Raw genomic sequence first — 57,766 nt, forward strand, 5'->3', positions numbered from 1 at the left:
CACTCTGTTCTATTCAGAAAGGAGCTCCCAATATCTTGGGCCTACCGAATTGTTCTTCCCATGGCGGGCATCCTCACTGGTGCTTGCAGGAGTGGAGAGATTGAGAGATGTCCCTACGGGCCCGTGGGATTTGGTTCAACAGGTAGCTTATGTTGCTGCCAGTGGCGTGTGTGAGTATGAGTGAGCAGCTATCTGGTCTGCAGTGCTGTCACTGGTGGTTGTAGTGGCAGCCTGGATCGTCCATAAGTCTGACTTTGGCTTTATTCTAATAAGGTAGACTTTTGCCTCTAAGGCGTGTCTGAGATCCAGCAAAGCTCCCTATGTGAGAATGAGAGTCAACTGCTGTAGCCGGTGTTCAGGGGTCTCCGAAAAGACCAGAAAAGGTGGTTATTTTAAACCTGTGGGAAAGCAAGTTTGCTGACTGATGTTTGGAGGATGATTGTGACTCAAATAGTGTTTCTGAAGCACTAAATATGTGTGTACAGGTGGAGTGAATAAGTCACATCTTGGGTCCAAGAGTTGGTGTATTTAGAGTTTGTAACAGCAAAGTATTGGCTTCAAAATATTTTACTGCCTAGAGTGTATTTTATTATAAAGAAGGGAGTAACAAGAGAAAGTATGAGATTAAAAGAGATAATAGTTCCTACTGTGTGGCTGAGAAAACTGGTGAGCTGTGCTGTGTTGTTCTCTACACTTGGAGGCAGTGAAGAACCAGCTGCGTGTATTCACTGCCTCTTGAGCAGAGCCTTACTATCCACCTCCAGCTTCAGGCAAACCTGTGTGACATCAGCAGGTGAGCACCATTTCACTCTGAAGGGTCCAAAACATATGTACTGTATATGCATGTAGACCGCCATAAGTTGATTACTAATAAAAAAAAAAAGTAATATGCAGCTGTTTGTGTTTATTATGAACACTTTATATCATTAATTAAAAAAATCATTGCTATTTTTTTCAATTTTTCTAAAAACAAAACAATTAGAGCTAAAAAAATTATTCTCTCATTTATAATACAGTATAAATAATTATCTACTGGCTACAGTATACTACACGTCTGGTTGACACATTAAGAATTATCACATGAGTGTCTTGTACACTCCTTGTTCTCAGCTAAATGATACATTATTTATACTTTGTGAATTTAATCTCCACCTTATAGTCTTATCGTCCTTTCTATTTCTGCTCTGCTGAGAGTCCGCACGTGGGGTCACATTTCCAGGGTCCTCTCGTGTTTGGTTGCAGTAGAGCATACACATTAAGGATAAATGTTGCGTTAGTTTTACCATGCCAACTATGGCGGCCCCTCCAATCAGCATGAGAGTTGGCCAAAAAAGGCAATGAAAGACCACGGACCGGTCATACTTCTTAATCAGTATGACATCTTCTGGCGTACTGTCAGGTTGGTGGAAACATGCAAAAGGAGTGTCATTCTTATGCTCAAAGTATTGTTTCACATCAAGCACTCCATCCAGCAACTCATTCTTGTCTCGTTGGCATTTTGGGACATAAAAGCACTGTAAGAAGTACAAAGATATATTTGTATTAAATATAATAACCACTGAACGTGATGAAGAAAACTGAAGGAGCATTGGAATTGTTAGAAACAGTTCCGGCGAGTCGTCCATTATCAAGCTAATGTATTCTCATATGTAACAAAACAAATGTTGCTGTAAACCTGATCATTATGATTAAATTATAGATGATATATAGAAGCATATTGGACAAAACTAATATTTTCAAATAGTGTTGTAATAAGAGTCAGGATTGTAGTTTGTTGTGCCAGCTAATTCCCCCAAGCCCAACATTTCATAATTCAGTTCCAATTTTACTACTGCTCTATATTTTGCTTACACCTTCTTTGGCTCAACACCTTTCCTTTACACTTAGAAATTATAATTCATATAATGCATCTTCAATTAATTCTATTTACTTTCTCCACCCTTTCTCTTTATTTTTCCTAATCTCCCTCCTGCCTTCCATTCATTTGCTTCGGCTCTCTGTTTGTTGGATGTGCTGGTAGTGAGGCCTGAAGACTTGGTTAGGTGTAATTACAGATGAAGCTCTCTCCACTGGATGACCAGCACACCTTGGACACCCATATTGTAGGACTCTAATGGTGCATACACACGCTCAGAGTTTTCTTCAGATCTGAACGATAACGATTTAAAAAATCGTTTAATCGTTCATATCTGAAGGAAAATCTGACATATCTGACATGTCTGAACGATGCGTGTTCCCGTTTGTCAGATAACGATATCTGACATCTGATGTATTTGCAGTCAGATTTGGACGATTTCCATTCATTTTAATGCAGTCAAAAATCATTCAGTCGTTCATCTGACAAATCTGACCGTGTGTATGCACCTTAACTGATAGAAGTAATTCAGGCCTATGCTTATATTTATAAAGAGAAAGTACTCTTTTGAAAGTGACTTTGGAGCTTATCTAATAGGGTGCAACTTGCAGTCGCTGCAGGAACTCCTACGAGTCTTCCTGTATTTTTAAATCGGCAATCATAGCAAATCCAAGCGGGCTGCAACTTGCACCCTAATAACATAGGCTCCTTTTACTGAATTATACTCTGTATAGTTTCTCAGGATTTGGGGAGGCACTGTCCATCACCAGGTGCTAGTATACTTACTTTGGGGTTTGTCTGAACAGCTTCTTCATTATAGTGCAGAGCAGCCACGTGACCCGAGCCAGACACGTTCACCAGTATCTGGAGGCAGGGATATTTGGATTGTCCATGGCAATCAACACCACATGTGAATGAACAGTCTACCCAGTCATCCATAATATCAGCTTGGAGAATTGTGCAGTTTGACTCTTCATTCCAGACACTGATAAACAATAAAGAGATAATAGAGTTTGGTCTCTAAGTCAGGGCCTATTATTTGTGTATTAGCACTGAGAACATGAATGGTAATATTAAAAGGAACCTGCAGCTGCTCCTTCATTTCCCTCTATAAAGCTGTCTTTGCTTTATGCTGTGAGAGTGCTAGCATCTACAGAACATCTCTCTCCACCACTCCTTCACATAGAGGGGGAGCTGTACTAAGCCTTGACAAGTGATAAAGTACCAACCAATCAGCTCCTGACAGTTTTCAAACAGGCTGTAAAATGACATTTAGGAGCTGGTTGGTTGGTAATTTATCGCTGTCCACTTTATCACTTTTCAAGGCTTGGTACATCTCTCCCATTATGCCACTTCCAAGGTGAGTAAGAAAAGATTCATACATGTGGTTCTTCTGCTGTAACAGTTTATTTAAAGATATTGTTTTTATATGTATTTCTCAATAAGTACTAACATACAGTAGGTATCTAGAACTGTTCTCATAAGTAATTAACAGTATGGGTGTCTCTACTGTGCAAGCTATATGGCTACAATTTGAATACAGCAATATAATTGATGGTAGAAGCTTTATGACTATTTCATGGCTTTTTTTTTTTGTTACTGAGATATAAAACAATTCAATTAAATAATTTCTTAGCTCACTTAACCAAACTTTTTTTAGAAATTATAAAAAAAATTGAATAGAATAAAATATTGCTGTAGTCCTTGTCTCATGAACAAGTTTAGAGGCACTACAAATTCATCATTAAAGATTTAAAGAAAGTCAACTAAATCTACTGAACGTTGTCTGTGTCTCTAAATACAATGTAAGTAAATTAACCCACATGAAAACACATTCTCACAAGGGTTCACTTTACAAGCAACATTCAAATTGACGCACAGTTTCTGATTGTCACACTTAGTACTATACTGTATAATAGGGTTCTGTGATAGCAGTCATTAAGCACATTACAAACTACAATCTGCTTGGTAACTTTGAACGTTCTAGGTTGAAAACAAAGACAAAAAAATCACAGGGCTTGATTCAGTACCAATTGCAATAGCGATTACGCATGCAGTTCAATTGCGATAGTATGCTAATCCATTCCAATCGCTATGCTGCCGCAGCACTACATAAGGATGCCCACTTTACCTTACACACATTCGTAATGTTTAGCAAGACTGCAAAAACATTGGTACAATCGATTACCATCGGAGCCTCACGCACACTTGCACAAGTTCTGACCTTACTCAGAAATTGCTAACTTCATCGCACGCTAAGAGGCCTCAGGCTGCGTATGGCATTGCAGTGGATAATTTATGCACGCCCCTGCAACGGCGTTCAAACGCACTGGCACGCCTGCGTTCCCCCGACCACTCCCCCATCACCTCCCACAAATGGCACTTCCTGTCAATCACTCTGCGATGGGTCTGCGTAGTCACTGCAGTCCCGATCGCAGTGGAGTGTTCGCGCACTGCGATGCATGCGCAGACCGCAGCAATCGTCTGATTGCGCGCGTATTAGCAAATGCGTTTCAAGCTCAGTAGGAGCTTCCAGCAGGTGTACTCACTGTGGCTTCACTTGGGTGTACAAAGATGGCTGTTCAGTGCAGGCGGTAGCAGCAGTGGGACCCCAGGGAAAGTTGTGGCCATTAGTTGGGGACGAAGGGTAGCGGCAGACAGATTAGCGGTGGCAGTGTGGTCGGCGGTGAGGGCTACGGGACCCAGCGGCAGGAAACAGATGCTGCATGCACGGATCTGGGAGATCCGTGATGCCTGCGCCTGTGTGTGATAAAAATAAATACAGATGCATGGACGGGCTCAGTGATTTCCGTCTGTGCTGCAGTTTTTTAAAAAATGTAAGTGTTAAAATATATATCTTTTTTAAATGGCATGTCCCCCCTCACAATGAACAACCAGCACCAGGCTATGCAGACTCAGTCCTGGTGGTGCTAAATGCAGGGGACACACAATGTAGGGGTCCCCCGTATTAAGCACAACCAGCACTGGGCTATTCAGAACCATTCCTGGTTGCCACAATACGGGGGACAAACAACGTAGGGGTCCCCCATATTAAGCAGAACCAGCACTGGGCTATTCAGAACCAGTCCTGGTTGCCAAAATATGGGGGACAAATGACCTAGGGGTCCCCCATAGTCAGTGCAACCAGAACTGGGCTCTGAGCCTGTTCTGGTTCTGGAAATACAGGGGAAAAAAATGTGTAGGGTCCCCTTGTATTTACCAGAACTAGCACCGGACCCTTTCTAGCAGGGGGGGGGGGGGGTAATGCCACAGCCAGGGGAGCCCTTTCACCAGGTCCCCCAGCTGAAGAATCACCCAAGTCAGCTCAGGCCGGGGATCCCTGGGGAGCTGGGCATGCCCCCAATAAAGGGGTCCCCCTCTCCAGGGCACCCCAGGCTGATAGCCCAGGGTTGATTGTGAATAGTGTGGTGCAAGTAAAGATTTAAAAATAATGTCTTTTGCTATGGAACTACAGTTCCCAGCAAGTCTCCCCTGCATGCAGGGCATCACTGGCCCGCTGGTACCTGTAGTTCCACAGCAAAAGCAATATTAAAAAACCACAGAACACAAACACTGTATAAAGTAACATTTTATTAAAACATACATGCACACGCACTATCTCACATAATCACCTATGTATCCCTGTAGTCCATTGGTCCTCTTCTCCAGTAGATGATCCAATGGTGTACCTGTAATAAAAAATCCATACTCACCTCACCTCCTATGCGTGGATCAGGTCCTCTTCTTTCCAAAGTAGGCAATCCATGGTATTGGCAAAAAACAAAACAAAACGAAGTACCCAGACCCACGAACATTAGGACAGTATTACCCGAATGACAGCTCCACTGCAGGATTTTAGTACAGAAATCCTGGTGTGGAGCGCTCAATGGCTTAGAGAGGCGATCCTTCCGCCTCTCAGTCAATGAGTGGTTCTCACCATTGACTTCAATGGTGCTGGGGATATCCCCGGCATATCAGTCCAGGCCTGGGGTGCCCTGGAGAGGGGGACCCCTTTATCAGGGGATCCCCGGCCTGGGCTGACCAGCAGACAGGGCTGATGCTTTGGCTGGGGGACCCAGTGATAGGGTTCCCCTGGCTGTGGCATTACTCCCCCGCTAGAAAAAGTCCGGTTCTGGTTTATACAGGGGGAACCTACACATTTTTCCCCTGTATTTCCAGAATCAGCTCAGAGCCCAGGGCTAGTTGTGCCTAATACAAGGGGACCCCTACATCATTTGTCCCCTGTATATTGGTAACATGTACTGGTTCTGAAAAGCCAGATGCTGCTTGTGCTTCATATGGGGGGGACCCCTACATCGTTTGTCCCCTGTATATAGCACAACCAGTACTGGGTCTCCAGAGCCCGGGGCTGGTTGTTCCTGGGGGAGGGGGGAACACAGTTTTTCTTTTTTATATACTTTTATTAATTTTTTTTAACACAGATGCATGGACAGATCTCACTGATCCGTCCATGCATCTGTGTCTTATTGATTTTTTTCAGATGCAAGCCACAGGGATCGCACTGATCCATGTGTGCATCTCTGAATCATTTATTTTACACAGATTCCCGCATAAGTCCTTTTCCTAATCTCTGGTTTGCTATTTGATTTGCCATTGTACCCACTGCCAATACTGACCATTCTGTAGCTGCTGGACCATTTTGCATTGGCACACTCTGGACGTGGATTTGGCATCCAGACTGTGCTCACCCTTCTGCAGAGCAGTGCAGATGTGTAAAGACAGATTGGTGCAGATGAAGGAATACAGACTAGCACAAATGGGAGAACACACAACAGTAGGGATTGGATACATCAGATTGGTGCAGAAGGGGAGGAAAACAGTGGTGCGGGTGGTGGGGGAAGACAGAGTTGCACGGTTGAGGGGGACACTGTGTGAGAGTGCTGAATCTGCAGTTAACCACAAGGTGAGATGGCATACCATATATGTATTGCGCAAGGAACACGTCCATTAAGGTGTCAGCCTTAATGATTGGAATTTCAATGCTTTTTTAAGTTTGATTGGCAGAAATTCTATAGGTTTTGTGAGATTTCAGATCATGTCTAAGAAGCCTTAATGGGACATGTGAAACCATAAGGTTTTTTTGTCCATGGAAAATATATATATATATATATATATATATATATATATGACCTGCACACCTGCCCAAGCACATCCACTCCCTGTCCTTAATTATATTGATAGAGGCCCCCACAAACCTTAATCCAGCCCTGCAAATAACTGCTACAGACACCAACCTCTTAAGTGTCTTCTATGCATTGTCTGTTTAAAAAACTAGTACATTATAACTTAGTGTTAACCTGAAAGTAGTATTTTTAGGAAGACTGGTGTACTGACCAGTTACACAATCATCCTTATATTAATTATTATAGAGTAACCTTTATGACCTGATCAGACCGCTATGACATGGGTGCTGATTTGTTTCAAATACTGACAATCCAAATATATGGGTCTATACTGACCTACCTGCAATAAGTGCCTCCTAATGACTAGCTTAGGTTGTGGCACTATGTGAGTACAGGGATGTGATATAATTTCAAATAGTAGGTCAAGAGCAACTTCCTATTTCATTGTGCACCTCAGTAAAGGACTTCTAGAGCAAAAGCAGGATTTATAGAGGTGCTTGATTTTAGAGTGAGTGTGACCACTCCATAAATAGCACTTAATAAGCTATAATCTGCCTCATACAAAGTGCAGTGTATGTAATACTGCAGACATATACACGGTCAGTGATCACAGTAATCCGTTAGATGTGGCAGTAGGACTAGGTCGTTTGAGCTCAATTGATTTCTTCCCAGATGTGGGCACCATTCCAAAATCCAAGTCCCCTGCTCTGCCAAGCATTAGAGCAAGTCCAGATGTGTTGTCAAGGGCACCAAGAGGGGCCCAGGTCCAGCGCGGCTCCCCTCCCTCTTTCATTACCAGTGGCGTAACTAGGGTATTTGGAGCTCATGGCAAAATGAAAAAAGGAGCCCCCCCTATGTGCGCATGCCGTAAAAATGGGCGTGGTCACATGCCACCAGGGGTATAGCCACTGAAAAATGGGGCATGTCAACATGACACACACCCCTTTCTCATCACTCTGGGAACATTCCTTTCCATTACATATGCACCTTAATGCCCCAAGTAGTAGTGCATCTTATGCAATGTCCCCAGTAGCAGTGCCCCATGTAGTAGTGCCCTGTGTACAGTGCCCCCAGTAGTGAACCCTTATACTGTGCCCCCTGTAGTGGTCCCCTTTATGCAGGCCCCCAGTAGCGCACCCTTATACAGTGTCCCCGGCCATTAGTGGTCCCCACCTATGCAGGGCCCCTTATACAGTGCCCCCAGCCAGTAGTGGTCCCCTCTATGCAGTGCCCCCAGCCAGTAGTGGTTTCCCCTATGCAGTGCCCCCAGCCAGTAGTGGTCCTCCCTATGCAGTGCCCTTATACAGTGCCCCTGGCCAGTAGTGGTCCCCCTTATACAGTGCCCCCGGCCAGTAGTGGTCCCACATGCAGTGCCCACGGCCAGTAGTGGTCCCCTCCTATGTAATGACAGACACAGAAAGACAGACAGAAAACACTGACACTAACTTATCTGAATCCCCGCTCCTGCTGTGCCTGCTGCTGTCTGCTCCTCCGTCCTCCAGACTGAGTCCCGCTCGGTACTATGGGAGAGACGTCATGTCTCTCCCATCACCCACTGCAGGAGCCGGAAGGCGGAGCTCATGAGTGAGCTCCAGCCCGGCTCTGGCAGTGGGCCAGCAATTAATGAGAGTCTGTCTGATTCTCATTGGCTGCTGAAACACACACATCAGTGCCGGCGGCGATGTGTGTGTAGCTGTGTAGCACCCAGGGCATGAGCCCCAGCTGCCCTGCCCTAGTTACGCCACTGTTCATTACAGCAGCCCAGCACATGCTGCTGTGTGCTGGGCTGTACTGAGACACTGCTCGCGGCTCCTATGTAGCAACCGTAGCAGTCTCCTATGCCTGTGGGGGGAGAATAGTGGAAAAACACGGAAATTAAGCAACAGGGAAATCCAGCCTGCCTGCAGTAGCTTGAAAGATCCTTGTAGATCAGTGTTGGCTAACCTTGACACTCCAGCTGTTATGGAACTACATAACCCAGCATGCACTGCTACAGTTTTGCTATTAGGGCATGCTAAAACTGTGGCAGGGCATGCTGGGATATATAGTTCCACAACAGCTGGAGTGTCAAGGTTAGCCAACACTGTTCTAGATGATTGTAAGATCCGGGGATAATACAGCCAGAGTACATCCTAACAAGGGAGCAGTAAGACTAATGAGAGGGAGGAAAATACTCCTCTCAGGACTGTGTTTGTTTTGTGACACCGCTATACTCAGTGGGCTGATAATCTGGATTCCATGTTTGACATCAAGTTAAAAGGGAGGTGGAATTAAGGGTCTCACGCTCACAAGCGGGTCGATGGTGCCCAAGTGCGCATGCGCGAGACCCGGCGAGCGACTGGGAAGCCGTCACTCCAGGTCTCGCACCAAAGGGGGTGTGCTATTGATGGTGAGTGACAGCACGCCCCCTTTGGTGGGCGTGCCGGGGGCGTGGCTGCCCAGACGGTAGGCGTTCCCATGGTGATGTCAGTGGGAGTGATTTTGGCTCTGATAAAGCCAAAATCACTCCAGGACTTGCGGCAACGAGACCCTACCCCAAGGGTCTCGTTGCAAGCCCGATGGTCGCGATGGTCTTGACCATCGCGACCATCATCATGGACGCTCGCATAAGCTGTGGGTGGTAACCCACAGCTATGCGAGCGTCCAAAAGGCCGATTCGCAATAAAAAAAAACACGTCCTGATTCAGAGCGGGCGCTCGTTCAGAGCGTCCGGCTCTGAATCAGGCCCTAAGTGCGATACCTGGCAATATATCTTGGAGACAAGGGTATATATGTTCTCGGCTATGTAAACACTGATTCAAGGACACAAATTGGTTGCCCCTAATTGGGCTTTTTTGCAAGGCGGACTCTGGGCCTGATTCAGAGCCGGACGCTCTGACCAGAGAGCTCGCTCTGAATCAAGGCCCTCCTACCTAATATTGGAGCGGCCTCTTGGACGCTCGCATAGCTGTGGGTTATCACCCACAGCTTATGCAAGCGTCCAATGTGATGGTCGCGATGGTCAAGACCATCCTGCGCTCGCGAGCGGGTCTGAATGAGACCCTGTGTTTTTCTTTTTTGCACTTTTATAAACCAATATTATTGGAGATAGAGATTTGAAACGGATGACAGGATGTATTAGAGTATATCTTGTGGTATTATACATTGTTGCAAAAAAAATGTAGGACTTGTATGTATATGTATACATTTTAGTAAACTGATTCTTTTTACAACTACTTGTGCTTCTTGTTGAAAAATAACATAACTCGGTAATATTTTTTGGAATATAGCAGAAATATTCTATAGTAGCAGCAAATAATCCATATTTATACAAAAGGAAGTATTCTAAATTATTTTTATTTTGTATATTCAAGTGTTTATGCACCTGAATTTTATTTGATTTGGTTGTTTTCAAAATATATTGTTATTTAAGGCACAATAACAATCTTTTATTTGCACAGAAATTGTAACAAAATATTTAGTACCCATGCAGTGACACATATACATAGACTGACAGAGGGACATCATGACAATAATATAGACTCACACAGTGGCATAAGTTCATCCCAGGCGCCCGGAGGCAAGTTATAATTTGGGGTCACAGCCGCTGACACTGTAATGTAGCATTTTGCACGCAGATACACCCGCAGTTCCACACAGAATATATGCATGCCATGGAGGAATGAGACACAGAGTTGAGGGTGAGGGGAGCACCAGACGTGTCACACTGACAAAAAGAAGCTGCTGAGGAGCAGCAACACCAATGGGTATGGACAGGCTATAGATAGACGGAGGTGGCAGCTGATGGACTGACACAGAGCTCTCCACTAGTGTATAGTGGCTTCTCAGGTGCCAGGAAGAGGTGCCATGATTTAGGCAGCCATGACGGTACACTCCGGGTACATAGTTACAGCCCTAAGTGGGGTGAATATGTTGTGGACAATGGAGGAGGTGCCCCTTCAGTGCTGGAGCCCGGCGGCAGGCGTCTCCATTGTCTCCCATAGTTCTGCCCCTGGACTGACAGTCACACATACTAGTTTAATCACTAGTCAGTGCTGATCACAGCTGTAGTTGATTTAGAAGATGGACAGTAAGATGAGTGAGGGCTAGGATAATAGGCGAGTAAGGTAGCTGTGAAAATATCCCATCTTTGCCATATTCTGTTGTGAGAACATGCCCAAGGTAACAATATGACAGTCCTGATACATGGGTTATTCCTTGGTTGGCTGAGCAGAGACATGAGAAAATGTACACTTCCCAGAAGATATATACTCGTTGTTTCTCTATTCCTCATTTTTTCCTATCTCTTCAAAGCAGGGAGACTTTTTCTGAGCAAACTTCCAGTAGGACAGGTGGCTCCTGCGGACTGTTTTGTATACCAGAAGTAGTAGACATTGTAAGCAGATCTCTTGAAATTATGGAAAGCCCACTCTACCAAGTGGTGGTACAGATTGTGACATGTCGGATGACCCAGAGCACAAGAAGAAGCCAGATACCCTATAGGTATCTAAATCACTGGGTGCATCACTGGGTACTACTATAGTCTGCAGTATGGAGTCAGAACTTGTACTTAAGAAGCCAAATTACAGAGCTGCCATCAGAACTTGTGGGGCCCAGTACAAATTAAACAAGTAGGGTCCCCCAGGCATAGGCACACAGATAGGGGGACAGACGTGCAGATGCTAACAAGGGCTGTGTGGGCACAGGTACATATGTGGAGGGAAAGCAGGCAAAGGCACACATGCGGAATGGGCAGCAGCGGTGCAGACATGGGGAGAGTAGGTATCTGGGCCTGGGTTGTTTGGAGGGGCTAGGCGGTGGCTCGTGTCGGCTGCTGAGGGGGAGATTATTCCCCTTTGCAGCACTACTGAGATGGGCTGATCTATGGGAAGGGCGATCAGTGCGATCGCCCCCACCTCTAAAACTTCTCCTCTGTCCACTGCCGCTGGCTGCTGTATAGCCACATAGTGGCACATCAGGCAGGGAGAGAGCTCAGCGACTGCAGCCTCCCTGGACCCTCCACAGCCACTCCAATACTCAACAAAAACTAAGTAGACAAAGCTTAATAAAGAATATGGAAATTATAAGGAAAACATTTTCATTTCTTTGTCAAGCTTCAGTGGATAATATTAGGCTTGCAACTAAAGGCATGCACAGTGGTGGCTAGGAAAACCTTATGAGTGTGTTCATGGACAGCAAATTAGCAGTCTGAAAACTCTTTATCTGCTTTTTCTTCATCACAACAGTTCACAGAGACCAGAACTTATCATCCTGGCAGACAGTATCCAGGTAATTTGTCCAGGTGTCCTTTTATTTTCTTCAGTGGAATGGAAGGAAGACAACCAAGAAATCCTCAATGACTATAAACTAACACTGCTTTCAACAATCCTAGTGGGTGGCAGGATTCCCAGGTGAGTAGAGGCTTGGATGCTTTCTACACACAACCTTTCGGTCCAGATCATGGTAACAAATGGATACATTCCTGACATCAATAGATATAAAAGGTTCCTATCTCCATATACCAATTGCACCAGCACATCATCTCTTCCTGCCTACCATTTGTCCTTACATCATCTACCAGGACCTTTATAGAAGTAATGGAAATCCTGGTGGCAGATATCATGGAAGCAAGGAGCTGCTTTATCTGGAAGACATTCTAAATTTAAAGAAAATCAGAAATAAGCTCCTAGAACATGACACTGAAAGTGATCTGTTTTTTTTTTTTACAGGAACATGGATGGATCATAAATTCCAGCAAAATTCACATGTGCCTTTTAAACAGCTGCAGTTTCTTGGGCTCCAGATAGACGCAGTGAGTGACAAGGCATCAGTGTCACAAGAAAGAATCCAAAAGATTAAACAACTGTCTTATCAGAGCCAGTCTTGGCAAAACTCTTCAGTGAGGGAATGTCTCAGTCACTTAGGTATGTTTTTTTCAACCATTGATATTCTCCCATGGGCAGGCTGGCATATGAGAGATCTGCAATTAGAGGTAATGAAACGATGGGATAGCAACTCTGGGTCAACCTCTAAGGTTGGGTGCTCATCAGCATGACAATGTAAGACTAGTTGTATGGAGTCAAAAGGAAAAGAGGCTGCACACAAACATCTCGGAGGTAATAGTGGTGTGGTGTGAAATTCACCAGTTTACACCTCAATTACAGCAAAAACAGCTAAAAGGATTTTCATACATCTAGACAATGGTAGTCTTCATAAACAGACCAGGAGGCACCTAAAACAGGCACATGCTGATAGAGATACAACAGTCATATCATGGGAAGAGAAGAACCTAAGATCCCTCACAGTACTTCATGTAGCCAGAAAGGACAAGGTGGCAGATCCACCCTGGAGAATGGGATTTGCACAAGGAAGTGTTTCAACAAATAATTTAGATGTTTGGGATTCCCAAGATAAACCGGATGGTGACAAGTGAAAATATCAAACTGGAAGAATTCTAGTTCCCTTATAGAAGCTTAAAAGTTAAAGCAATATATGCCCTCACAAGACCTTTGAGATTAAAACTGGGGTACATGTTCCCTCCTGATTCTCTAAGTACAGGAACCATAAAGAATATAAAAAGGGAACCAGGAAAAACGACAGCATTGTTCAAAGGTCTTGTTAGAGCATCTATTGCTCCTGACCAGGTTCTCATTACAATAGAAATGCTCCTGGAACAACCATGGCCTTTACTTCTTCGGCAAGACCTTCTACAATACATCAGCGACTAGTTTTGCTCCCAAATTCAGAGAAACTCTGTTTGACGATATAGAGATTGAGTGGTCTTTATTGAAAAACAAGTTTATATTGAATAAAATCACTACAGCAAGGAAGAATAATTCCTAAAAAGTATTTTATAAATAATGGCAAACTTTTAAATATGGTGTAAATTTAATTTGATAAAGGCCACGTATGCTAACATGTGTCAATACTAGACTTTCTTTTTTTTTGGGGGGGGGGGGGCATCTATGGCATCCCCAATATTTCCCACAAATGTTTCTGTTAGTATATTTCTCAGGTGCAGCCTGGGAAGTTATTAAAAGACAGGGGGATAAATTTACTAAGCAGTGGCTTTTGGAAGTTACTTATTCTATGTGGTTTTGACCCCGAAATTTAAAGCGGCAATAATATTACGGTCATGATTGGTGTCTGCGAGTTACCTGTCTCAGGTGGTGATCGGGTTTCAACGGAGGCCGGCAGGACTGGAATCACAGATAATGTAAATAGCTCTATTTACAAGACTTGGGTAGCAGTGAAAACTGCCTTTGATGATAAATGACAGGAACTGGAGGGACCGGACTGGGACCGGCAGGAAGACTTGTTGAATTGAACTGATGAACTAAGAACTTGACTCTGGACTGGAATAACGTGGACTGAACTAAAGAGCTTGGAACTTGACTCTGGAACAACGTGGACTGAACTGATGAGCTTGGAACTTGACTCAGGACTGGAATGTGACAATGGCTAAAGGGAAGTCAGGTAATGCTGAGACGAGGGCTAAACAGGGTAATCTGGAATTACTATGACAAAGGCTAGAACTCAGGTGCAGGCTGGACAGGATAATTGGAAATAACAGGTTTCAGGAAGGATTGGGTAGGTTTGGGAATTTGCAGGCTGGACAGGATAATTGGAAATAACAGGTTTCAGGAAGGAATGGGTAGGTTTGGGAATTTGCAGGCTGGACAGGATAATTGGAAATAACAGGTTTCAGGAAGGAATGGGTAGGTTTGGGAATTTGCAGGCTCAGGGAGGGAATAGGTAGGTAACAGGGGCAGGAGTTGATCCACAGCAGGAAGCAAGGCAGGGTAACACGATGCAGGTTTACAGAGTGACAGGGACCAACCAGGAGTAGGACTAGCAGCAGAGCACAGGCCAGGTATTGCTGTAACAGGACGTCTGGATGCCAGGTATTACTGTAGCAGGTTTTCGGGATGCACCAGAGGTTGCTGTCAGCAGGCTTACTGGATTGCCAGGCTTGGCTGTAACAGGTTTTCTGGAAGCACCGGGGGTTGCTGCCAGCAGATTTACTGGATTGCCAGGTACAGCTGAAACAGGTTTTCTGGATAGCGCCAGGGATTGCTGTAGCAGGTTGCAGGTTACAGGGACAGACTTGAATGCATGAACCATACACCACGGGAAGACGAGATGTTCAGGCCCAGAATGCTATCAGGAGAGGATATATATATCATGGGTCTGGCAGCAATTGGTGGATACGGACAGGTGGTCTGGTAGTAGCATTCTGAGTGGTGGAAGGCACAGCATGCAGAGGGAGTATTCATCTCTGCAGCTCTGAGAATCAGAACCACACCTGCGATTCCAATCAGGGCTAGCAGTGCACACAGACAGAGGAGAGGCCAGGTGCAATAATCAGAGCAAATCCTCCAGGCAAATTACACACACAGATCCATGGGGGAGCTGACAGGGGTAAGTCTCAAGGCAAAAAAGGTGACAACTAGACAGGGTCGTGACAGTACCCCCCTCTTTATGGGTGGACTCCGGACACAAACAAAAACTTCCTTCAGACATCTTCCCAATTCTCAATTTCTTGGGATACTTGGAGTGGAAAGGAGATAGTTCAAGACCTTCGCCGATTCTTCTTTTTGCTGAGAGAACGTTTTGTGCCAACCAACGGACCAGGAATCTTTGGCAACTCCTGTGGAAATATGTGGCTGGGAAGGACAGGATCAGAATTTTGGGAGGAACAGTAGCAGAAAGGGGACAAGGAGGTGTGTGCACAAGTCATGTTCTGGGTTACAGATTCAAAAGTGCTGCTCTCTTGGGATGCCTGGAATTCGGCACGCTGGCCCTTGAAAACTTGACCTTGTTCAGATTTCAGAGGAGTGGAGGACGAATTCTTGGTAGCACAAACAGAGTGCTTGGACAATATTTTGGAACTGAGAACTTCGCTACAATTTTGGTTTACAGGGTAAGGACCAAATTCTTTGACAACAGCTTCACTGAAAGTCTTTATATTTTGAAGCATTGGATCTTTGGAGTTGTAAATAGGGGCAACCCAGTCCCAAGCTTTACCTTGAAAAGATGAGATAACAAACTCTACAATATTAGTAGACTTGACTCCACATGGCAGGGAAGAATTCATCATACTGAAGAAATGTTTCAATACAGCATAGTATTGAGTTAAGTCCCCATCAAAATAAATGCATGGTGAAGTATCTGACGAATCCTGTGTGTTCAAGGATTGTGGAGCACTTTCAGGTGCCTGGCAGGAGGAAATTTGAGGATGCTCCGATTGATGAGGAGTCGAAATAACTGAAGCTGACCGATGTTCGGAATTCGGACCAATTGATGGAACTGGAAGGAGTCCTGGGGAGCTAGAGACAGTAGCATCAACAATCAAAGCTGAGAACAGACTACAGAGATTGTCATCTTCTGGAACAATATATACAGGAGACGGTGAACAGGAACCATAATCAGATTTTGTAGCACAAGACACTTCTCCTTGATAACAGGAACTTGAGACCCCCTCCTGAGGCATGAGACTTGAGACCCCCTCCTGGGGCGCGAGACTTGAGACCCCCTCCTGGGGCGCGAGACTTGAGACCCCCTCCTGGGGCGCGAGACTTGAGACCCCCTCCTGGGGCGCGAGACTTGAGACCCCCTCCTGGGGCGCGAGACTTGAGACCCCCTCCTGGGGCGCGAGACTTGAGACCCCCTCCTGGGGCGCGAGACTTGAGACCCCCTCCTGGGGCGCGAGACTTGAGACCCCCTCCTGGGGCGCGAGACTTGAGACCCCCTCCTGGGGCGCGAGACTTGAGACCCCCTCCTGGGGCGCGAGACTTGAGACCCCCTCCTGGGGCGCGAGACTTGAGACCCCCTCCTGGGGCGCGAGACTTGAGACCCCCTCCTGGGGCTGCTAACTGGAGTCCCCTGCTGGAACGGGCAGAATCCGGGCTGGGACCGGAACGGGCAGAATCCGGGCTGGGACCGGAACGGGCAGAATCCGGGCTGGGACCGGAACGGGCAGAATCCGGGCTGGGACCGGAACGGGCAGAATCCGGGCTGGGACCGGAACGGGCAGAATCCGGGCTGGGACCGGAACGGGCAGAATCCGGGCTGGGACCGGAACGGGCAGAATCCGGGCTGGGACCGGAACGGGCAGAATCCGGGCTGGGACCGGAACGGGCAGAATCCGGGCTGGGACCGGAACGGGCAGAATCCGGGCTGGGACCGGAACGGGCAGAATCCGGGCTGGGACCGGAACGGGCAGAATCCGGGCTGGGACCGGAACGGGCAGAATCCGGGCTGGGACCGGAACGGGCAGAATCCGGGCTGGGACCGGAACGGGCAGAATCCGGGCTGGGACCGGAACGGGCACTGAGACGTTGACACTTAGAACCACTGCTGGAGTTGCAAAGGAAACAGTCTTTAATGAAGTGGTCAGAACTCCCACAATAGAGACAGAGCTGTAAATCTTTGCGCCGCTGGCGTTCGGCCACAGAGAGCTTGGGGCGTGGGTAACTATGATGTCTGACAGTATTTGGTTCAGAAGAATCCTTGTTTCTTAGGGATTCCAAGGCAGAGGTTTTAGTCGAGACAGAGGCAGCTCTAAGAAATTCAGGAATGATCTGAAAAATTTTGGTGAGTAGAGCCTGAAGCTGTTCCAGCAGTCGATGGAAGGTAGTTAGGGGTTCAGGTAAGGTTTGGGTAACATCTAGCCGGTTATTCAGGATTTTCAAAAGCTGTAGCACTTGATGCTGTACGGCCTCCTGTGAATCCAAGCGGGTGACCAGGTTACGGAAAGCATCTAGTCCCTTAATAGGTGCTTGATCTGCCACCATCGTTGGGCCTGAACATTCTGTCATGATTGGTGTCTGCGAGTTACCTGTCTCAGGTGGTGATCGGGTTTCAACGGAGGCCGGCATGACTGGAATCACAGATAATGTAAATAGCTCTATTTACAAGACTTGGGTAGCAGTGAAAACTGCCTTTGATGATAAATGACAGGAACTGGAGGGACCGGACTGGGACCAGCAGGAAGACTTGTTGAATTGAACTGATGAACTAAGAACTTGACTCTGGACTGGAATAACGTGGACTGAACTAAAGAGCTTGGAACTTGACTCTGGAACAACGTGGACTGAACTGATGAGCTTGGAACTTGATTCAGGACTGGAATGTGACAATGGCTAAAGGGAAGTCAGGTAATGCTGAGACGAGGGCTAAACAGGGTAATCTGGAATTACTATGACAAAGGCTAGAACTCAGGTGCAGGCTGGACAGGATAATTGGAAATAACAGGTTTCAGGAGGGATTGGGTAGGTTTGGGAATTTGCAGGCTGGACAGGATAATTGGAAATAACAGGTTTCAGGAAGGAATGGGTAGGTTTGGGAATTTGCAGGCTGGACAGGATAATTGGAAATAACAGGTTTCAGGAAGGAATGGGTAGGTTTGGGAATTTGCAGGCTCAGGGAGGGAATAGGTAGGTAACAGGGGCAGGAGTTGATCCACAGCAGGAAGCAAGGCAGGGTAACACGATGCAGGTTTACAGAGTGACAGGGACCAACCAGGAGTAGGACTAGCAGCAGAGCACAGGCCAGGTATTGCTGTAACAGGACGTCTGGATGCCAGGTATTACTGTAGCAGGTTTTCGGGATGCACCAGAGGTTGCTGTCAGCAGGCTTACTGGATTGCCAGGCTTGGCTGTAACAGGTTTTCTGGAAGCACCGGGGGTTGCTGCCAGCAGATTTACTGGATTGCCAGGTACAGCTGAAACAGGTTTTCTGGATAGCGCCAGGGATTGCTGTAGCAGGTTGCAGGTTACACGGACAGACTTGAATGCATGAACCATACACCACGGGAAGACGAGATGTTCAGGCCCAGAATGCTATCAGGAGAGGATATATATATCATGGGTCTGGCAGCAATTGGTGGATACGGACAGGTGGTCTGGTAGTAGCATTCTGAGTGGTGGAAGGCACAGCATGCAGAGGGAGTATTCATCTCTGCAGCTCTGAGAATCAGAACCACACCTGCGATTCCAATCAGGGCTAGCAGTGCACACAGACAGAGGAGAGGCCAGGTGCAATAATCAGAGCAAATCCCCCAGGCAAATTACACACACAGATCCATGGGGGAGCTGACAGGGGTAAGTCTCAAGGCAAAAAAGGTGACAACTAGACAGGGTCGTGACAATTACCAGGCATGTTGTGCATTTAATAATGCTGCCGTTTATAACTTTTGATTCAAAACTGCAGACAATCAGTGGCTTGCAATAGTCACCAATAGTAAGTTTAGCCCAAGCAGTGGAAAACGTAATCACTATATACATCTTTTGGTGGGATGTCAACCATTTCCTTTATCTGCTCAACTGACCAAACCTTAACCCACACATCAGGGATGCCATGGAGTGCCTCATAGAAAATAAATTATAAATTATTAGCAAAACATAATTGGGCTTTTGATTGTTAACAATTGTTTTATGATGCCTCAATAAAAAAACAAAACAAACATACATAATTGGCTTATATTTCCCAGATAATAACAGCCATATTATAGACATACAATATCACTCACATGTCACTATGATATGATGGGTAAAAGTATTGTTATAAACTAAAACAGTGTCTATGTGTGACTCACCTGTGCATGAACGGCTTTAAAATTGTAACCCCGAGTAAAAAGAACATAACTACAGAGAGCACCATCATTGTGAACCCCAGCAGCATCGCCCTGTCTTCTCCAGCATTGGACACCTGCTTTTTCATTTTATCCGGTGATTTCACCCCATCGCTGCTGCTGCTCTCTTTCCTTTTTGCCTTGCCAGGTGCTGGGGAAAAGGCTTCCCTTAAAATAGCAGAGAATCCCGTTATCAGGTGCACATCTCTTTTATCTTATCTTTTGTGTTTACTACAAATATAGCAGAATACATTTGTTCCATGATATAAAACCACATTTAATATTCAAACAGCTTCATAATGGTTAAATAGGGCCTCTGTGTGGATATGGTTGTTGTTTCCCCAATAACTGTATTGATTGAAACTTCATGCAACAAAAACTACTGACTTGATCTACCCCAGAAAATGGTTCTTAAGTAGCACAACCTGTACGGAAATCCCTCATCACTCACACCCTGCTCTGCATCACCACTCCTGGCACTCCTCTATCCCTCATCACTTATGCCCTGCTCTGCATTACCACTCTTGACACTCCTCTATCCCTCATCACTTATGCCCTGCTCTTCATCACCACTCTGGGCACTCCTCTATCCCTCATCACTTATGCCCTGCTCTACATCACCACTCTTGACACTCCTCTATCCCTCATCACTTATGCCCTGCTCTGCATCACCACTCTGGGCACTCCTTTATCCCTCATCACTTATGCCCTGCTCTACATCAGCACTCTTGGCACTCCTCTATCCCTCATCACTTATGCCCTGCTCTACATCACCACTCTTGACACTCCTCTATCCCTCATCACTTATGCCCTGCTCTACATCAGCACTCTTGGCAATCATCTATCCCTCATCACTTATGCCCTGCTCTACATCACCACTCTTGGCACTCATCTATCCCTCATCACTTATGCCCTGCTCTACATCAGCACTCTTGGCACTCCTCTATCCCTCATCACTTATGCCCTGCTCTACATCAGCACTCTTGGCACTCATCTATCCCTCATCACTTATGCCCTGCTCTACATCAGCACTCTTGGCACTCCTCTGTCCCTCATCACTTATGCCCTGCTCTACATCAGCACTCTTGGCACTCCTCTATCCATTATCACTTACGCCCTGCTCTACATCAGCACTCTTGGCACTCCTCTATCCCTCATCACTTATGCCCTGCTCTACATCAGCACTCTTGGCACTCCTCTATCACTCATCACTTATGCCTTTCTCTACATCAGCACTCTTGGCACTCCTCCATCCCTCATCACTTATGCCCTGCTCTACATCAGCACTCTGAGCACTCTATCCCTCATCACTTATGCCCTGCTCTACATCAGAACTCTTGGCACTCCTCTCTATCCCTCATCACTTATGCACTGCTCTACATCAGCACTCTTGGCACTCCTCTATCCCTCATCACTTATGCCCTGCTCTACATCAGCACTCTTGGCACTCCTCTGTCCCTCATCACTTATGCCCTGCTCTACATCAGCACTCTTGGCACTCCTCTATCCATTATCACTTATGCCCTGCTCTACATCAGCACTCTTGGCACTCCTCTATCCCTCATCACTTATGCCTTTCTCTACATCAGCACTCTTGGCACTCCTCTATCCCTCATCACTTATGCCCTGCTCTACATCAGCACTCTGAGCACTCTATCCCTCATCACTTATTCCCTGCTCTACATCAGCACTCTGAGCACTCTATCCCTCATCACTTATGCCCTGCTCTACATCAGAACTCTTGGCACTCCTCTCTATCCCTCATCACTTATGCCCTGCTCTACATCAGCACTCTGAGCACTCTATCCCTCATCACTTAATCCCTGCTCTACATCAGCACTCTGAGCACTCTATCCCTCATCACTTATGCCCTGCTCTACATCAGAACTCTTGGCACTCCTCTCTATCCCTCATCACTTATGCACTGCTCTACAACAGCACTCTTGGCACTCCTCTGTCCCTCATCACTTACACCCTGCTCTACATCAGCACTCTTGGCACTACTCTAGAACTCTAAGGGCCTGATTCAGAGTTACATGCAATGCTGATAATCACTTAGTTGAGCGATTCTTTGCTACTGCATGTGCGTGAAAATCCCTAAAAACTCCTACAAAGCGAGCATAGCACAGATGGTATGCACAAAGGCGTTGTTGCGAATGAGATGCATGGTACCAGAGATGTCTAGGAAAAGTGCTGGATGTTCCTGGGTGGTGACCAGGAGATGGCTAAACAGATGCATAGATATGGTCCGTCTTATGGGGATATTATGGGAGTCTCGGGGGCATATCGCTGAAGTGGTTGTGCATACAGATGCTCAACTTTGGAGGCCATACTCAGATGGAAAATCTGCACCTGCCATAGGGCTGGTGGAAGTTTTAATGGTGCAAAGGATGGTGGCATCTAAAGACACACCAGGCAGTATTACAGCATATTAAGCCAACCATTTGTGTGTCGACCATTTGAACCAGTCGACCTTTTAACCATGTCAACCTTCTGCACTGTCAACCATTTGTTAGTAGACCTTTTGACTGTGTTGACCAATTTACTGTCAGTCTAATTACTGTCAATCCATTATACCACACACCCAGATGAAATCTTGAGTTAATCCTTGCACTCCACAATGATCCATAGGCCACCATTGTGATCTTATCCATCCCATTTAGCATCTCTAATGGGACAAGATTAGGGTTTACCCCTTCCATGATGATTTTCATTTAGGCCATTGATAAAATCAGTTCTTCCTTGTTTAAGAACATCAGTGTTAAGGGCATGTCACACAAATTGTATCTTTTTGCGGACAACATCCTTCTGTTCATCTCTAGTCCGGAGACATATCTACCCACACTTCATGACATTTCAGAACAATTCAGCAATGTATTTTGTTCTAAGCTAAATATCTCCACCTCCTTCTTATCAGAGACCCTAGATATACCTAGAAAGAGCCATAAATCTTGATTTTCCCATTGAAGACCTCATATGGATCCTTAAACATATGAAGCCTAATGTCAGGAACGTTAATGGCATTAGCATCAGATATAATAAAAGTCTGCAACAGGACAGTAGCACTTACTACTATCTGTATTATTCCACTAAATTACCTTTTCCGTGCAGTAAATGTATTGCCTTTTACAAAAATACAAGAAATCTTTAACAACCCAGCATCACTTTATTAAAAGTATATGCAATTTAGGTATTGGACCGAAGAAATGACAGGCACAACCACGCCATGCAATTGTCTCCTTTGCTAGTCAGACTCACTAGAGAGTATGGGAAAGGAGGTATTTTAAGTCTGGTATTGTTTCTTATCAAACCCAGATTTAGGGGCCTATGTATCAAAGCTTGATGAGAGATACAATTGTGAGAGAAAACGTATTAACCAATCAGCTCCTAATTGTCATTTTTCAAATGCAGCCTAAAAAAATGTAAGTTAGAAGCTGATTGGTTGGTGATTTATCTCTCACAATTTTATCTCTCATGAAGCTTTGATACATAGGCCCCTTAATCGCAAAATCCTCCAATTAAATGAAATTTAACAATGACCAGTGGGAAGGCCTGATTGCTACTACCTACCATATGCCCAAATACATTAACCTCACATAAATGTATATTAAGTTGCTACACATGATACACCTAACCAGACTCCGCAAAGACTAATATAAAACCAATGAGTAAGACCAAAAAGGCACTTATACTTAAAATAAGTGTGTCCTCTCAATCTTGCATAGACGATGACTTATCCTGTCACTTCCTCTATGTTAACACATGAAAATGAAAAGAGGCGCAATGGTGTAATTCCGGGGATGATGTGAAGTGTGCTTCTATACACAAAAGATACACAATCACCTATATTAGGTGGTAATCTGGCATGTAAAGGTCTCTTTGTGTTTCTATATACCAGTTCTCTTATTTTTGACCAATGTTCTTAATCACGAAGGTAACATATAATCAAAGAGAAATTAGATACTTGTGTAATATTGTTGGCTACTTAATTAAACCATTACAAATATTGTAACCCTACTCACCTATGCAAGGTGGTCGATGTGCATCAAAAGGTATCTTTATCTTCCTTTTAATTCAGTTGTATGAGCATACACCATGGTGAAAAGTATCAGTGTCCCGCTGAGAGAGAGTGAGCATATCACAATCTCCGCCTCCAAAAGACCCGGGAGTGGTGGAAGAGATTAGGTGTCCCTTGATGATGGCATGGCAAAGGTGTAAATTTGGTATTGATACAACTGCAATGGGCAGGAGTGTTTGAGTTCATTAGTCAGGTCCTGGATCTACTCTCTCATCAGAATTAGACCATTTGGCAAATGATGCAAAACTGGTCCTAACATCCTTCCCATCAACAAAATGAACACAAAATGCAACTTAGTTTTAACTTGGAGACCTAAGGTGTCCCCAATTCCACTTAAGCCTTGTTCCCAATAATTAAGTGGCTAAAGTGTCATAAATATGTTAACGATGAGTAAATGCTCTTCACAGAATTTGACTAGCAGATATCCCCTTTCCAACTCGGTCAGCTTCCTTGAACCGGCATCCATAACTAAATCCCAATCTGCATTATAAGGTGTATTTTGTGATGAGAATGTGCTAGCATATCTTTCTCACTCCTTCTCTTCCCTGCTCCCCCATTGGATATTATTGTGTTCCCCTCCCTTCTTACTTTATGTTCCCCTCCATTTTTTTTCAATAAAAATAATAGAAAAATTAGTAATGTAACAAATTCTAAAGTGTATGTAATTGCCAGATGTATCAAGTGAGTGGGAAAGGAACTGCTGGCCTTTGGCAAAACACACCTATACAGTGAAGGTTATTAATATCGTACTGTGCATACAGCCAATAAATAGGCACAAGGCTGTGTGACAGAGTGGTGGGAAAGGAGCACAGTATATTTTACAAAGTCTCAGATCACTGTAAATAATGATACATGTCCCTAAGGATGATCACCAAATTACTCCCCAAACCCAATAAATCCAATTAAGCCAGGGGTTCCCAAACTCCACCATTACAGTCTACGTTTAAGGATATTCATGCTTGATCACAGGTGACTTAAATCAGTCAATTTGATTTAACCATCTGTACTCAAGCATGGATAGCTTTAAAACCTGGACTGTAATAGCAAAGTTTGGTAACCTCTCAATTAAGCTCTCTAAAAACTGCACGGTTATCTGCTCAAATGAAGCTCTCACCACTAAGTCAAAAACCCTTCAGTACCAAGATCTTAGGGACACATATTCTTAAGGGTATGCAGTTGGGATGCTGACGGTCTAAATGCCGACCGTCGGCATCCTCACTGTCTAATCTCGGCAAGGGTCTAATGACAGGCGTCATCCCGACGCCTGTCATTTTACCTACGCCGGGAGCCTGATGCCCGGCATCCTGATCGAAGGTAAGCCGGGCACCGGACCCGGACAGCAACGGGGGGGGAGGGTTAGGATTAGGGGCTGCCGGGGGGACTTAGGGTTAGGCACCCCCCCAGGAGGGTTAGGGTTAGGCTAGGGGAAGGGGGGGTTAGGGTTAGGCACCCCCGGGGGGTGGTTAGGTGTATGCACCACTCCAGGAGACTTAGATTTAGGCTGAGGGGAAGGGGGGGTAAGGTTTAAGCACTTACAGGGGGGTTAGGGTTAGGCACCCCTAAGGGAGGGTTAGGGTTAGCGGGGGTTAGGTTAGTGAATAGGAAAATACTTACCTGTCTGGATTAGAACCGCCAGTCTTCCAGCGTCAGGATTATTCCATACCGATCCCTTCTTAAGAGACCAACAAATAATAATGGAACCTCAGGACAAGTTAGGCCATGATGTAAATTTCATATGTGTTTATTTAAAAATGGATGAGCAGGGAAATCTGAAATCTGAATATTAATATTAGTGCGAAAGAGAACACAGAGGCGTGTATTTACACAACCATGACACTCCCATAACATGCCTTTAAGATGGCTTCTTTTTGTGTTTGATGCAGGTCAGAAACATAGTTAACGGAGGCAACAGGTACATCTGACAGAAGTTCCAAGGGTAGAAAGAAGTGAATTATTTCCACACAAGACTTAAGAAAGTGTATACAAAATATACAGAAGTAAAATGTCTAGACCAACTATAGGGAAACTAAAACTGTAGGACTATCTGTGAACAAGCAACACTGGTGAAATGTGTGTCATGGGAGGTCCACATTTGTTCATGAGCATGACCCATGAGCCTAAACCACTAGAATGTTTGTATAAGAGTTTACCCAGAGAATTCTACCTTAAATCATTGTACAGGTGTCTCTTCATTTAATTTGCACGCGTTCTCACTGGGGAATAGGTACAATCCTGTCCTACAATGTTATAAACAACAGGGAAATTGTACTATAGTTTCCGAAAGTAGAAGCATGAATCTTTTTGTCCTTCACAGCAGTTTCTAAGTCTAATACACTGTCATCTGGCTGTTCACTGACCAGGCCCACAACCGGACAGCAGAAGTGAGAGAGCATAAATTTATAGTTTCCCAAACTCTGCTATTACAGTCCATGTTTTAAGGATATTCATGCTTGAGTCCACATAGTTAAATCAGGATTTAGTTAAAATGCTGATGGACGGTATACTGGCTGTTGATATATCGATACCGAATCCTGACTGCTGGCAAAATGGCCACGCCACTATCCCGAATGATATCAGGATACTGGCGTCGGCATCCTGAACAATGGAATGACGAACGTCCCAGACAGAGGTAAGTAGCACACTGTTCTGCAGTGTCCCCAGGGATGGAGAGGTAGGTTTAGGCATCTCCAGGGGAACATTAGGGTTAGGCACCCCCCGGGCAGGTTAATTTATGCTGCGGGGAGGGGGGGTTAGGGTTAGGCACCACTGGGGGTAGGTTAGGGTTAGGCACCACAAAGGGTGGATTGGGGGAGGGGGGGAGTTAGGGATAGCATACTTACTTGACTGTGCAGGGATCCGGTGTTGGGATTTGAACCTATTGAGCCGCTGGTATTTCATACCCGTCCAGGTTAAATCAAATTGACTGAGACACTAATTAAGTCACCTGCGCTCAAGCATGGATATTCTTTAAACCTGGACAGTAATGGCAGAGTTTGGAAAACTCTGCATTAGTGACACTATAATGCTTTATACTTTTACAATCTATCCCTCTTACCAATATTTTGGAAGTCAAAATTCGGGAGTACATAACCCATTTGAGTGATATGTAAGAGTGTTCAGCTATTTAAAATGATACCATTTGGATACTTGGAACTAAGGACCTCATTCAGAGTCGGTCATTGTGGCCGCTTGGTCGTAAGGTAAAAGGGTCCGGATATGCAAATGAAGCGCTCGCAAGTTGCGTCATTAAGATGGGATTGTTAGCTGGACGAGCGAGGGGAGGATGCGGCCGTAAGACTAAAAATACGCCCCCTTCTCGTTCCCATTACACATCATCTTCGGGCATATAAGGATTAATCAAGACCATCAGGAACCATCAGAGCTGTTCGTAGAGCTTAAGGTTGACCATACCCTCTCTTAAGCACTACAATCAAGTCAGTGTAAAAACCTCCCATGTCACATGTGCCATGACACTACTTAGTTAATTATGCACTCCCATAAAACGCCATTTGCATAGTCAGGCACGCCTGCGTTCGGATCTCCACTCTCCCGTTCACAAGCACCTTCCCCTGTTACCACCCACAAACGCCTCATCCTGTCATTCAAACTAACGACCTGGCTGTGTTCAAGGAGAGAGCAATTTCTGATCATAATAGCTAGTTTGCGCACGCGCATTGAGAATTTTACGCATGCGCAGTTTAGCGAACATCGGTGGAGTACGACCGAGTGGCCACAACGACCGACTCTGAATGAGGTCCTAAATGTAATAGGTTGCGATCTTCCGATGCTGTGGGGATTTATGTGAGTCTCCCCATATTTTTAAAGTGACAATTATTTTAAAGGCTGAACCACCTTGGTTTTGCCTTTAAAATGAATGTCACTTTAAAAAAATGGGGAGAATCGCATTAATCCCTGCAGCATCATAAGATTGCAACCTATTACATTTAGCCCTTGGAGTTAACCATTGCATTCTATTTGCTCTGACACATTAAGCAGAAGTTTATATCAATGGTTTACTGTGATTGCAGGTATTAATGTCAACAGCTAATTAAATTCCTTCTATAACATCTGACTATTGTGATTACAGCTGCTTGGCAACACTAAGCTACATTTGTGAAAGCTGAACAAATCATTGTTATTTTTCAAGTGAACATTTTCAAGTGCACTGCTACAGAAAATTCTCATTAAGGTATATAAACATATGCTGTGCTAATATTTCTAAACAATGGTACATAACTGCACCATATAAGCACTTTCACATGGATGTTGGGCATGAAACTCTTAGTTTCACCCGCGGCTAATTGTCAGGCAAAAGTACTGCAACTTGGGGATTAGCTATTCAATGAAATAGCTTTTTCCCCGCATCATTAGAACGGAACTCCCGCGCGAGAACACACTGATTCCGCGAGAACTGCGGAATCAGTGTGTTATACCCTCTCGCGCGAGGCCGAATAGGGCAGCTTCACGCGGATTTTACCTCGCACCTACATGAGGTACGAGGTACAGTCTGACAGCAGGGACTCGCGTGCGGGGTCTCGGGGACACCCACGTGTGAAATCCCCGCTAATTGAATCCTGATCAGCGCGATAATTAGCTGCGGGGTAAACCCTCAATACGCTGTACTCAAATGATGAGATGATTGAGGATTCAAAAATTTGCTGTTTGAAGGGACTATACTGTGCTTTAATAAGAGTTCATTTGCATGAATACTAATATTTATCACAGTAATAGAACCCTACAGTGTGAATGTAACCACACTTTCATGTATATCCAATTGTATATAGCTCAGAATTACTGTATATTAAGTTAATTAAGAATAGTATTTTACTCAGTATCTGATAACACTGATCAAACCTCATTTTATTGCCAATCATATTAGAGTGATTACTGTCAATTGACTACTGGTTGGGTGGCCGATCACTTATATACAGAGAAGAAATATTCTAGAATGAACGGGAAGTGAACATTTAGAATATTTGTGTCTCACCTTCTAGAATGTTCTGATAGATTCCCATATACACACGTTATGGATAAGTTCCCTTTTACTTGAGGTATCCATTATCTCAAAAACTACAGCCAATTTGAAAAACTACTCTAATTCAGCAGCTCCAAAGTACGAGGGTTGTTCAAAAAGTAATGCCTAAATGCTCACAACTAAAAGTTTATTATAGATACAGATTTGAAAATTTGCAGCAAATACTTTGAAGTCTTAGTAACAGAATGACTCTACTCAAAATATTCACCATCTGCCCTCAAACATTTTCTCCACCTCTCAACCCAAGCTATGAATCCACTTTGGAAAAATTCCAGTGGTTGGTGTTTGACCCAGGAACGTATGACGATTTTAACAACCTCTAACTCTTCAAAATGTTGACCCCGGAGACAGTATTTGAGAGGGCCAAACAGATGAAAGTCAGAAGGGGCCAAATCAGGACTCTATGATGGATGTGACATTATTGCCCACCCAATTTTGGCAATGGCCGTAGATGTTGCCATCGAAGTGTGAGGTCTGGCATTGTCATGGTGTAAGATGACATCTGACAGTGGAATTGTTGACCTTTTTTTGCGGATGGCTTCTTTCAGGTTCTTAAGTGTAAAATGTATCGATCACTGTTGATTGATTGGTTTGGTTCCAAGCAATCGATTCCTCGGCAATCCCAGAAGAATATGACCATAACTTTGTTTACGGATCACTGTGATTTTAACTTTTTTGGCCTAGGTGAACTTGGGTGTTTCCATTGTTTTGATTGGGCCTTTGTTTCTGGGTCATAAAGGAATACCCAGGTCTCATCTCTTGTAATTACATTTTTCAAAAACGTCTCAGGGTTGGCTTCAAAGTTGGTCAAAAGGTCATTGCACACTTCCACCCTCTGGGCCTTATGATCCTTGGTTAATTGCTTTGGAACCCATTTAGCACACACTTTACGATATCCCAAATCATTAATTAGTGTTTCTACAGTGCCATGGCTACATTCAAGTTCATCACTGATATCTCTGATGGTCTGCTGGTCACACTACGGTCTTTCTGAATCATGGCATCGACTTTGTGTTGGTTCTCTGCTGTCACTGTAGTTGATAGTCTGCCACCACAAGGTTTGTCGCACATGGACGATTCTCCCGATTGAAAAAACTTCATCCACCTTCTGACATTGCTATAGTCAATTGTATGCTCACCATACACTGTTTTCAGTCTTCTGTGGATTTCTGTAGCACAGCAGCCTTTTTTTTCCAGAAATTCAGTGATGGCTCTTTGTTTCATCTTGGATTCCATGGTATTTCTTGGACTACCTAAACAAAAATACATATATAGCTAGCAGACATATTAAACTACAAACTAACAAAGTTTTAAATAAATGTTGCATATTATTTTATAGTTATGAGCATTTAGGCATTACTTTTTGGACAACCCTCGTACCTTAAATTCATTCAAATATCCTTGCCAACAAAACAAGATTTTTTTTTAGTTGGGCTGTGTAATTAATCACAGTTCTGTTTTCCCTCATTATTTGATTACATGTAATAATATTTATAAGTTTACTTTGCCATTTTTTTTATATGTACATACATACAAACAATTGTTTGTTTTGACTGTTTTTATCTGAATATCTACAAAAATATGTTTTATTAAAATTTGGATTCAAATTTACAATTTATATTTAAAACAATTATATTAAGAAGAGTATATATAGAAAATAGAAAGGTAGAACTAGCGCTTCTAAAATTGGGATAGACGTAGGGATCGAATCTATTAAGTCCCAAATGTCTTTTTTTCTGGGTGCTGGAGTTACTCAGACCTTCTGGAACATATATACTTGGATGAGGGTGTTCCCAAATAGTTGTTATTCAATCCTCTTCTGACTGTAATTCTTCTCCAGGTAATTTATCACAATACCTCAAAAACAAAACGTGAACCACTCATAGTGCAAATTAATAGTTTACAACAAATTCATATACAGGAAATAATAGTCTAGACTGCGTACCCTTTTGAAACCTGAATTAGGCCAATGTATCAGCAGAAAATTATAAATAATCCTCAGTATCTCCTCCAAATGTATACCAGAACTCCTTTTATGCTCCTCCTTAAAAAAACAAGGTATTTCCTCTCATAGTGTAAAACTATTATTTATTTAACATATCAACAAACATAAAAACACTGATAGGGGGATAAGCTTAGTACCGTATTTGGCCTTTTTTCAAAGGCACAATGATCAGCAAGAAAGGATGGATGTTATTCCCGGGTAGTCAACCTCTCTCCTGGTCTTTTAGCATCTCCGCATCAGGTCACATACAGCAAACAAGTCCCCATAACCACCAACGCGTTTCAAACTTTCAACTGTATAAAGTCTTCCTCGTATAAGATGTCCCAAGTGTCAGATTCAAGGTTTGATTTGGGCTCTGTACTGGGACTACTGGGCAGGTCTGGTTGGAGCTGGAGTGAATGAAGCTAGGTGAATGTATGACGCTTCTCCCTATGGAATGAAAGAACAGGATGAAGAACTTAACAAATACAAGGCAGAGAAACTGGGGTGCTACCCAGCAATGGTGGTAACACTAACTGAAGCCTAGAACATAGATATATGAGAAATGCTCAAGTCTCTGGAACACGGAGGTGTATCTCACCCCCCCCCAGCTTCCCTCCCCTTCTTGCCCATGCCCCTAGCCCCTCCCCTCCTTGCACACCTGGCAGATGCCACGCCCCTATCCCCTCCCCCTTTTTATTCAAGTGGCAGCCTAGAACTGCATTGTAAGGGATGGTGAACTGCTAACAAACCAGATACCATGGGCACAATACACCCTGAGTAAATTAAATACTAATGAGTATGAATGTGCTGCTTGTCTAAGTTTGTGTGTGTGTGTGTGTGTGCGTGTGTGTGTGTGTGACATTTAAAGTGTTTTGAAAACACTTTTTTGAATACCAGCTGCTGATAATTATAGCAAGGCGTTGTAATTGGAAAAAATATAACCAGTATTTTCCCACTAATAAGATGAGACAGACTTCAATTGTGACATGACACACAGACAACGTTAACGATACAAATGCCCACTGCCTGGACTCCACAGCAAGTACACACAGGGACATACACAGACAGACTCACGTCTTTTTTAAAGAAAAAATGATGATCAGCGTCCGTGTGGGTCCTCTCATTGCGCTTTCTCTTCACATGGCAGGAGAAACAGACGCTCTATGGCGTTACTGCATCATCTCTTTCCCATTTTGCCAGAGCAGTAGGAGGGGGACTCACTAGGGAGGGGGACTCACTGGGGAGGGTGGGCCCGGCCAAGTGAGTCACTCTTTGGAGCACTGCCCACTCACTGCATCTTTTGATATGGGCAGCGTGACGGTCAGGCAAGTCTCTCTCCTCTCTTTCTTAATCAGACAGCCATGGCCCGCATCAATGCTTGTAGTCATGCTGTGGCCAGGTAAGGTGAATGGAGTTTCGGCCCGTTCTGGCCCACTTTAACCCCTGGGGAACAGTAGATATGAGTTCAGTCCATATAGTAAATACTAGAGATATGTGCAGTCAACAGAAGAAGCCTGTATATAATGCTGATAGCCTGCAGGCTGAAACAGGTACTGTGCATAGGTATTAGCAGACTGTAGTTGGTTGTGCACATTGGTATTTCCAGGCTGAAACTGCACGCTAGTATATGCAGGCTGTAGATGCACGCTGGGATATGCAGGCTGTAGCTGCATGCTGGTATAATCAGGCTGTAACTGCATGCTGAGATATTGCAGGTTGCAACTGGAACTGTACGCTGGTATAAGCAGGCTGTAGCTGCACGCTGGGATATGCAGGTTGTAGCTGCATGCTGGTATAATCAGGCTGTAACTGCACGCTGGGATATGCAGGCTGTAGATGCACGCTGGGATAGGCAGGCTGTAGCTGCATGCTGGTATAATCAGGCTGTAACTGCATGCTGAGATGTGCACATGAGCACTCGCAGGAGAAACAGGAGTTAGAAGGCAAAGTGGCTGACGTTGGAACCAGGAACAAGTAAGATACAAGTTGTACTGGCAATGAGCAAGTGCAAATGAGGGATTTAAATAGGCACTCTGGACAGTCATTGGTTGCACATGTGAAAAGTAATTCCTCAGGGACTGAACAAATCTGGAGTCAGCTGACCAAAGCAAGATGGCAGCACCCATGGAGTGCTGGCTTCAGGGTAAACACCATCACACAGATACTAGGTTGTCACCACATGTACCCAATGGGAAGACTGGCCAATGGAAACATGCCAACCGATGAACTTACAGTGCCGGGTTTCGGTGAGAAGTCTGAGTGCTTGCTGTGTGACACCAAGGAACCTTCTACCAAAAACGCTCTGAGATACCTTGTCATGGAGCAGAAGCGCTGCACCATGTTGTTCAACCCAAATGCCATCCTGCTGATTTCTGGCTGACTCTACCTGTCCACAATCTGCTAAAAGGCTTCAGAGTGAACATCTTTTATACCTATAGTGAAAGTTCTGCTTGTGAGTAATCTGCTGCCCAGAAAAAGAGCTGCGATAATTGCAATATTAAGCTCCTATCATGATCCTATTGATCTGCCTCGAAACAAGGCACCATTGACCCTCTTCTACAGTAAATTAATTAAGCTACTGCAGTGACATTGTCCAACTGGATCTTGATGACCCTTCCTCAAAATAACTGGTACCATCTTACCTGGTCATAGGTTTTGATTTACAGAACATCCATCAGGAGCCATGGCTTTGCCACAGTCTGGGTTAGGTTTAGGGACCCCCGGGGGACATTAGGGTTAGGCACCCGCCGGGCAGGTTACCTTTAGGCGCCGGGGAGGGGGGTTAGGGTTAGGCACCACTGAGGGTAGGTTAGGTTAGGGTTGGGGGGGAGAGAGTTAGGGATAGCATACTTACCACCCCTGTCGGGATCTTGACTGTGCATGGTTCCGGCGTCGGGATTTGATATACCCATCCCAGTTAAATCAAATTGACTGAGATACTAATTAAGTCACCTGCGCTCAAGCATGGATATTCTTAAATCCTGGACTGTAATAGGCGGAGTGTGGAAAACTCTGCATTAGTGACACTATAATGCTTTATACTTTTACCATGTATCCCTCTTACCAATATACTGGAAGTCAAAATTCGAGAGTACATAACCCATTTGAGTGATATGTAAGAGTGTTCAGCTATTTAAAATGATACCATTTGGATACTTGGGACTAAGGGGGTCATTCAGACCCGTTCGCGAGCAAAGGACGCTCGCAAACGGGTCGATGTTGCCCCACTGCGCATGCGCACGACGGAGGGAGCTCCGTCGTGCGCATGCGCGAGACCCGGACTGCGACAGCCAAGCTGTCGCTCCGGATCTCGCACCAAAGGGGGCGTGCTGTCGATGTTGATTGACAGCACGCCCCCTTTGGTGGGCGTGCCGGGGGCGTGGCGGCCAGACGGAAGCGTTCCCATGATAGAGCCAAAATCACTCCAGGGCTTGCGGTCACCGAGACCCTACAGCAGGGTCTCCGTCGCAAGCCCGATGGTCGCGATGGTCTTGACCATCGCGACCATCATCGTGGACGCTCGCTATAGCTGTGGGTGGTCACCCACAGCTATACGAGCGTCCAGGAGGACGCTCCATTTTCATGGAGGAGGGCCCTGATTCAGAGCGAGCGCTCTGGTCAGAGCGTCCGGCTCTGAATCAGGCCCTTAGGCCCTGATTCAGAGACAGACGCTCTGAAAAAGCGCTCGCTCTGAATCAGGGCGTTTTTTTTTTTTTTGGAGTGGCCTCCTGGCCACTCGCATAGCTGTGGGTGACCACCCACAGCTATTGCGAGCGGCCAGGATGATGGTCGCGATGGTCAAGACCATAGTGACCATCGGGCTTGCGACGAGACCCTTGTGGTAGGGTCTCGTGGCCGCAAGCCCCAGAGAGCTTCTGGCTCTAATAGAGCTGGAAGCTCTCCCACTGACATCACTGGTGATGTCAGTGAGGCCGCCCACCTTTTGGTGCAAGACCCGGAGCGACGGAGCGCCCGTTGCTAGCCGGGTCTCGCGCATGCGCATGTGGGAGCTGGCTCCGGCGTGCGCATGCGCAGTGGCCTAACATCGACCTGCGCTCGCGAGTGGGTCTGAATCAGGCCCTAAATGTAATAGGTTGCGATATTCTGATGCTGCAGGGATTTATGTGAGTCTCCTTGTATTTTTAAGGTGACAATTATTTTAAAAGCTGAACTAGCTTGGTTTAACCTTTAAAATGAATGTCACTTTAAAAATACGGGGAGAATCGCATAAATCCCCGCAGCATCATACAATTACATTTAGTCCTTGGAGTTAACCATTGCATTCTATTTGCTCTGACACATTAAGCAAAAGTTTGTATTAATGGTTTACTGTGAATGCAGGGGTTAAAGTCAACAGCTAATTAAATGCCTCCTATAACATCTGACTATTGTGATTACAGCTGCTTGGCAACACTAAAGGTGCCCATCCACTTAAAGACATGAAAATGACTGCACAATTGCGACATTGTAATCGTGCAGTCGTTTGTCAGTCTGTGATGTGCCTACACTGAACAAGCAGTCACTCAGTGTAGGCACATCAATCATCTGCAAACATTCGGAACCTGACATTATCGTCAGGTTGTCCAGCATGCTTGCCCGATGATAGATGTCTAATGACCAGCGGAAGTGCGCATCGCTGGTCGTTTTAGACATTTTTCTTATCGATTTGCAAACGATTTATGAACAATTGAACGATATAGTTGTCGTTCAATCGCTCAATTTAATCGTCTAGTGGATGGGCACCTAAAGCTACATTTGTGAAAGCTGAACAAATCATTGTTATTTTTCAAGTGAACATTTTCAAATGCACTGCTACAGAAAATTCTCTAAGATATATGAACATATGCTACTTTGATAAAGAGCCCCAGTGCTCGAAACTCGTCAGCCGTGGCATGCTGTTGGAGGACCCTACTTTGTAACATCTTAACAGTGAGTCACACGGGAAATCCGGGAACCCCCTGTTTGCAATACCACGCTGTTTGATATCTTCTATTTGATACGGGCCCATCCATACGGACTTATTATGCATTTCCATGTTATATGTTTTTAGTATTTTTCTTTATGTTTGTTTATTTGATGTTGTGCTCATGATTAGAGCTTATTATCAACATGTTTATGGGTTCTCTAAAGCTAATTGAATAAATCACCAAAAGTTTGATTGCACTATTGTGCCCTTTCTCTCATCTATTTATTTTCATATGTACCGTGGATGCCAGAAAACTTGTATCTACTTAACAAGTATAGTATCATTCCTTTTTTACCATTGTTGCTAATCTTTAGCGCACAGAGGTGCCTCACAACTATACATTGTTTAATAAGCTTGTTTGTCAAGTCATGATAAGATTTGCCCCACTAACAAATTAGCTTGATCTAGAGAACCATTGAATGAATATGTCCCCTTCAATGTGGAAATCAACTTTCCTAGAGTAATCAAACAAAGGTGAGAAGCTAATTGTCTGTGAGCTGACAGTGACATTCAAAGTCCCTGTCCAGAGAGCCTGATTCACCATACTCACACTAGAGATTGACCTGATGTCGTACAGGATTTTGGCCACTTCCTGCGTGCATTGAGTCGTCTGGCTGAGTATGCTGCCGAACTGCCTTAATTATGCACGCCCCTATAACGGCGTCCTAGTGCACAGACACGCCTGCGTTTGCCCAACCACCCCCCGTCACCACCCACAAACGGCACTTCCTGTCATTCAATATCGGAAGGGTCTGCGTACACACTGCATGTAATCTACTAACATTTATGTTCTGCTAGTTTGGCTACAGCATACATTTACTAATACCTAAAAACCAAATCAAATATTGTCTGTTAGTAAATGTGTTATTTTACCTCAGAAACACAACAACGATGTTGATCGATTTTGATTGATTTTAAAACTATCAAATTCAATTAAAATTGACTTTTAGTAAATATTCCCCTAAGTATGAAACTTCAGCCAAACTCCTGAGAGAACAATCCTTCACTACCCATATCCAGTCTATCTCACAATCATGCCATTTCCACCTTTACAATATCTCTAGAATCAGACCCTTCCGCACCATAGTCACATTGGCGTATGTATAATGAGTGCAGGGCATGGCACACTCTACACTCATGTTTAATACTTAGCTCTTTGCAGTCCCACATTGGCGCTACAACAGCAGCACAAATCACTGGGAAAATGGCACAGAGCCCATTTTCCCAGAGAGTTGCGCTAGCACAGCAGAGAAGTTTCTGGGACTATGGCTTGGGTGCCATGTTACCGGAGACCTGCAGTGCCAGAAACCCCCCCCCCTCCTTTCCCTCCCCCTTGGAGTCTATACCATGCTGGGAGTGCAGGTGCCTCCTCTTCATTCTTTAGGCATTCCCAGCGGCTGTGTGGATTCCAACTAGGGTTGCCAACTGTCCTGTATTATACGTGATCATCCCATATTTGAAGGGAACATGCTGGCATGCATATCGATTTAATACGGGAAGCAGTTTGTCCCACTTCAGGTCTGGTGCTGTGCCTCACTGCCGCCGGCTACCAGTGGTGACTGAGCTCTCAGCTCTGCCTCTAGTGCAGAGCGGCAGGTGCTCTCAGCTTTTGTGTACTGCACGGATGGACCTCTGGCTGGCATAAAGGTGGGATTTGGACTTCACACACACACACACAGCCTGTAAAGGCAAGTGACAGGAGGCTGGAAAGACACAAGGGGCAGAAGGCTGGTGAGACAGGATACTGGCCAGTGGAAAACGCAGGATTTCTAGAGGGGGGTTTCCAAATGCCTGATTTTAGAGTGAGTGTGGCCTGTCCACGGAGAGGGCATAATTAGCACTTATCCAGCTTTAATATGTTACATACAAAGTATATTGTGTGGCATAATCCCAGCATATACAGGACCAGCAAACACAGTAAGCCATTAGATGCGGCAGTAGTTCCATCCTGTCTGAGCTGAATGTTTTTATGTTAAATGTGGGCACAATTCCAGAGCATTGGAGCAAGTTCAGGAGTCTGGGGGAGCGGCAGAAGAACCTAGCACTGCCCTGGACATACTGTATATGTACTTATCGGTCTCCTTATGTACTGGATAGTATATTATTATACAGTATTAATAATTAGCCCTATAGATGGTCTATAGCAGTGCACCCCTAACAGTGCATGTTATCCACATCTTCTAGTTGGTGCACAGGTATATTTATTACTGGCTGACACATTTTAAAAGATCCACAGGTGGTGTTAATTATTTAATTTGTGATACTGAGAACAACATGCAGCACTCGTAACATTCTATTAAATTACTATTTCTATTGTAGTCATGTTGTTGGCTGGGGAGGGGGGTTTCCAGGCAGACAGAAACCCCCCATGCGTTTGCCTATGCTGGAAGGATACTGTCGAGACACAGGTGGCAGGATGCTAGATGAACAGAAAGCAGGAAAGATGGGTCAATAGGCTGGAGAGACACTGGAGGCTGAAGAGACACAGAGGACAGGATGCTGGATTGTTGGAGCAGCAGGCTGCCTTGACAGGGCAGAAGACTGGAAAGACATGGGGCAAGTGACTGGAGAGACACAGGGGGCACAAGTCTGGTTGAATCTTTGTTGTATGATGATGACATATTCCTACACAAACAGGCATCTTCCGGACAATGTGATATACATTACTAGTGAATACAGACTGAAGACACTGTCTGCTTTGGTGTGGTATAAAAGTTTGACAATATAAAGGACAACAGTCAATAGGGCGACACCAAATTGTTGACATGCAATAGGTCGACAGGGACAAAAGGTTGATAGGTTCAAATGGTCAACACATTTATTTTTAACCCTAATCTTCACTCTAACTCTAACCATCCCCCTACTGCCTAACCCTGGTATCTAAACCTAACCCATGCCTAACCCTAAGTCTCCCCAAAGTGCCTAACCCTAATCCTCACCCTAACTCTAACCATCCCAGTACTGCCTAACCCTGGTGTCTAAACCTAACCCATGCCTAACCCTAAGTCTCCCCAAAGTGCCTAACCCTAAACCTCACCCTAACCACTAACATTAAAAATGTTGAAATACCATAAAAAACATGTCAACCATTTGTGTGTCGACCATTTGTGTGTCAACAATTTAACTGTGCTAACCGTTTGTCCCTGTTGACCTATTGCACGTCAACCATCTGTTGTCGACATATTCCTTATAAATCTATTCAGATACCGTCTGCCCAGGGCGGATCAATTTCTTCAAAAGTTCCCTGTTGCAAAGAAACCACCATATAGGTAAGATGTATTTTTATTTAGTGCACACAATAAAAACAGTATAGACTCCACTGTGACCCCCTCAGCAACTGACCCTGGCTTGTTGGAGGGGCACGGGTCAGTTGCTGAGGGGGTCAATGTCCCCTTTGCAGTGCACGGCAACTCCCTTTGCAGCTCATATAGTATTTTCTTTCTATTTTGGGGGGAGAGGATGTAGCCACACCTCTCCAATTTGACCATGCCTCCTCCCCCACCAGAACAAAGGTGGCAACCCTAATGCCAACAAAAGTGTAAAAACTATTAAAAAATAATAATTGATTTACTAAAAATAGCAGTAACAGCTATCAGAGACAGGTATTGTAAATTAGCTACTGCAGGCACTAATAAAAGACTGAGGCCCTCATTCGGAGTCGATCGCTAGATACAAGCGGTCGCTCTGAATGAGGGCGGCCGCTTGTGGTGTGAAGTGCGGCCTCCTGGTCGCTAGCTAAGCTGTGGGTTACCACCCACAGCTCTAGCGAGCGACCAGGTTGATGGTCGCGATGGTCAGAACCATCGCGACCATCGGGGCTTGAAACGAGACCCTAAGGTTGGGTCTCGGCAAGCGCAAGCCCCAGGGAGCTTCCTGCTCTGATCGGCAAGTGTTCCGTCGGGAATGCCTCCGTTTGGCCGCCCACCCCCCCCTGCCCGCCTCCCAAACGGGGCCAGCTGTCAATCACCAACGACAGCTCGCCAACTTTGGTGTGAGACCCATAGCGATGGAGCGCCCGTCGCTAGCCGGGTCTCGCGCATGCGCACATTGGAGCCGGCTCCGACATGCGCATGCCCAGTGGGCAAACATCGACCCGGTTCTGAGCGCTCAGCGCTTGCGACCGGGTCTGAATAAGGCCCTGAAGCTTCCCGGCTGGCTTCCAGGTTATAGAGGGGGAGGAGCTTCAACTTTTGGAGGTAAATTTGAAAGTGCCCAAGCTCCTACATATGCCAGTGTCTCCATGAATGAAAGATAAATATATTTTCTGCTGTTAGACATAGCCCTTGTTGAATATATTATGCAGTAACCGTGGTTTCCATGCACTACAGTAACTATGAAATGTGTCACATAATATACTGGTTAAAGTTTTATGGCTATAGATACTGTCATTTGTTGAAGAACAAACCAGGGTATTTTTTCCACATCAACATAAATTCTTTAAAAGACATGCACACCTCTGCACAATGCCTATCTTAAATAACACATTTAGGATCATAAAGGCTGCGTTTTCATCTTTACAGAACTATGGGCCTGATTCAGCAAGGAACGCACAGGAGAGAACGCACTCACTTGGCCAATGTTTTTGCTCTGCGCATGCATATGCATCACATTGCGCGTGCACAAACTTGCCAGTTCAATTAGATTATGGTACGCAGACTACACGCAGGACCTCATTCAGAGTCGGTCGTTGCTACCGCACGGTCGTGCGCCACCGATGTTCGCTAAACTGCGCATGCGTAAAGTTCGCAATGCGCGTGCGCAAACTAGCTGCTATGATCAGAAATTTCTCTCACCTTGAACACAGCCAGGTCGGTAGTTTGAGTGACAGAATGAGGCATTTGTGGGTGGTAACAGGGGAAGGTGCTTGAAAATGGGGGAGTGGAGATCCGAACGCAGGCGTGCCTAATTATGCGAACGGCATTTTATGGGAGTGCATAATTAACAAAGTAGTGTCATGGCACACGTGACAAGGGTGGTTTGTACACTGACCCGATCGTAGTGCTTAAGAGAGGGTATGGTCAACCTTAAGCTCTACGACCAGTTCCGATGGTCTCGATTAATCCTTATATGGCCGGAGATGACGTGTAATACGTACGAGAAGGGGGCGTATTTTTTGTCTTACGGCTGCATCCTCCCCTTGATCGGTCAGCTAACGATCCGATCTCAAGGACGCAACTTGCGAGTGCATCATTTGCATATCCGGACCCTTTTCCCTTACGACCGTGTGGCCGCAACGACCGACTCTGAATGAGGTCCGCAGTGTGTACGCAGACCCTTCTGAAAATGATTGACAGGAAGTGGGTGGTGACCGGAGGTGGTCAGGCGAGCGCAGGCATTATAACGCCTTTATAGGGGAATGCATAATTAAGGCAGTGAGGCGGCATACGCAGCCATACCGTAAGCTGTACACAGGAAGCGGCCAAATTCCTGCGGCAGGTCAGGTCAACCACTATTATGTTAATGTCTCCAATGGTTCTCGATGTTACCAATGTTTACGCTAAATTGCGTGCTGATCAGGCTGTGAGTAAAGGGAGATGGGCGGCTTAATATGGGGCTGGGCATCTGCATCTTGTGCTGCAGCCTCCGTGCCTATGCATTGATTAGCATATTTTCTCAGCAGATGGGTGCGTACGTCTGCTTGCGTACGTTCCTTGAGAATCAGGACCTATATACAAAGCACATACAATACCAGGTAGAAGACTTCAATGTGGATTTTTTCTAGAGTCAAAATACCAACCAATACATGTACACAATACATACTCTGGGCCTGATTCAGACCCGCTCGCAAGCTCATTGCGCTCGCAAGCGGGTCGATGGTGGCCCAGTGCGCACGCGTGAGCCCCGTAGTGAGTGAGACCTTCACTCGCTCTGGAGCTCACAGCAAAACAGGGCGGCTGTCGATGTTGATCGACAGCTCGCCCCGTTTTGTAGGCGGGTAGGGGGGGGTGGCTAAACAAACGGAGGCATTCCCGAAGGAACGCCTGCCGTTTGTGGGCATCCCTACTGACATTACTCGTTATGTCAGTAGTGGATTTCCAGCTCTATTAGAGCTGGAAGTCCACTCGGCATTGCAAGTGCTGAGACCCTACCTTAGGGTCTCCTCGCAATGCCGATGGTCGCGATAATTGCGACCATCTCCTGCCCGCTCGCACTAGCTATGGGTGGGCACCCACAGCTTAGTGAGTGGACAGGAAAAAAAAAATACTCCCCACAATGATTCAGAGCGTGCGCTCGCAAATAGCGAGCGGCTCTGAAGCAGGTCCTTTGTTCTGTCTACATGGAAATCTCTGATGCTATCCCAGGACTTATCTTGATCTAACATCAGTCAACTGTAATTACACTAGAATATTGATAAACTCATTTGATAAAAAGAGGTGTAAGTTAACCTATAACATACACATAACCATTCTAACAGTTAAATAAATCCCTCTTTGGATGCAGTAGTCCTAAACTCATAAAAGTTCCCCACATCCTAATCCTAGAAGAGACAACAAAACAGCCATTTTGTCATGCTTAACCAATATTAAACAAAATGCATTCTGTCATATTTTCCTATTCTCCCTGAATGCCCCACAGACTCCCATATTCAAAGGATTGCTCCAGGACTCCAGCGAGAGCAAGCTACCCTCCCGAATGCCAGCCTCTTCCTTAGTAAGATGGACCTAGCCTTAATAACGCAATTCACTGCATTGTGTGGTTCTCCCCACCGTCTCCCTGCCCCCTGTCCTTTAGACTTCTTCTCTGGCTTACTGTGACATTGTACAAACAGTATTAGTTTATTTGAAGCTACATTTGTAGCCACAGTCAACACCAGAGAACCAAACAATGAAAGTGTTATATCATCATTAGTTATATCACGAGGGTCATATTAACCAGTCCCGATAATTATAATATCTTATCGCAGCAATAATAAATTAAGGTTCACCTGAATTTTCTGATATGTGTTGCAGTCCCACTTAAATACATTCAGGGGATCTTAATATTTGTGGGTACCATCCCACTCCCCCCCAAAAAATGCCAGTTTGGCAGGATAGACCACACTTTTATTTATTTATTTTTTAAATATGTCCCTTAAAGATCCACACAATGATAACCAATCTTTCTTGAAAAAGGTCACCGTAGAGTGTCGCCATTTTTTTCAAGGCTCCCCTAGGCTGAAAGTTTCTTATTGAGAAATTCAGCAAAAAATTCTTATTCAGAAATTATAAAATTAAGCAAATTGTGTTTACCTGTCATCAATAGATTTGGTTATGTGGACCTGGATAGGGTGGTCTTTATGAGCGCCAGCTGCTGCACTGGTTTTGAATATCACATGGACCATAAACAATTTCATTTGGTCCTGTACCACCAACCCGTGGCACCCCAAGCGGCAACCCAGTTACAATTACTATATGAAAATACTCTTTTTTATTTAATTATTTATTATATTATATTATTATCCTCTCTTAGTTTTCTTTTAGGTAAAAAAAGTTTGACCATGTAACTTTGTATCCTTTTCTCTATATAAAGTTACGTCTCAGTTACTTGTGTCTGTTCAAAATAAAATAAAAAGTTTAAAGAATAATAAAAATTGGCCAGCACATAGGGAAAAGCAGCATTTCTTTGTTCTTTGTTGCGATTGTATTGGTCTTTTAACTAATGACAGAAATGAACAAATTAACAAAAAAGTTACACAGCAATCGCTTAAATTGATGTATAAGTCCTTTCTTTAGTTTCACAAATAGATGGATCCCCAAAACGAAACCTGTTCCTAAAGTTTTTTCTTATGTAGTGCATTTTATGAAGAATGTTTTTATGACGAATATTCCCAGCTATCAGATACATGTACAATGATTAGTAAAATCAGATTTCAATATAAACCCCATTCAATTGCACTACTCACTAAAACCACATCCAGAAAACATAACAAAACGCACTTTGTAAAGTTCCGCCAGGGAATTGAGGTTATCAGAGACCAGGGGGTAAAGTTACTAAAATGGGAGTTCTATTAAGAAGTGATGTTGCCCATAGCAACCAATCAGATTCCAGGTATTAACTTCTAGAAGGTGCTAGATAAATGAGAAGTAGAATCTGATTGGTTGTTATGGGCAACATCGCTTCTTAAATAGAACTCCCATTTTAGTAACTTTACCCCAGGAATCATTATCACAGTAGTATGATCATTTCACTGCAATATATATCTTTATATGGTATGGAGGCTCTCACCTGATGCAGCGCCTGCGACTGCCCTGCAGGGTAATCTGGATGGGCACACTGAATGAGCGCCTCTGTGCTACAGGCGGCAGCCACATCTCTTCACTAAACTCTGTCATGACATGGGCACGGAGCACGTAACAGGCTGGCAGATGGTTCCATGACCTGGCCCTTATTCCTCAGTTATTAGCATCTCTGTTCCAGCTCGTACCATTGTTAATGCTGACCTGCTGCCATTGCAGGGCTACAATGCTGGAAAACTAAAGAAAGTGCACAGGCAGCAGTAGGAAGAGTTGTCTCTGGTGAGGATAACAGGCCTATAGTTAATGCTTATGCAACAAAAGCGTATTTTATCACCTGGGTGCTTCTGCATCAGGCACTGCTATGTTTCTATAGAAACAATTATTCCACTGGGAATTACTAGTGTCCCGGGAGCTGAGTGTAATGGGAGGGACTGGCTTCTTGTACAGCTGGCTCACTTGCAATGTCAGAGAAATCAGTCATTGTAGGTATGAGCTTTATATGGCCTGAGATCATAGGTTAGATCACATAGGGCCTAATTCAGAGATGCACACAATGTCAATGTTGGACGCAGTGGAGAGATTCTTTTGCTACCGCACATATGCCAATTCCGCAGTGCGCACGTGCAATTAGTTAGCGACGGCGGTCACAGAGAGGATTTATTCGCAAAGTGAGTGACAGGTAGTCAGTGTTTGGAGGAGGTAAATGAGTGGCTAGAAAAACGCAGGCATGTCAGGACCATTTTCTGGGCGTGCCCTAGTGAGCCTATGTGAATATGTACGCGGCTGGATGGGCCCTGGCGTCTTAGGTGAGACGGACATTCTGAGACAGCACTGGTGGATGTGAGACGCTGGAGGAGGGAGTCTCTATGTGCAAGGTGGTGGCTGAAATATTAGCATATTTTTGGAAGTCCGTGCATACAGGATCGCAGCAGTGTTGGGAATTCCGTGCACCTCTGGAGCAGGCCCTGGGTTTTAACTGGTTCACACATGGCCAAGCTGGTTTGCACATGCCTGAGCCAATTCGCTCAAGTTAAAATTGATCCAATTTAGTGCTTTTATTATTTGCAAACAGTAGTGTTTGAAGGGGATATAGTTAGCAGACCGGTGGAGGGCATGCCGCCGGTCTGAATCCCGATGGTAGAAGCCCGCCACGGGACTTAAGATAGACGTCAAAATACTGATGCCTATCTTAATCCCGGCGCCAGAACACAGACAAGATGCCACCCCGAACGAGGTAAGCACGGGGCATCTTAGCTGTTAGCCACATGGGGGGGAGGGGGAGTGCTAGGTTTAGGTAGCATAGCGGGGTTAGTGTTAAGTTTTCGAGGGGGGGATAGGCACCTATACGGGGGAGGGTTAGGCCCCACTGGGGGGGTTAGGAACTAAGGGGGGAGGGTTATGTTTAGGCACGATGGGGGGAGACTTAGGTTTAGGCACTAACGGGGAGGGTTAGGCTACAAGAAGGAGGAGTTAGGGGGAGAAGAGGGGAGGATAAGTATACTTACCCGACCCGTCGGGATACCGACCATCGGGATGCCGCTGTCATTATTTTGACAGGAGGCATCCCGACAGCTACCGATTCCATTTGAAGTTCTGTTTTAAAAAAAAAGTTAAGATACTTTTTTAATTGGTAAAAATATAATTTAAATAGTGTAAAAAAAATTATTTTAACATGAACAATAAATACGAATTTGAATCAGGGAATATTGATGATTACTAGCATTTTCATGGCCAGTGAATAGGTAAAAAAGGATCAAATTCTGAATTGATTGAGCATTTTTGAGCTTCTTTACACAATCTTCTGGTCAGGACTCCGGCAGGATGGGAATGACTCAACCCTATAGCCAGGACTCTCAGATACTCATCCCAGGGCTGGGACTCTTCCAGACCAGGAAATACCCTCAAAGCTGGTGGTCAGCACCTGTATCGCAAGATTCACAGTTTGGAAGCTGTTCTGTGTAAAAGTTTGTCAAAGCAGCTGATTGGATGAGGGATGTGGCAACTCATTTTTTCTTGTTGTATTTTATTCACTAAGGGGCCTATTTTTCAAGCATCTATATGGTTACATTATATGGCAATGGAACAGCTGTTTCTGCATAAAGATGAATATTAGTTTTGGGCTGTTTAACAACAGGCTAAAGCTGCTTTAACCAAACTAATGCTCAGTGCCGCTGCCCCCATAATTTTATACTGGAGTAATTTACAAATCTCAGAAAAGCTTAGCCTTTCTGAGCCTGACAATGATAAGTAACACCATCTGAAAATGGTATTTACATGGTATTAGCACGCCTGGATCTGTTCTCTCCCTGGCAGTCTCTATGCTTCTCTCCTCCCTAATGCATACTTGCCAACTCTCCCTCATTGTCAGGGAGACTCCCTGAAATAGTAGCAATCTCCCTGTCTCCCTGAAGAGTCTAGCAATCTCCCTCATTTCATCCTTACCCCCATTATGAAGCTGTTATATTAAAAAATAGAGATATATACATTCCAATGGGATCATTAGTGTCATTTCCTTGCATTGGTTATTATAAGGCACAATGATCCCTATGAATTTCTGAAAAGTATTAGTGTGTTTTTATCAACAAACAGATCCTATTAACTGCTTTTGGGCTGGGTTTACATTTGGATGTAAGTCAGGTTTAGGAGACGCCTCTCAGATTTATCAGTACACGCCCACTGTAACACGCGCTCATAGGTGCTGCTTTCACAATCTCCCTGAAATGCTTTTTCAAAAGTAGGCAAATATGCCCTTATGTCACTATTATTGTTCTGCCCATGGCCGCATGCGCAGGAAAAAGGCCATCTCAGAGCAAGGGTATTAAAGTGATAGGTGAAGTGAAAGGTCTGGCTTTAATATAGAACCTTTGTTATTCTAAAGTCTTTTCTTAAGGTCTGACTTTAATATAGAAATGTTCTTATTCTAGCCACTGTCCCAACATGAGTTTTTTGATAAATTACAGTGCAAAATAATTTCTTATGGCTATGATATGCAGAGCTAACAGGTTATAAATAGACCCCTAAATGATTTTACATGTTTTTGTACCTGTACAGAAAATAAATTGGATCAAATACCAATAATTACATATTTATATTTGAGCTGAATTTTAATAAACCTCTAAAACATTATTGGTTTTGTCTCAATGCAGGAACATGTTTTTATTTGATATATAATATATATATATAATTATATATATATATATATATATATATATATATATTCCTATTATTTTGTATTATATTTTATATATATATATATATAATTATATATATATATATGCATTCCTATTACTATTATATTCCTAAAATTGTGTTACATAAAAAATGACACACATCTGGACCTGTTGCTGAGCCTCTGCTTGCAACTGAAGCTGTGTAACTGAGCTGTAATGGAGTGTTCTAATGTAGGCAAGTTCAGGAAGGGCATGTCGATGGAATTGGAGGCTTTGCAGAGATGTATGGAAGCTTAAATACACCTGTTTCCAAGCATATCATTACACCAAGTATAGGCTGACACAAGTGCACAGTTATGATTCTGATGATGGCGTGTCTGTTATGTTGTAAAGTCCAAATTTTTGTTTGTCATTATAACAAAAAATTTAAATATAAAATACTTAGAAAAAAAAACAAGTTTATTTGAAAGCTACTAGAAAGAAAAGTCATGTTTGCTAGTTCATTTTACAACTGTTTGGAGCAAATTCTTTATGCTGGTCATCTTGCAATACATACAGTGCAGGGCCAGCACTAGCCCAGGCAGCACCTAGGAGGTGTCACCCCACCCCCCAAATCAGAAGCATTAATTACACCAGCTTGCATTGATTCCCCACGAAAGCCTGTTATCATAGCAAATGGGAGGTGGAAGCAATGTCTTCTCTTCCTGACACAGGATGCGACATCCTAGCCGAGAGCCACACTCCCCGTCTAACACGGACATGTAAAGGTTACAGCCGGCAGCTTTACATGTAAGACGCTACTGGTGCTTCTCTATCATGTTAGCAGCTGATGCTCTGTGAAGGCAATGGCGAATCCAGGGTGGGGGGTTCCGTAACACACACACCTTCTCCATAGGCACATCGGATGACTGTACCCTCCCTCTCCTACCCAGGGTCTCTCGCAAAGCAACATATGAGTGAGGAGATGGAGCCAGCTGAGAGCTCGGCTGCGCGGAGGAGAGGGAGGTCGTAGTCACCAAAGTGACCATGGAGAAGTTGATAGTGTTAAGGGGGCAATCACCCTGATCACCCACCTCTTGATCCACCACTGCCTGTGGGGATATCACACCAGGGAGAGATGTATCAAACGTTGGATTGAGATAAAGTGGAGAGAGAAAAAGTACCAACCAATCAGCCCCTTTCATTTTTCAAACACAGCCTGTAAAATAACAGTTAGAAGCTGATTGGTTGCTACTTTATCTCTCTCCACTTTATCTCAATCCTGGGTTTGATACGTCTCCCAGATGAATAATGCTATGTCACTGATTCCGTGTTTTAGGTGCCCCCTAACCACCTACATTTGCCTAATGGTAGCATCATCACTCATAACTGCATTGCTTTATAACAATCCCAAGGAAACTCTGGGGCCTATTCATCAACACTAAAATAAAGTTTTTAAAGACATTTTCCTTAACTACCCTTATTTAGTATTCATGATGACACTTAACATGTGAGAAATCACTGATATCTCCTGGTTAAGTCCGTCTGCGTTAATTTCCACACTCCCCGTACATTAATTTCCACACTCCCCATACATTAATTTCCACACTCCCCAAAACAATTTTTTTTTTTCTAAACTTTATTGTGTTCTGCCGGGAAAACACAGTGTCAGAGCAGCAGCCAGAGCTGGAGGTGGCTGCAGTGGCCAGGCAAGATTGGGACAGGGAGGTGAGCGGAGGGGTGGGGGCACACAATTACCGCAGCTGTAGGCAGTGCAGTGAATGCGCTGCTTTTATGGATGTAACAGCACATGCGCAGCACTGAATACAGCTGCAGTAAGGTAAAGTAGATAGGGAAAGTATCTATTTCCCGAAAAGCTGTCATCGCAAAAATGACAGCTTTTCGGGATAGATACTGATGGAGAGGAGGAATGATGAATTCCTCCGGTAATTAGGTAGAACTCCATGCGAGTTCTAAACCTACAGTAATTACCTCCATCAAATTTTTAGTAATGATGTATAGGCCCCTCAGTCTTATACTTATCAGGTATGTTGGCAAGTCGGGAAGATGACCACTATGCCTGCGTGTGGTCATATTTTCATCTCATCTCTATGCTTAAAGTGATGCGATTGGTCAGCCCTGGCGGCCTGACCTCTCACAATTTGTCAAAAACAGTAAAAATGAGTCATGACACAAGTATTTATTGTGGTATTAGAATTAGTGTAAAGAGTGTATCCTGTATTTTGAAAACACAAACATAAAAATTCATTTAGCAAGCCAAAAATGTACAGATGTAGATATACTGGGTATAAGAACATTTGGTAATTTATAGTCATGAAATAATAAAAAACAATAGTCACTGAACAAAAAAGTGTGTGTATCTGTATATGTGTGTTTATATTTTGTGTATAGATTTACAAATCCATCTGTATTTGTGTTTCAATTAATAAGATATGTTCAAATTACTATGAAAAATATTAATATACATTTTACTTTAGATTTACTTTTGCAAACTACCATTTGTCTCCCTAACGAATGTAACTAAACATGTTGAGTTTAGAATTCATTCTAATTCAGGACAAGAATAGGGCAATTGCTTTAAAGTGTAACACATGTTGATTTTACCTATATTAATTACTAACTACTCAAATTTTCAAAAAATAATAATACAAAAAAAACCATGTGAATTTAAATATATATACCTAGAGGCAGATGTTATATAAATTTTTAATTCTGCACAATTTCATACAACACTTCGCCATAACTAAATGAAAAAGTGTTTACCTTTAATCAAGGAGACATACTGTACGTGTGCTATGTAAAATACACATGTCATGTCTCTGAATTGTGACCAAGAAGTAGAGCAGTACGTATAACATTACACTGAAATGTATGTACCATTGCAAGTAATATCAGGTATCAGACATATAGAGTAACACGTATTAGTGCACCAATAACCAATCTTTCCCAGGTACCACATGTATACAGCTTGTCTGCTCCTTCTGTGTCACCACTTGCACATATTACACTCAACGAGAGTTCATTAGTTACAGAAAAAAATATTTCTACAAAAACTATTACTAATAACTATTTTGTTATCTACACTTAATCTAATGTTATAAAGTCTTGTTGATTTAAAAAATGGTGCAAACCTGTAAAGACTATACTCACCTACAATACTTATTAGTCAATAATAGGGTTATAAAACCATTGGCACTCATCATTTGTAGAATGATACATCTTACTGTCACCAGGACAGATAATCTCTAGGTAGTATTTAATTCACAAACTAATCCTCTCTGATTTCTACTTAGCTCATCTGTCTAAAGTTTGAATCACAGTTGTCAACGCACACACGCACACACACACACACGCACACACACACACACGCACACACACGCACAAAGCAGCTTGGTCAAATTAAATACTTTACCCGAAAAAAGAAATAGAGAGCCATCAGCTTGTTTCTGAGAAGGTGTCCTTTTGCTTGTCATCCTTAATACACCCTTGATTGATCTTTGCTTAAAATCCCCTGAAAGAATTTTAGACCTGAAGCTTTTGTATCCTTGAACAAGTTGCCTTGCCAGGGATTTTTTTTTTTCACATCAGTCCGATTGACCTGTGAATAATTGATGACTATTTTGTTGTCTCTGGCTGAACGGGCTAAAATTGTACATAATCTTTTTGTGTTGAAGAGTAAGGAAGCTTTAGCTACTCAGTAGCTCATACATATTTTAAGAGGTGGCATCTGGTTTTGCTTTTCTATCAGGCCACTAAAACCGTGAAATGCAACAACAAAACCAGGAATGTGTCTGTGTGAAATCATTACTTACAATTTCAATGTCATTATCTAACAGATTACAGTAGCAATTAATCCACAATGTTGTTAATTTATTGCTTTCAATGTGCATAATTAACCCTTCATGTTCTAGCAATATTCTACTCTACAGAAAGTTCATTATTTTTGATAGCAGGTTAAAATAAAATGTTAGTAAAACAATAAATTAAACAATTACCTAAAATGTGTAACATTATTAATGGTAGAAGTGTAATATTGACATTAATATTGACATTAATATTGACATTAATATTGCCATTTGAGTTAAGGATAAAAATACTTCTGACAAGGAACAGACAAAATTATTTAGAAGTTAGTGTACAATTACACACTCCTAGCATGCACTTTGTAGGTTGAAAAGTCAAGGTGGATGTGTACTCTCTGGTTTATAGATAACATGCATCCATAGATGATATTGATCAGTTTGGTTAATTCTGACCACATTAGGTTGACATTGTAGTGTGTATGGCTGATCAGGTGAACATGATGTCCAATCAAAACCTATTTCAAATGGGTCAGAATCCAATAGACAAAATGGAAAATAAACTTGACAGATGATGCATAATTTGTGGAAGACTTGCCAATTTGTGTGGTAAAAAGTGTCATATAATTTTGTCACTTGGTGTTTGTGAATCAGATAATATATGAGCTGGACATATATTCTGCCTTGTCCAGTAGCATTTGTCCCAACTAGGCTTCAGCTCCAGACAGGCCATTCAGCTTTCTATTCAGAACTTTAGTCAAGATTGGCAACATAGGCTGCGATTCAATTCAAAGCAATGCTGACTAGCCCTGGGAAGGAGCACCCAGAACTAATGAATTCAATCAAGTCGGAGAATGCTGGTTCTCGCACCTTAACCTGGGTTTTTAGTTGCGAGAACCGGCATTCTCCAACTAAAGTGCTGGCAGAGAGGCTATTAGCGCCGCGCTAAACCGGCAAACAGCCACGTGGTTGGCACTTTAGTCGGATTTCTCCTCGCTCCCTCAGGAGGGGACGAGAAGAAATACTTTTGTCGTACCAAACATTGCGCTGAATTGAATAGCTCTGGGAGCTCCCTCCCGGGGCTATTCAGCTTCGCTTTGAATTGTGGCCATATATTGTCAATAATATTTAAATGTAATGTAATATTAATAAAACATCTGGCCTGGTCTATCTCTGGAAGAGTTTTCAAAAGTGGTCAGCTGTCACTTTTTGATATGTCTTATTTCAACATGTGCTCATTTTAGACCAAAATACTGTAGGCTGAAATCTCTTAATGCAAAGAAACATTTTATGGGAGAAACTTCTGAACTCTCCTTCACTTCTTCTGCCAAACTCTAGAAAGACACCTTATACCAGCAGAATTCTCAACTCTATTATCAACCACTTCTTTGCCCAATATCTACTTTCTTCATTCCTTATCTGGCAGTATTATATCTTAACCAAACCCCAGCAACAGCCATTAATCAAGTTAAAGCTACACTATACACTCTGTATTGACCACAGTGTCAGCCATGGCACACTAAAGAAACACAATTCCTTTAAGAATTGTTATGAAAACTGGACCATTGGTGAAAGCCATTTCTAATGACCTTACATATATGGCTGTCTACCACTTCTGTCTAAATGCTTTGGTCACTGCCAAACTTGCTTCCAATCTCTCATCTCAACTCAGGCTTCTAACTTCCAAATGCCTTCTTTATACACTTAAATTTCTTCGCAACTCTCCCACACGACGTTCTTAAACTACCATCAATACCAAAGATCTTGCTTTCTATTTCAAAGACAGGATTGATAAATGAGCCAATGTCGGAACTAGCGGCGGTGCAGCCGGTGCCTTGCACTGGGGCCCGCTGTGATGCAGGGGCCCATAGCCGCCTGCACCTGACAGCGCCACTGCACCCGCCGCCAACAGGGCCTCCACCAGGGGAAGACTTCCGGGACTGCATTCCCAGGCCCGAACCACACGCTCCTATCGCCATTCCCTCCAGCTGTGCACGCCATGTCCAAAACAAACTTTATTAACCATAGGGGCTGGCGGCGGGTGGGCCGGCCCCTATGGTCAATAAAGTTTGTTTTAGACACGGCGCTCGTGACGTCATGATGTCACTCCGCTCCGCTGGAGGGAGTGGCGGTAAGAGTGGATGAGCCCCGGCGGTGTGAAGTGGTAAATAAAAAATGGTTGGGGTGTGAGGTGATGACGGGCTGGACGTAGGGGAAGGTGAAGGGGGCAAAAGAAGATGAAGGAGGCTGGAGGCAGAGGAAGGTGATGGGGACTGGGGCAGAAGGTGACAGGGGATGGAAGCAGAGGAAGGTGATGGTTCCTGGTGACGGAAGAAGGTGAAAGAGGCTGGGGCAGAGGAAGGTGATGGGGGCTGGGGCAGAGGAAGGTGATGGGGGCTGGGGCAGAAGGTGACAGGGGCTGGACGCAGAGGAAGGTGAAGGGGCAGAAGATGAAGGAGGCTGGGGCAGAGGAAGGTGATGGGGCTGGGGCAGGTGACAAGCTGGAAGCAGAGGAAGGTGATGGTGTCTGGGGACGAAGGAAGGTGAAGGGGCAGAGAAAAATTAATGGGGCTGGGGGCAGAATGTGACAGGGGCTGGACGCAGAGGAAGGTGATGGTGCCTGGAGACGGAGGAAGGTGATGGTGCCTGGGGACGGAGGAAGGTGATGGTGCCTGGGACGGAAGAAGGTGATGGTGCCTGGGGATGGAGGAAGGTGATGGGGGCTGGGGATGGAGGAAGGTGATGGGGGCTGGGGACTGAGGATGGGGGCTAGGGATGGTGAAAGTTGACGGGGGACTTCTGGGCTGAGGATGGTGATGAGAGACTGAATTTGAGGAAGGTGACAAAGAGACAGTGTGGTAAGTCATAGCGTATTTTTACTTTATTTAAAGGCTGGAATATCTTTCAGTTTATATATATATATATATATATATATACATATATATATATATATAGACATCCATCAAGTAGCGGCACTCGTCGGATTTCCAAACCATAAGGAAAATGAGGACACAGCAAGTGTATTCAACATTTCGGGTTTATTTCAACCCTTTGTCAAGAATAACAAAACATAACTGGTCTTACCTTATATACCCCAGAAAAACATAATGAGACGCCGGGATCACCTGGACTCCATCAACAAGCACCCGTTGTATTTCCGGCGGACATCCGGAATATGTGGCCCCGGCGCCGTAAAGCACCCGCAGGGTTATCAATGTGCACCAGAGATATATGTCCCCGGTGTCGTGAAACACCCGCAGGAATGTCTGCGTGCATCCAGAATGTCTATCCCCGGCACTGTCTATGTTGTCCTGGCTACTCCACGGCGTCTCATATTCAAAAACCCCGCGTGTAAACACCTACAGTAACAGATTATACCCATACAGGCTACAACACCTGACTGTAGACTCGTATGTTCAACCCTGCATATATTTTATAGAATAATTATCACATTATTAACTATATATAAAAAATACAGTAAACTAATGAAATAATGAATAAATTAATAGATAAATAGATTCTTTGTCAATGGCACATACAAAGAACAAATCGATAACATTGAGGAAGGCTAATAGCATATAACATATAATCACTTCAGACCTGTCTAGTGGGAACACCATCCTATTATGTTATCAGAATCTTGGAGTATTAGCTTGTAATGACCTACCATGTCAAACATTTCCGAAAAGAGTCAATCAAGAGAGATCTCAGAAAAAATATCAGAAAAAATGTTGTCCACCAAGTAACAATGCCACTAAGCATATGTCACGAGCTGTACACATAAACATACAATGCAATAATCTCGACCAATAAAGGTATCACAAAAACACACCAAAAGATAAATGATCATTGAGTCCTCTGGGTTTGACCGTATCTAACATAAAAATCCACTTAGCCTCAATTTGCAGAAGTTTCTTATGTCTATCACCTCCCCGAGAACTTTCAGGGACATGGTCTATAATGATATGTCTGAAACTAGATAGACTATGCCTCTGTTCAGCAAAGTGTCTCGCTATGGGTTGCTCCGAAGTTTTACCATTTAATGCAGCCCTAATTGCGGATCTATGCAAAGCCATGCGCTCCCTAAAGGTGCGCATGGTTTTGCCTATGTAACACCCCAATCACAGGGGCATTTAACCATGTAGATGACAAAACTGCTCATACAAGTCAAAGTATATCGTATGGAAAAACGTTTCCCATTGTGTGGGTGAAAGAAGTTTTTCCCAGCGGTCATATACCTGCACGTTGTACACCCTATACACTTATAGCATCCACTGGCCTTGATTGTCCCTGATGTATTGGATTTCATGAGATTGGTTATGTCAGTTTTGACAAGCCAGTCTCTAAGGTTTTTGCCCCTTTTAAGACAAGACATTACTTCAACATGTTTTAAATCACTCTCTGAATAATCGGCCATAGGGAACGTGTTGTTTTCTCTATATTTCGATTGGCGGTAGTAAATTTCCTCACCCAATGAAGTTTATTGCTCTTTCCCTTGTTTGCAGCTTTATTCAACAGCTCATGTCTAGTGGTTTTCGCTACCCTCTCCAATGATTCATCTAATATCTTGTCTGAATATCCTCTCTCTTTGAATTTATCGCACATTGCTTTCAATCCTATTGCCAATTTAGTCTCATCACTCGTAATCCTCTTCACCCTAAGTAGCTGAGAATACGGGAGACTTTTCTTCATAGATAATGGGTGATGGCTGTTAGAGAGTAATAGAGTATTGCGATCCGTGGGCTTTGTAAATATTTCTGTACTCAATACTTCATCCAATTTGGATATACTAACATCAAGGTAAGTGATCCTCTCTAGACTAAGGTCATAGGTGAACTTAATAGGGCACTCTGTGGCATTGATGTTGTTCATCAGAGTCACAAAATCGTCAAAGCTGCCTGACCAAAACAAGATAACGTCATCTATGTATCTAGAGTAGAACAAAATCCTGTCTCTAACTTCCCTATTGAAAAAAAACTCCTGTTCAATAACGTACATATAAGAATTAGCATAGGTGGGGGCCACATGTGACCCCATTGCACAACCCGTTTGTTGTATATAGTAGTCCTCATTATAATAGAAATAATTCCTATATAATATAAACTCTAATAAGGATAGAAAAAAGTCCAATTCAGGCCCTTTATAAAGAGGGTTATTGTGCAGAAGGTCTCGCATGGCTTGTATTCCTTGTCGGTGAGGGATGTTGGTATATAGACTCGTAATGTCCATCGTGCACATCCATGTATTAGCCGGAATAGGGCCCAAATCATTCAATTTGTTTAAAAGTGTGGTTGTGTCTTTCAGATATGTATTTTGGGCTTGTATACATGGTTGTGCAAAGTGGTCCAGGTATTCGGAAATGACACAGCACATTGATCCCCTCGCCGAGATAATCGGTCGTCCCGGGGGTTTAATTAAGCTCTTGTGGATCTTGGGCACACAATACAATATTGGTACTACCGGAAACTCTGTTTTCAGATATAGACCAGTGTCTGAGTCAAGAATGCCATCACACACTGCTTTGTCCAGTAAAGTATCCAGTTCTTTTTTGTATTCCATTGTGGGATTATGCGGTAGCTTTAGATACGTCTTGGTGTCCGCCAGTTGCCTACTGACCTCCTCATGGTACTCCAGGACATCCTGTAGCACAATGCCGCCCCCCTTATCTGCCGGGCGGTACACTACATCATCATAAGAGCTTAGTTTTTTTAGTGCTTTGAATTCTTCACTTGTCAAATTAAAATGTGTATTATTGTCTTTTCTTGCTGCCACAATGACCTGGATGTCTAGGGCCCTCATAAAGGTAGCAATTGACGTATTGTTAGAGAGAGGCTCAAAGGTGGACTTCCTCTTAAAGCCACTTACACTTTCAATCGGTTCTAATGCATTTACATTCTTCTTGTGACCAAAAAATTCTCGTAGTTTCAATTGTCTGTGTAACCCACATTGATCAATTTTCCAATCTAATTCGTCAAAAGAAGTAGTAGGGACAAAACTTAGACCTTTATTAAGTACAGTAATCTCGGTGGTACTTAAAGATCTTGAAGATAAATTAAATACAAGGTCTATCTTTTGCGACCTCTGCCTTTGGCAGGTCTGTCGGTGGCACTGCCCCCCTCTCCTAGTGGGTTTCTTCCGCGACCTGCGCGAGTACTCACCCCTAAAGGGGGTTTACGACTAGTGCTGGCACCCCCTTGGGTTGTCATAGTATCATCCCCTGAGGTGGAATAAGCCTCACTGGATGTCCTGTTGTCGAGATGAGTTCTGGTTCCTCTGTATCTTGGTCTCCTAGGTGGGTATTCTCTAGTAGTGCCAGATAGCCATCTGTAGACCCGATGCTCACTGTAATCATTATTGACTACATGTGCGATAAATTCAAAGAGAGAGGATATTCAGACAAGATATTAGATGAATCATTGGAGAGGGTAGCGAAAACCACTAGACATGAGCTGTTGAATAAAGCTGCAAACAAGGGAAAGAGCAATAAACTTCATTGGGTGAGGAAATTTACTACCGCCAATCGAAATATAGAGAAAACAACACGTTCCTTATGGCCGATTATTCAGAGAGACAGAGACTTATGTGATTTAAAACATGTTGAAGTAATGTCTTGTCTTAAAAGGGGCAAAAACCTTAGAGACTGGCTTGTCAAAACTGACATAACCAATCTCATGAAATCCAATACATCAGGGACAATCAAGGCCAGTGGATGCTATAAGTGTATAGGGTGTACAACGTGCAGGTATATGACCGCTGGGAAAAACTTCTTTCACCCACACAATGGGAAACGTTTTTCCATACGATATACTTTGACTTGTATGAGCAGTTTTGTCATCTACATAGTTAAATGCCCCTGTGGGTTGTGTTACATAGGCAAAACCATGCGCACCTTTAGGGAGCGC

General features: G+C 44.0%; 1 protein-coding gene across 1 annotated transcript; it reads right to left on the bottom strand.

Annotated features, from left to right (window-relative positions):
- Window positions 1–953: 953 nt before the first annotated feature.
- KCNMB3 (potassium calcium-activated channel subfamily M regulatory beta subunit 3) lies at window positions 954–43,990 on the bottom strand. Its single transcript, XM_088452343.1, has 4 exons — window positions 43,884–43,990; window positions 19,577–19,780; window positions 2,642–2,840; window positions 954–1,514 (listed from the first exon to the last, which is right to left on the bottom strand). The coding sequence occupies exons 1-4, from the start codon at window positions 43,988–43,990 to the stop codon at window positions 1,107–1,109; spliced, it is 918 nt and encodes a 305-aa protein (XP_088308469.1). The 3' UTR covers window positions 954–1,106.
- Window positions 43,991–57,766: the final 13,776 nt, after the last annotated feature.

Source organism: Taudactylus pleione, unplaced genomic scaffold (assembly GCF_031769625.1).
Source record: "Taudactylus pleione unplaced genomic scaffold, aTauple2 ptg000037l, whole genome shotgun sequence".
In the NCBI taxonomy this organism is placed as follows: domain Eukaryota; kingdom Metazoa; phylum Chordata; class Amphibia; order Anura; family Myobatrachidae; genus Taudactylus; species Taudactylus pleione.

Bases quoted from the DNA above. Each gene is read 5' to 3' on its own strand.
- KCNMB3 (XM_088452343.1), bottom strand. From the start codon at position 43,990: ATGACAGAGTTTAGTGAAGAGATGTGGCTGCCGCCTGTAGCACAGAGG. The intron at 19,781-43,883 runs GTGAGAGCCTCC...TGCTATTTTAAG, and splicing joins AGTCGCAGGCGCTGCATCAG to GGAAGCCTTTTCCCCAGCAC. The intron at 2,841-19,576 runs GTGAGTCACACA...ATTGTTTATCAG, and splicing joins TTAAAGCCGTTCATGCACAG to TGTCTGGAATGAAGAGTCAA.